The sequence below is a fragment of the Neofelis nebulosa genome, chromosome 9 (genome assembly GCF_028018385.1).
Source record: "Neofelis nebulosa isolate mNeoNeb1 chromosome 9, mNeoNeb1.pri, whole genome shotgun sequence".
NCBI classification, from domain to species: Eukaryota; Metazoa; Chordata; class Mammalia; order Carnivora; family Felidae; genus Neofelis; species Neofelis nebulosa.
In genome coordinates, this window is record NC_080790.1 from 18,162,047 (window position 1) to 18,234,135 (window position 72,089).

The 72,089-nt window shown below is 41.4% G+C and overlaps 1 long non-coding RNA gene and 1 other non-coding gene across 2 annotated transcripts; one reads left to right on the forward strand and one right to left on the reverse strand.

The window, feature by feature from the left end:
* Nucleotides 1-7,881: 7,881 nt before the first annotated feature.
* Nucleotides 7,882-31,847, forward strand: LOC131484444 (uncharacterized). Its single transcript, XR_009248252.1, has 3 exons — nucleotides 7,882-8,699; nucleotides 11,287-11,466; nucleotides 31,521-31,847. It is a non-coding gene; the product is annotated as an uncharacterized LOC131484444 (long non-coding RNA).
* On the reverse strand, nucleotides 22,589-22,693 carry LOC131486434 (U6 spliceosomal RNA). Its single transcript, XR_009249338.1, has one exon. It is a non-coding gene; the product is annotated as a U6 spliceosomal RNA (small nuclear RNA).
* Nucleotides 31,848-72,089: the final 40,242 nt, after the last annotated feature.

Genomic DNA, 72,089 nt, shown 5'->3' on the forward strand with positions numbered 1-72,089 from the left:
AATGTAGTAGAACATATATTTACGTAAGATTGGACAGGTATTTACCTTATAGTGAGAAAGGCTTTGTTAAACAAAACTCAAAATACATAAACCATGAGGGGAAAGCTAAACAGAAAAAGATTCCTGTACCTCAAATGTCACTCTGTGCAGAGCCAATAATAAGAAAAGCCTGGAAGAAGATATTAATAAGGAATTACTGTTTAGATGTATGAAGAATTTCTATAAATCATCTAGAAAAGATAATAAACACAATACAATATAGACAAAGGATAAGAATAGGCAACTCAGAGGGGATCCAAAGACTAATAACAGATGCTCATACCCAGTAGTTATCACTGAGTATCACTTTGCAAAACAAAACCTGATAAGTAGGAAAAACCAAATGTTGCAAATAGAAATATCCATGCACTGCTGGTGGCTTTCTGGAGAGCATCTGGACAAAACTTAGTGAAATTAAACATACACATAAACCATGGCCCCCAATCATGCCATCCTTGAGTGGACATCCCAGAGTAACCCTCTCACAGACATTTATGAGGATGGCCACATTATTTGTGACAGCAGGAAGTTGGAGGCAACCTAGATGCCCATGACCAGAGCATAGATACATGAAACGTGGTATAAGCCCACGGTGAAATACTCTGTCTGCAACAGCCAGAAATCGTCAACTAGTTTTGCATAGAATAATATGGGAGTAATAAGTAAAAAGAGAGGGATTTAATCAATGTTATTTATATGAATTAAATATACATAATAAAAGATTTTTTTAAGCTACACAGCTTATATAAATTAATGTGGAAGTTGAATTGGGAGGACATACACTAAATACACTGGAGAGAGTGTATTTAGGGAGGAGGAAGGGGAACTGGAGTTAGAAAGGAAAGCAATTAAAATTAAATGCAACAGAAGAGGCAACTTTCCTGAATAACAGTACTACACTCTTCACCTGTGCACATATTGCCCCACTGGTCCAGTAAAAACATGCAGCGTACCTTCCTGTGCCTTGTAAGAACGCTAGGATCCCATAGGTGGATGGCAGAAAGTTTCCTGCCCACAAGGTACTTCACATTTGTGAACTGAGGAACAGAAGCACCAGTTGTTTGTAAATGTACTCTGGGCTTCTATGATTCTAAGAGAAATGAAGACAATGGTGATTACAACCAGGATGACATATCAGAAGTGACATATCCTAAGATTAATCACTCCCAAACCTCACCAGCATATATACTTAAATGAATTTAGGCAAACTGGATTTTGAAGCTTGGTAGATGTCCTCTGCAAACAGACTCATGGGAACATGGAAATTCCCTGCAGGAGGACCTCTAGTTATCTGGTGCCCAGCAGCGTTTCTCAAGCCCTGCTCTGTCCCCCACATGCACACGGCACTCAGACAGCAGCAGATGTAGAAGACATAAAATACCACATGATCAGTTAATTCTTCCCAGTGTTATCCCTCATTAGATTTCTCCCCTGGAGCCAAAATACAGTCCAGGCCACTAGTGCTGGGCTGGGTTCTGTTTCCTAGGAGTAGATCCGTCTCTAACCCAGGTGGCCAAAGGCAAATGATGAATTCCTTCTAAAAAGGAAAAGGGCTAGTCGGTGTAAAAGGAGTGCTCCACTCAACCCCTTGCCACTTGGGGTCCTACCTTCAAAGCTACTCAGGAGTAATGAGTTTTGATGACATCTTATCATGCAATCTGCATTTTCAGGACAAAGCGACAGCTTTGCAATGTCAGAAAGTGGCACGGCCTGGAGTGTGTGTGCGTGCTGGTACTAGAGGTGATGGGGGGTGGGGAATAGAGAGAAAGTTAGAATATCCTTGGGAGACAGCACCTAACATCAAGTTTGGGGCTGAGATATCTCAGCCTTAAAGATCCTTCTCAGAACTTGAATTTGTCAGGAAGGGGGCTAATTTCCTTAAAGACTATGCCATTTGCTATTTTCACCTTTCATAGACATGAAATATCCTGGGTCCTTCATTTGTCCCACGCTCCTTCCTTCCTCCTTCTCACACATTTTCTGCTGCTTCTAGATAGGGGATACAATAAAAAACAAAAACAAAAACAGACCAATGGATACTGGTTGAGGCTGCAGGTGGGCAAGGATTTCCAGAAGAAAACATGGACATTTTCTCCGGGTCAGTACCCAGGCACTTAAAACCTTCAAAGATTCTGAAACATCACAATACCTTCCAGTGTTGGCAAGGGTATGAGGAAGAGAGCCCTGTCACAGCAAATGGCAATGCATTTCAAGCATTTTATATATGTCCACAACCTCTGGATCAGTAATTGCTCTTATGGGAAATTATAGACAGGGAATTATCAGAAATATGGGCAAAGACTGACATTTAGGAATACTTAATGCAACATTTTGTACATGACCCACATGCCATCTGAAGCCTCCCTGTCTTCTGAAAATTAAATAAAATCATCCCAAGACTCTATCTCGTAGCCTGTGGAAATTCCAGCGTCTTCCTCAAGATTTCTGATGATTCTCTGTGCATAATCTTCAAGTTCATGTAATGAGTGAACCCTAAATCTTCCCAGCATTAATCTAAATTCACAGCTTTATATGAACTGAGATCAGGGAATACATTCCCTTTCCTTGACATTCTCTCCAAAACAAACAGGTGGAATTTATATACGCTCAGTCTTCAGAGATGAATCAGGAAAATGGAGGGAACATATACCACAGGAATATAAAGATGTTAAGTTTTAAAACTAAAAAAAAAAAAATGTTTTTTAATTCTCAAAAACTTTCTTCAGCGTCCCAATTCCCCTGTAACGTCACTCAACTTGCTGTCCTTTTTTTTTGTTTGTTTTAATCTCTTTTCTCTCTCTCTGTCTCTCTCACTTCTCTGTTTACTCCAACCCCATATTTTACCTAACACCATAAACAGAGCAATGTAGCGCTCTCCTCTTTGCTATCTACAGATAGATCATGCCCTCATGGCCACACCAAAAAGCCTAAAGAGATATTTTTCTAAAGATGGTTAAGAATGATTTCCTTCCTAATAAGGACATGCAGAGACTCTTTGTCAGCTGATGTTATCATGCTTCATGTGATGTCTGGAACTGTGGCAATTATTTTGTAACCATGGGGAAAAAATGCAAGAGCCAAGAATGGAAGAGTACAAAGGGCCTGGGAGCTAAAAAATGTAACCCTAGAAGGAATTACTACCACAATTCTTTTCATAAGAAATAATAAGCATTTCTGTGTTTTATCATTATTTAAAACATTTTTAGACAAATGCATCAACTCAACTCTGACACGATGATCCCATAGGTTAAGGACTCAGTCCCACAAGACTGACTCCCCCCTTCAGACACCTGTTCAAGCCCTGGTTATCCTCTTGCTTCTGGCCACCTGGCTGTGGTCAGAAGTTACAGTGACCCCTCTTTAGGTTTGACTGATTTGCTAGAGTGGCTCATGGAAATGACAAAAACATTTCAACCTGGAAGCTCTCCAAATTTCTATTGGGATTTTATGGAGGATTCCTCATGTAGGTATGATTAATTATTAACTCTATTTCCAGCCCCTCTCCCTTCTCTGGACAAAGGCAGGGAGGGCTGAAAAGTCCAAGCTTTTAATCATGGCTTGGTTTTTTCTGGTGAGCAGCCCCCATCCAGGAGCCCACTAAGAGTCACCTCATTAGAACAAAAGACACTGCTATCATGCCAGAAATCCCAAGGAATTTAGAAACTCTGTGTCAGGATCCAAGATCAAAGACCAAATATTAACACAAGAGATGCCCCTAGTGCTGTTATTACTTAAGAAGTTACCAGGGTTGGGGGAGCTCTGTCCCAGGAACTGGAGCAGAGACCAATACATGTATTTTTTATTATCTCACAAGCATACCTTTACTTGCAGCCAAAGGCTTCTTAATAGATGCATTATACATCACACTCTTAATATTGATAAGCCTCAGGGTTCCCATCTTTACTAAGGTACTAACAATAGTAATTTATTATATTCAGTTCTTATAGAGATATATTGATCTGATGCCTCCATATAGTAAATAACCTCTACATGTTATACTTGTTATTCTTCCATTAATCAATTAATTCCCTGAATATTCTGTCCTAGATAGCATAATGACTACTAGAGGTTCTGAAATGAAAAAGGAAGATGCTTAAGATTTTTATCTTTAGCACCTTTAATAATCTGGCTTTCCCAGCTTCTGTTTTTGACAAATCCCACCAAAAAACCTTTGCTATGAATCCACTATATTCACATGTTATTCACCTACGATACTAGACTCTTTCTTCATTCTTGTATGTTTGCTGCTCTTTCTGCCCTGCTCCTTCCTCCCACTCTGCAGGACCGAAGGAACTCAACCTTCGTTTCCTTACACACCTGCAGAATATACTGTTTATTTTGGTTTCCTCTGTGATCCATAAAATGTGTATATGCTTCCATCAGCACATTTTATGAATACAGATGGGAATTTGATGGTATTAAGGCAAGGGTCCAAAAAAGAAAAAAAAAATGAATCCTACTAATCAGGGTTTCTGTCCAATGGTAACCCAGGCAGAGAGAGTCTGAAGGAACTGTAGCCGTATGGGTAACAAAGTACTATTCTGCTGTTAGCTCAGAGAGTGTCCCAGGGCTGAATTCAGAGTTCGCTGTCCAGCGCTGAGCTCTCCTCAAAAGTGGGTTAGAGACGTGGGTTTGGTTCAAGCCTCCTAGTTCCTCCCTCCCACTTTTGTGAAGTCTAAACTTGGGCCTCCTAGCATCATCTTTGCAGCCATGTAAAGACCAGACTAAGGAGAAAAAGGGATGGTTGGGCACCAAAGAAGTTGCCACTTCAGTTTGCAACTTCTATCGAATATGGCAGAATATAGTGACAGCGATACAAGCTAGATCTTTCTTAAGGACAGGATCTATCCTGGTCTGGCAGCAGGATTAGGTGCCTGGAACAATGATCAGGCATTTTAGCAACTTTTCCTTTCTCAGGATATTTCTGATGAAGGGAAAGGAGACTAAAGCTTCCTTTCCCAGTAGTATGTGTATGACTGCCTTTATATATTTATGTGTTTGCTGCTTGTAGTAAACTATGTTCCTATTCAACAATATTTACTGCCTTCCCTACACCTTCCTGCTTTACTGCCTGTGGCTCTCTTTGGCCAGTGAAGTGTGTGCTTCTAACCAGATGACAATACTCGTGGTTGGAAGCTTCAAGAGTAGCACTTGCTTCACCAAACTCTATTTTCCCACTATCAAGGTAACCAGCAATGATCTAGAAAGTAGCTGCTCCATCATCCTGGGCCCTGGGGCGAGGAAGGGAAGGACACAGAGCAGAGCCTCAGCCACCCATCAGCAGGTAAGTGGTGTGAGTGAGCAGTATAACAGGTGTTCTCAAAGTGACTAAGAAGTTCCAGATGTCTATTACAGCAGCACAACCTGGCCAGTGCTGGTGGCCCCGGGAGTCCCTCCAGGATTGAAAATATCACCTTGTCATCAGCCTAAAACAAAGCCCAGAACATATGCATGCTCAATGGACTTGCTGAACAAACTGATGAATGTTTTTAATCAAAACTATCATTTTCTTCAGTGAGAGGCAATATAGCACAGCAAAGGAGATTAGACTTCAGAGTCTCAGAGACTCACTTTAAATCCCATTTTTGCCACATACCCGTTGTGAACCGTTAGGCAGCCCAACTTTCTAAGTCTTAATCTCCTCTTTTAAGAAGAAGTTTGTTTGAAATGCCTTCCTTCAAGGGCTTCCTGTGAGTGTTAAATGAGATAACATCTATAAAGAACCTGGTATGTTGTCAGGACATCATAGATGCTTAATACCTTAAGTTTATTGTAAAAGTTATTGGCCAATTGGCCATTTTGGTTTTGTTGTTTTTATTCAAAAATGGTACACTCAGTAGCAGTGGAGGTAACAAAACATTACAGATACCTCTGCAAGATAATCAACAGTACTGAATAATTGACTGGTTGGGCAGGAATGAGAAAAAATAAGGAAGAGGAAAAATAGAGGTTAATTACCAGATTTGTGAAGGAGATGGGTGGGCACTGCTATCTGGTCTAGATAGAGCAGACAGAACAGGTCCTATGTGACTGGGCTTGGTTGGCAGGACAGGTGTATGGGTTATAAATTCAATTTTAGGTTTCCTGGGTTCCAGAGGGCTATGAGTCATCCACATAGAGTTGTTAAGTTGATAACTAAATCCACAGGTCTGAAATGTAGGAAACATATAGGGCTACACATATGTTTGTTAATTAAATGAATAGTTACATGCAGGTCAAGAGAGGTAAGTTACCACTAAATAACTTCTGCGGTAAGCATAATTCATATTTCATGTGTACATTTTTGCATAACCAATTGTCCATGGATAAAGGGATTAGCCTACTTTGCACCTGATTTGCATATGTCCTATTCTGAGGGGAAGAATTTTTTATTATTGTGAAATTTCAGGTTTGCATTGAAGGAGACCCATGGCCATTTAACCAAATACAAACATAGTTACTAAAGATAAACTATTTGGGGAAGTATGAAAGAACTAGCCTCATGAAGCAAGAGTTTCAGACGCTAACCCTTTGGTAGTGATGTTTGTGAGTTTTCAGAAGCATCTTGACCAGCACTAGTTATTAACCACAGATGGAGATGGTAGTTAGAAGATAAAGTGACTTTCCCCAAATCATTAATTCAACAACTATCTTGTTTTATTTTGTTTTGTCAACTCTAAGAAAGGCACTGCCCTGGTCATATTGTGAGACGATAAATTAAAACCAGAGGTAGTTCTTCACTTTCATGGCTTCAAATGGGCTGATGATAAAGAAGATTACTACTACTGGGTGGTCCAGGTTGGGCTCCATGGTTGGGGGAGTGGGGAACAGTCACTTCCAGCTGAGCAGGCCAGGTGGGTCCACGTGGAGCCTGTGATTTTTGAGCTGCTTCTTAAAACCTAAACATCTGTATATGCGGGGAAAATGGTTTGAAGAAGGCATTGTAAAGGGGAGAATGACAGGAGCAAAGGTATGGAGGTGGGGAAGAGTCAGGTACTTATGCAGAAGAGTAAAAAACTCAATTTGATTATGATTGAATATTAAGTAGTGAGCAAGGGGACAGAAAATGTAGATGAGGGCCAGATGGTAACGAATTCTGAATACTAGGCTAAGGAATGTGATCTTTATTCGATATTAGATCCTAGGACTCCATTGTAAGAACTTGAGCAGAAGAGAGACTGACTCTTAGAGGGAACTTCCAAAGAATGATATCCGGGGACTTTCCTGGGGATAGTTTTTCTCATCATAAAGTCAGAGAAATAGTATTTACTGCACAAGGATGGTTTTAAATGAGATAACCTATATAATGTGTTGGTTGGTAATAGGTTCCCTTCCTATCCTCTTTCCTGAAAGTGACCTGATAATATCCACCTGCTCCTCATTAAGACCCCAAGGGCAGCAACTGCAACAACACAGAGATATTAACAAGGCCAGGTGCTATAAAGGCAGCTGGAGACCCACAAGCAGGGATTTAGCAGATAAAGTAAAGGCAAGCAATAAAAGGAGAAAAGGGGGAAGAAATGTTTGCCACAGGCTGTTGAAAAGAAATAAATTGGAAACCTGTTATGCATGTATCTGGGACACTGCTGTTACCTCGGGAAGGGAGGGGGGGCTTACAGAGGGAGCTCTGGTGGGTCCTAGAGCACCCAGGAAACCGGCCCCCCAGGCTGTGTGTGTGCATGCATCTGTGTGTGTGTAGATGCTGCAGCCCATCCCAGCTGTACTGGCTGGCAGAAGGGAGCTAGAGCTAATCACCAGGATTGTTTCATTTAGGAAAATTGCTCTCATCAAGTTGCAATTGTGACATCATAGCAGAGCAGTGTCTGCAGGCAAACTGACATATGCAAAGTTCCAACAGGAAAATCTGAGGAGACACAGCAGGAGCCCTCAGGGCACCACTAACAAGAAATGTATAGAATGGAAACAGCTGAAGATGGGCGTTGCTGCTACAGGGTTAAGTTCTTACCTGTACAGAAAGCCCCCCGAAGTAACCTCGGAGTGTGATCCAACTACCTACCTGCCCACTGAAGTATCATCAAGTCAGCAGTGCCCATGGAACAATGTGTCCACTATTCAAGAATAGAACAAGAGGGACAGCACTTAACGTTTGCTCTCCAAGGAGACCAGAGTGTAGACAGAGAGAGACAATATGTCCTCTATGAGCTATGAAGTCTCCATGAAATATGCAGACAGATACTAAGGGATGGCGATGCTCCGAGGGGCCATATATAATCAATCTGCTATAATCAGGGAGTTTCCTGGAAGAGGCATACGTGAGCTGAAGCTCAAAGAATAACAGGAAAACAACAGGGAAGCCAGCTAGGGTTGATAACATGAAGGGGACAACATAAGGGTAGGTAATTAACAATGGCAAAACTAACTCAAAGACAATGACTCTGCTCCTCCTGCTTAACGCCTTCACATGTGTGACCTGCAAAACATCTACAGAGAAGTTTTAAAGTCATGACTCACTGCCCTTCTTCCTAGCACATCTCCTCCAGAGCAGACACCCACCCTTCTGGAGGACCCTGTGAGGCAAACCTTGTGCCTGACTTTTGAAAAGCATCCAGCTTAGGTGTCTCCTAAGCAGCCATGAATCATCCCAGCTCCATACCAGAGATCCTGGACAAAGAATTTTAGTTCTTCTAAAGAGCTGTATATGACGATGCAAGCTCCAGAGGGTAAGGATGTTATTAAACGAATAAATGAATGAACAGGATAGGTAAACCTTCCAAAAGAACTTAAGCTGGGGCCCCATACATATCCTAGTGAGAAGTGTTGGTAAACTGTTTACACATATAAATATCTGTTGAATTACTGAGTTAAATAAGGCAAGAATCAATTACTAAATGAGTAACTAAATGAAGGCAAGCATATGCTACTTTTAAAACTATCAGAGTTTTGATCCCTGAGGGAAGTCTTCCTGAAGGCAGGTGCTGGGCAAGCTTTACAAGAGCTTAAGTTTCTAGTTCCCCTCTCAGGGCACTTAACCCCATTCATACCCCCACCCCAACTGCCTGTGTACACACAACCCACCTTATACCGGGTTGCATGAAACCTAGTAACTCACCTAGTGAGCTTTTACATACATCAAAGCCAGCCCATTTTATAGATGAGAAAAATGATACTGATCCAGATCAAATCTGAGTTGCAATAAATTTAGGATTCTAGGATTCTCCTACCATAGGTTTTATTCTGAGACCCTGGGAAGATGGCGACTATTTTCTTATCACCAAAACATACTGACTGTGCCCATTCTTCACAATGACCCCAGTCAAATCCCCAGGGAGTAGCTTTCAACTCAACCAACCAGCCCACCAGCATACTTGGACAAGCTCAAGGTTTTTGTGGCATTTCATTTATTTAAGCTATATAAAGTATACACTTTGATGTGGGCCCTAGTGGTAGATAGTTATTCTCCTCCATTCATAAACCAGGTCTTAAAATGCTGAAGAAACACTCTTCCTTTAGTGTCCTTAACTTTCCACTGAGAGTTTTGTTTAGCTCATAAATCTCAAGCCTCAGTCTTGGTCTTCTGGATATGAGCAGACTCTTTCCCTGGAAACTTATATCCTGTCTGAGAAATAAGCACAGCCCTATGCTAGGGAGCAACATAAAAATGAGCTCATCCCAGCAGAGAAAGATTGGCCTATTAGACATTCATCTCAGCCTTAGCCACAGGCAGAGCAGGAGGCAAGCAGAATGCCAACTGCTATTGAAGTCAATGATGAGACATGGTGGCCGTGTCCAAGAGGTGACTTTGGTAAGGCAGAGGGTGGCAGGAGGGCTGGGAGGTGGGCTGGCTGCCTGGAGCACTCAGGCATAATTTCCTTTACCTTCATGCTGTCACTCACAGTCCTTTATATAGCACCAATGTCATGCCACATCAGCTGCACCTGTGCCCCTGTGATGACTTTCAAACTCAGATAAATCCCATCAACAGACTTCAAGATGATGGGCACAATGGAACACCCTAGTGATTGATCTGTTTGTTTCCATCCTACGGCTGTGGACCTATTAAATAAACACTGGTGTTTTTGAAGGAAAAGCAGGAGAAATGACTATTGGGTGGCTTTTATATTTCTTGTTCTGTTTGGATGTTGCTGTTGTTGTTTGCTCTTTGGATTTTTTTTTTTTTTTTTTGGTGTGAATGATTCTTTTCAGACAAATAAATCTGGACATAAGCAGCAGGACTTTATTTGCCAGCTCGAATTCCTTAGTGAATATACTCCACAGCTGGCATGATGTCAATGATTAGCTGATTTCCCTGCATTTTGATTGAGCAAAATTCTGCTCAGTGGCCAAGTTATACATGAGAAGTAGAGGGGCCACGTGATCTTCCCCAGAGACCTTGCCCCTGAATGCTCCCAAGGCCAGTCCTCTCATGTCAGGCTAGTAGAGAGAATCTAGAATGACGCACACTTTTTTCCTCATTTTGCACAAAGTAAACTAGGGTTTGAGGGCAATATTATGCCTCGCTGTTGCATAATCCACCGCATTTTGGGTTGATTTCCAAAGGAAATAATTTTTTTATTAAGTGTTTTAAGTTTATTTATTTATTTTTGGGGGAGGAGCAGAGAGGGAGAGAGAGGGAGAATCCCAAGCAGGCTCCACACCATCAGCACAGAGACCTATGCAGGGCTCAGACTCACAAACTGCAAGATCATGACCTGAGCTGAAATCAAGAGTCAGACGCTTAGCCAAATGAGCTACCCAGGCACACGATCAAAAGGAAATTATTTATAAAGAAAAGTTTATAGTATTTCAAATATATAGTTAGAAGCATTAAGAAACTCTAGACCATAAAAATCCACCCCCCTCAAATCTTTTTAAGTGTTTTTTTTCTAGTTTTTAAAATCCTGACCAAAAAAAAAAAAAATCTATTCAGAATCGGAGAGCCCCTTTCCTTATCTGTTCACCCAAGAGAGTTCCTTAATTAGTATGTTACTATCTCTTTACCTGTAAAATGCAAATGATGTCGCTAAGGATATCATAAAAGGAGTGACTCCAAAGCTATTTCAAGAATCACTTCAGGGGTGCCTGGGTGGCTCAGTCAGCTGAGCGTCCGACTTCAGCTCAGGTCATGATCTCGCGGTCTGAGAGTTCGAGCCCCGCGTCGGGCTCTGTGCTGACAGCTCAGAGCCTGGAGCCTGCTTCGGATTCTGTGCCTCCCTCTCTCTCTGACCCTCCCCCATTCATGCTCTGTCTCTCTCTGTCTCAAAAATAAATAAACATTAAAAAAAAAAAAGAGTCACTTCTTCATTACAGCCTCCCAAGAACATTGTGCCTTGGAGAACCATGATATCAACACTGGGTATGTGAGAACCTGGAGTACCACAAGTCAACTCTGTTTTCTGCATCCTCCCCACCAGGCCCTGAACGGAATGACCTGGGAAACAATGGGGAAGGAACCTGCATGTCCTTGCAGCAATTAGTAGATTCTCAAAGGTAAGGTGGTGACTCCCAGATTCTGCTCATCAGTTCTCCTACGATCAGTCTAAAATGAAGGCATAAGAATTTGGAACATAAGTCAGTCTGTGCATTGTGAGAAAACTCCTTCCAGTTTTCTAAGTTTCGTTGAGAAATGTGTGAATAAGGGCAAGTGACAGCACGACACCCGCCTACACTGCTCCCTATCTATAGTTGTGCAACTCGAGGTGTGGTCTGTGCACCAGGGCCAGTGTGTAAGCTTCCTGTCAATGATCTGCAAGGAGATCAATACAGACATTAGAAGTAAACGTGTCAATACCCGTGTAGCAATTTGGCATTGTCAAAACTTCCAAGGAAGGAACCTACAGGCTCATCTATTTTGTTTTTTTTTCAACGTTTTTTATTTATTTTTGGGACAGAGAGAGACAGAGCATGAACGGGGGAGGGGCAGAGAGAGAAGGAGACACAGAATCGGAAACAGGCTCCAGGCTCCGAGCCATCAGCCCAGAGCCTGACGCGGGGCTCGAACTCACGGACCGCGAGATCGTGACCTGGCTGAAGTCGGACGCTTAACCGACTGCGCCACCCAGGCGCCCCGGGCTCATCTATTTTGAACAGTGTGCAGATTGATCTGGAAGTTGTCCAACTTGGATGGCAAATCACATTGGTCACCTGTTCTAGGATATACCTATTCATGACTGACTGGAAGTCAAAAATGTTATATACAGACAATAGGTACATAGGTAGGTAAGTAGGAAAAATGAACAGGCCCTTTGCCATAGACAGTCTGAGAAGCACAACACTATCATATTCACCAAACGTATAAATTTCTCATTCATTGTCTTTTCTGATAGGTTGATTGTAAGCTTCATGAGGGCAGAAACTGCCTGCCTTCTTCAGTGCTCCACCACCAAAGCCTAGCACAATTCCTGGTTTGTTGAATGAATGAATGAATGAATGAATGTTTAGGATTCTGTCTCCCTCCAGTTTGGCAGCTATTAAATATCAAGAGAAAATGACCACAGTGTATTTGTCAAGTCAAGTCACAAGCTCTCACTCTCCCCACTTAGCCAGTCTTCAATGTTAGGATAAGGAGACAGGAGACTCCAGAATATATCTCCAAATGTATAAACCACATCTCTAGAGAAATATAATTCCCTCTATAGCTTCCATTTCATCACCACCTCTTCAGGAGCACAGCTGAAAAAGTAGAGTATAAATGACATTTCTTGTTATAAAGTACTTATTGTTTGGAAGTTGTCCGTGTCCCATAAACATGCCATGGGGTCTTGGTAGGCTCCAGAGAGTAAATGAGGCTAAAGTTCAAGGGCTGCTGACATTACCAAAAAAACCCACAAAAGTCATGGTCTCATTTCCCCAGAGGATACAGGAGAGACATACCACATTCAGCATATTGTAATATTTTGATTTAAAATATATTTTGTTGACAAGTAGTAAAAAGAGAAGCATTAGGTTAGAATCCACAGTGGCTCCCACCTGAGGTCACACAGGCCCCTCAGGGGAACTGGGAAGGGGGTGGATGTTCCAGTTATCTGTTGCTGCATAGCAAAGCCCTCCTAATTAAAATGACATGAAAAAAAAAAAACCAACCATGTTGTTATTATGCTCATAGATTTTGAGGAATCAGGAATTCAGATAGGGTATGGTTGTCTCTGCTCTACAACACTTGAGATTCTAGCTAGAAAGATTAAAATAGCTAAGAAGTTCTCCAATAACTGAAGACCAGAATCGTGGAGATGTTTTCACTCATAGGTTTGGTACCTGATCCAGCATGACTCAAAAGCTGGACTTGGCTGGGGCTGTCAGCCAAAGCAACTCTATGGATACATGGTCTCTCTCTAGTGACTGGGCTTCCTCACAGCATGGCAGTCCCAGTAGCCAATCTCTCGTATGATGTCCCAGGCCTCCAAGATTAAGACCTACTGAAAACAAAGGGGAAACTACCTTGCCTTTTAGGACCAAACTTCAGAGGTCACATGATGTCACTGTGGCTGAACTGTATTGACACAAACAGGCGCAGGCACACCCAGCTTCAAGGGGACGTATGTAGACACCACCTCCTGATGGGAGAAATGTCAAAGAATGAACAGCCATATTTTAAAACTTCTCCAGTGTAGAAAACTTCTGAGACTTTAGTGATTAACAGGCAGGGATGCTGAAGGTACTACCGAGCATGTGAGAGTTTTGCACCTCAAAGAACTAACCTTCCCAGGATGTCAGGATGCCTGTCCCTACAAACTCCAGATCCTTAGATTTAGAAAGCTAGAGGGGCACCTGGGTGGCTCAGTCCCTTAAGTGTCCAACTTCAGCTCAGGTCATAACCTCACAGTTTGAGCCCCATGCCCAGCTCTGTGCTGACAGCTCAGAGCCTGGAGCCTGCTTTGGATTCTGTGTGTGTGTGTCTCTCTCTCTGCCCCTCCCCTGCTCATGCTCTCTCTCTTGCTCTCTCTCTCTCCCTTTCAAAAATAAACATTAAAAAACATTTTTAAGAAAGCTAGAGAGAATCCATTTCACCCAAGACCGCCATCCCTCAACCTGTTTTGCCCAAGAGGAAACTGAAGCCTGGGGTTGATCGGTTGAATTTAGACTCCAGACCTCCTTCTTCTTCCAAGTTAGGTAGTCCTAAACCCTCTCTGAGGTGACATACTTTCTCCAAGTAAATCCATGTTAAAATTCCTAGTGTATAAAATCATTAAAGATATTAAAACTGGTAGTGAATATATGATGAGTAACAAGATATTTACATGGTTTCTTTTTTAAATTTTTTTTAACGTTTATTTATTTTTGAGACAGAGAGAGACAGAGCATGAACAGGGGAGGAGCAGAGAGAGAGGGAAACACAGAATCTGAAACAGGCTCCAGGCTCTGAGCTGTCAGCACAGAGCCCGACGCGGGGCTCGAACTCACGGACTGTGAGATCATGACCTGAGCCGAAGTCGGACGCTTAACCGACCAAGCCACCCAGGCGCCCCAAGATATTTACATGGTTTCAAAGTAGCCAAACACACATCATTTACTAATAGACAAAAAGAGGAACTTTACAATGGAAAAATCTGGTGGACACCACCCTAACCCAGTGATCAAAGTGACAAATGAGCATCACTTGACTCCTGAGAGGAGGCACTGAGAAGACATAACATCACTTCTATGACATTCCTGCACAAAATAAACAAACTACATCTAATGATGATTGAGGAACATTCTACAAATAATTGGGCTGTTTTTCAAAATGTGAAAGATCATGAAAGACAGTCTCCTTCCTTGCAAGTAATGTTTTAAAGAGACTATATTGATACACACACACATACACACACACACACACACACACACACAAAGGAGAATGATAAAGTAAATGGATATAGTATAAACAGTTGGAAAATTTGAAAATGTTCCTGTACTCTTCTTGCAACTTTTATGTAAGTTCTATATACGCTTGAAATTATATCAAAATAAAAAGTTACACAATCAGCAACAATAAAACACATGTTTGTAAATCTCGAGGTGGCGTTCTTCCAGGCTACTGCAATGAATTCCATTCCTTAGCTCCCCAGGCAGTAATGGTTTAAACAAACCACAATGTCCTGAGCTCTGCCCTCACACACTTACACAGTAGCTCTCTTTGGTCACTGAGGCTTCAGGGAAGATATCAACCACAGTACTTCAGGACACAAATGGGCCCGACTTATTGATCTCTTAGGTCATGTCTTACTTAGGTTACAGGTAAAATTGCTTTAATGAAGAGACCCCAAATCCAGAGGCTTAAATAAAATAGAACTTCACTTCTCTCTCATCAAACAGTCCAGAAAGGTTGGGCAGCTTTGCCATCCTCAATTCGAAGCCTCCGTCTCTGTCCAAAGGAGCAGCTTCAATTGCCATTTCCCAGCCAGAGGGGAGAGGAAAAGAAAGAGTGAAAGACACACAGCTTCATTATACTCAGTCTGGAAGTTTGCATACATCACTTCCATTATCACTTTCTTGGCCAAAATTTAATTACATGCCACAGCTAGACTGTAGGGAGGCTGAGTAATCAGCCTCTAACTGGGTGGATGTGGGCCATGTTCCCAGCTAAAACTCAGGGTGGGGGCAATGTTGTATTATTAAGAGGAAGAGAGTAAGAAAAGATAATGGTCGGTAATTAGAGACTCTGCCCAGGGAACAGAGATTGGAGGGCTTCTACAGGACTAGCAGAGCATCTCACTGATATTTCCAACAGGGGTATGGGTTTCTGGGGGAGGTGGGAAATTCATTGAAGACATTGGTCTCCCAAAATAGGCACTGTCCTGGTTGGTGACCATTTGAATAAATTATTTAAGTAGCTATAACATTTCCAGAGACCCAAGGTGTTCTATTCTGGAGACAAAGACCAGTCAAGACTTTCTCTGCCATGGAGAGTTAAGATCGCCATGGTCAAATTATTTTCATTTTGTCGATAAAATAAAAGGTCTTTACAAAAACAAAGTTGCTCTCTTTCATGCCTGGATTCACATCCGCATGCACACATACGTGCACACTCAACACAAGGTTGTTCCAAGATACTCAGAGTCCTCTCTTTGGGATACTCTTCATTGATTAGGAGCACTAGGAATATTTATACTGCCTACTCTCACTTACTTTATATGATTACTAAATGGTTTCTGTAAAATAACAGGCGAATTGCTCAACATTGCTTTTTAAGGGACTATGTCTTGACTTGTCAAATTTATGAGTGGCTAAATTGCTTTATGCACATCTGAAAAAATTACTTATCCCAGAACAGGCAAGCTAACACATTTGTATTCAAGTTGATTAGAGCTCTGTTTCATTTCTGAGGACTTTTTTTCTCAACATAACATTCCAGAATATGACTTTTTCTTCCCTCCTTTTTTCTCCTATCTCTGTAGGATGCAGGCATATCCACGGGCAGACTACAATGGGCTCTGCCTTTTCTATCCAGCTTCACTGTACCCTAAGGAGGCTGAGAGGAAGCTAACAAGAGTATAGGAGGGTACTGTCTGCTTTACTAGAATCCCCAGTTGGGGGCCACCCAGTTGGTTCACTCGTTTGAGCTTCCAACTTCAGCTCAGGTCATGGTCTCATGGTTCCTGAGTTCAAGCCCCATATCAGCCTAGCTGCTGTCAGCACAGAGCCTGCTTCAGATCCTCTGTCCCCCTCTCTCTGTGCCCCTCCCCCACTTGTGATCCCTCTCTCTCTCTCTCTCTCTCTTAAAAAATTTTTTAAAAATTAATTTAAAAAATCTCCAGTTGGCCATTTGAACCTGAAGATGTGTGGATCACCAAGGCATATTAGTCATAGAGCCTGATGAAAAGACAGGGACATTTATGCACCGGGAAACCAAATATCTGAAAGCCTCCAAAGTGCCACAAAGAGGCTTTGAAAGTCACCGTGGTTCCCCACAGACCAACTTTGTGACTCTTCTTATGCCCCAGATCTGGAAATAGTGACCCCTTCTCCCTGCTGGTAACTTTTCCCAATATCTAGCTAGGACCACCTACCTCCCTGTGACTGCCTCTTCAGCCATTCCTTCTGCATTGATCCAGTCACAGCCCCAGACCAAGGACTTTCAGAAAGGCTATCAACCCTGGCCTGTGCCACAGACTTCTCCATGTCAAGAGCAGGGGCATCCCTAGATCTAACTGCCAGCTGCATGGCCTTAGCATACCCGCCCACTCTGCTTTTCTTTCTTTTTTTTTTTTAAGTTAGTTTATTTTGAGAGAGAATGCATGCATGTGCATGAGCTGGGGAGGGGCAAAGAGAGAGGGAGAGAATTCCAAGCAGGCTCCACATTGTCAGTGAGGAGCCCAATGCAAGGGCTCAATCTCATGAAATAGGAGATCACGACCTGAGCTGAAATCAAGAGTCAGACGCTTAACCAACTGAGCCACCCAGGCGCCCTCCGCTGCTTTTCAATGCCCCATCTTCAACCAGGGATTGTCAGGGAAGCAACAGAGGGCAGTCAAATGAAGAGGTAGCATCATGTAGAGGTTACAAGTGTGGTGTTGGAGTAGGATTGCCTGGGTTTGCATCCTGGTTCTGCCTCTTTCTAATCCTGTGACCTACGCCAAGGATGCCTCTCTGCCACAGTTTTCTTCTTATTAAAATCTGATTGATAATATTACCTCCTTCACAAGATAGTGTACATTTAAATTACTTAATATATGCAAATCACTTAGAGTCATGCCTGACATAATTAAGCCTTGATAAGCATTAGCTATCACCGTCATTATTATTGTTACTATTATTATGGAATCTGACAATTAGAAGATCATTAATGACCTTGTCCAAAGCAATTTCAGTAAACCAGTGGGAACATATAGGTCAGTGTGATGTGGACAGATGAATGCATGGCAGGTGAGAAAGTAGAAACATGGTATTTGGTCATAAGGAGAACAGATAAAAGATAACTAAGGAAGGGCCAAAAAGGAATCAATTCATTCTTTCACCACAAAATACTCTGACAGAAAAATTGTTACAAGGCTTTGGTGATTCTGATGAAATCATATAAATTTAAATCAATCTATTAAGAGCAATGAAAATATTAATCATAACTTAACAATATGCATATCTCACTTTATTCTCTTTTTTTTCAAATCCAAGTTATTTAACATATAGTGTAATAATGGTTTTGGGAGTGGAATTTAGTGATTCATCATTTACATAGAATACCCAGGGCTCATTGCAACGAATGTGCTCCTTATTGCCCATCATCCATTTAGCCCATCAGCCTACCCAATACTCCTCCATCACTTTATTCTTAAGTCTGAGGATACAGGGGAGTCTCCTTGATGCCATTTACACAAGGGAATCAAGTCTTAGGTGATATGCCCTGTCCCAAGCCACGCACCCATCCTGGGTAACCCTCTCTTTCCTCTCTAGATTATTAATATTGCAGAAATGCTTATGTCTGTTACCCCACTGCTCACAAACCTCAGAGAATCTCTAGTAATGAGAGCAGGTGCATTTTCTGAGTTTGGAAGAAAAGAGCAGCAGCAATTTGCCAACAGTCTGCTTGCCCAAGCTTTTTTAACTGAGGGGGGGTCCTGTAACAGAATCCCCCACATTATTCCTTCTTGCTGACCCAGGGTCACAAGAGCAGGAGTATTTCCTCACAGTCTGCCCCCCCCCCCATGTAGAACCCCACCATCCTCCTCCTCTGTTCACTTTGTTCTTTTTCCACTGGGCCCCCACACCTGAGCTGATGGCGAAAGACCCTCCTTTGCACTCCAGAAGGCTGAGCACCTGGGCACTCGCTCAGGATCTCACCACCACCACCCTATAAGGGGTTTGCACCTCTGTGTTGGACTCTGAACTGGGGAACGTTCTGCCTCCTTGCAGACCTCTAACTTCCTGTGGCAACAGGCCTCACACCTGTCTCCGGATTTCTTGCTCCCTGCTCTGCTTCCTCTGGTGATCTGTACAAAGCCCTATTGACTTAACAGTGCATGTTCCCTTTGGCATTTCTCCTCCTTGCAACTCCCTGGGGTCTCTCTGTCTAAATGTAAGAGGTTCTGTGCTGATAGACAATACTGGCCAAGACAAACTTGGCAGCAATTGGTGTTTACAAGGTCACTCTGGGGACCCATCCAGCCAAGCAGGGCTGGGGCAGGGGATGCCGGCTGCCCCGAGAGCCCCTCCCATCTCTAAGTGTGTGTCTGACGCTTGCTCACCCAGGACTTTGGCTTATCAAGCATGATACACTGCAGAGCACTTCAGTCTCCTTACTCTTTCTCCATCCATGACAGAGCTGCCCTTTAAAAGCTCTCCTTGGATATTTGAAGCATTTTAAATGTTTTGTTGTAAAGAGTTTTGGCTCTCTGCTTTACATTTCTCTGGACACAAGCAGCAGCTTTAAAACTACGTTTAAATACATTGGGGAGTAGGAAGGGGTTGTAAAATTCAGAGCTTCCATTAAAGAAATCCTCTAAATGTAATTTCCTTTATTAGGAAAAGGGAGATGTCACAGAATTAAGAGGGTAGATGCACTAGATGACTATTGCTGCTATAACAAATTATGACAAACTTAAAAAAACACAATCCTATTATCTCAGAAGTCTGAGGCATGTCTCAGGAGGCTAGAACAAAGAAGTAGGCAGGGCCTCATTCCTTTAGGAAGGCTCTGGGAGAGAATCTTGCCTTTTCTAGCTTCTAGAGGTTGCTCATAGTCCTTGACTCGTGGCATGGTCCATCCTCATAGCCAGCAATGGCACACTGAGTTCTTCTGATATTGAATTTCTGTGAGCTTCTCCACAGGCACATTTCCTTCCAACTCACTCTCTTCCACCTTTAAGGACCCTTCTGATTATCTTGGGCCCACCAGGATAATTCTCTATTTTAAGATAAGGTGATTAGCAACATTAATTCCATCTGCAACCTTAATTTCTTTTTGCCATGTAATGTATGTTCACAGATTCTAAGGATTTGGATATGGACATCCTTGGGGAAAGGAGGGAAGGCTTCTGCCTAACACAATAGGTATAATTGGAGATATGCTGGGCTTACAGTTTTAGTGAGCTTGGCATTGAACCTGATATTGGGAAGACAATTGCACGGTAGTCTGAACGATCCCCACCTCCTCCCAGCCACCCACATCCAGAAAAGGTCTGCTGAGGTTCTAGCCACATATGCTAATCAAGACTCAGGTCCCAGGGATACAAGCCAGAGAGCAGTGTCCTTTTGATGTGGAGAGAGTTCTGGTGACTAACCATTATAGAATTCATGGAAGTGCAATCTCTCTGAGCTGCTCTCCCTCAAAGAACTACTCGCTTAATGAATCCTCTCCATGTCTTGGATAAATCACACTGGCTGAGGGCACCGCGCACTGAAGGCTCTCTGCTAGTTGGCTAATTTCTGATATATACGAACACTGTCAGTTCCACCAATGGAGCTGGATGGTCAGCCATGTCAACTGCGATGGCACCCCAACCTATTTATGCCAGCCTATGGTCTGGTAATAATGTAATGTAACTAAATGTCACATAAACCAGTGAAAGATACACACAAACAGCGTTGTTTTATGCATACCAACTGGAATGCTGTAGAAAGACTCGATAAAGATGAGTGACTTCCACAGCAACCACAAAAAAAGAGGCAGGCAAATTAGTTGGTAAAACAACTATAAAAGATAGGGAATAAAATCATAAAAGTTTCGGAGGATTTTGCCAAAAAAAACAGAGACAGAGCCAACAGTGGGAAACTAGAGACCGTGCAGAAACAAATGCAGCGGGAGCTCAGTGGGGGAAGCCCCTGGAGCTCTAAACAGGCAGTGAAAGGGGTCCTAGCCTTGCTCTTATTGGCTGCAGAATGGGTGAGTGAGGTCTGACTGATGTGCAAATCGCATGTAGGCACAGGAAGATTCGTTTAAGGAAGGCTTGCAAAGTGTGCACAGATAAGAGGATTATTTCTAAAAGGCAAAGCAAGGTGAGGGGCACCTCCCCTTCTCAGTCACAGCAGTGGCTGGTCCTTCAAATCCTCTCTGCCTTCCTGCCTGGAAGTAAAAGGAATTATTGGAAACTCCACTCTGTCTGCAAAGCCTGTGTGTGATCCCAAGCTGACAGATGGGGCCATTGAAATAATGCTTCTCTGAGAAAGTACTTCCAGAAAATCCCAGCTCTTTGCTTGGTAACCTCACCCCTTTGAAGACAGTTATTAATTTGGGGAATATCAAAGAGCGTCTGGTGACACATCTTCTGACCTCGTCCTCCTTCTTGCTCATGAGCATGTCCCAAGAAGAAAATAAATACTTTCTTTAGTCATAGCCTTAAAGCCTTTAATGGGCCTTGTGCCCATATACACAAAGAAGTCAGACCCAAATGAATTCAAGACAGTGGAGGAAGATGAACCCAGAGCCCTAGGGTCACATTTTCCCTGCCTTTCCTTTCTCTGTGGGTTTCTCTCAGTCAGAATGCACTCTGCCATCTGTGAGCCTGGGGTCCACGGCTGCTCTAGAAGGAAGAGTTGGGTCACTGGATAAGCTTGAATTCTGGTACATATGTTCAGATGCCAAGCAAAATGTATTGAATCCATACGGATTCTACAGAATCCAAAACATATAGAATCTAGCCCTTTCCAGCCCCAGTCCTAAGGGAACAAGACAAATGTAATTTCATGGAGATGGGTCCAGATACAGATATTTTCATATAATTTCAAAAACAGAAAATAAAGCAGTACACTTATAATTAAAGCATGATGATTGAAGATCAAATGGAGAAGGAACTAGTGTAAATGATATAAACATTCCATATACTGAACAAATCAACAAATGATATTTGAAATTAGTAAATCATTTCTAGGTTACCACTGGGAGAATTAGAGATAGAAATACTGAAAAGAAGATGCACGACAGGGACGGAGCGTGTACTGACTGAATTTGCATGGAAATAGTAAACGGTCCAGCAAAATGTGCATTAAACTTTTACAAATGTGTCCACGTAGAGAAGGAGGTGGAAGGTGGTTGAGAAGAGAGTATGTTACTCCTGGCTTTGCCTGACCTCTGTACTGTACCCACTGAAACTAAAAACTGGAAAATTGGAAATAAGTGTTTATGCACTTAGAAAGTAAAATATTATGAAACTATTCAAAATGTCACTGTTGTGGAAGACTAATGGCATGGAAGATGTTCCTAATATGTGGCCAAACTTTTATGGCCATTGTGGCCACTGGCAAGAATCTGAAAACGATTTGAAGTTCACACATGGGCAAAATAAACCTGACCACATTCAAATAAATTGTTTGATTCATGGCCTGATAGATGTTTCAAATCACTTGTTTTATAAGTTATAAAATGTCTTAAAAACTTGTTGGAAACAATCAAGTTAAAATAAAAGTATAAAAATTGTAGCAAAGTACCCACATTGTTGATCCCCTAGTGATAACATTCTAGTGTACAGTCTTTCGGATATTTATCTACAGGTTTATAAATTTTCACTATATATATATATATATATATATATATATATATACACATACACACACACACACATATATATACACACATATATATACATATATACATATGTATACATACACATATACATATATATACACACACACACACATACATATAGACACACACATATGATTCCATTAAACAAAATAGAATAATACAATTCCTACTATTCCACAAAAACAGTAAGAATGCTTCAAAAATATTTGTGTCGTTCTTGCACAAGGACCTTGGTAATTTTTTCTGTACCCTTCTAGGTTTATAACATGAACTGCCATATAGTGAAGATAGTGTTTAAAATATTATCAAAATTATAAAAACTTTTGAATTTAAAATGAGTTCAAAGACAATTAGCTTAAAAAGCCCAAAAGGCTTTATTGAGTTAACAATAAGTTTAAAAAATGAAATTAATTTTAAAGCATTGATTTTTTTTTTCCTAAAAGAGTAAGACATTTAAATTGTTTTTTAATTCAGTGTTTCAACTCAAGAAATAGAAATTAACTCAATTTAGCTTTTCTATAGTGTTTGCAAATAGGTCTTAATATTCATATGGCCCAAACAGCACAGCATGTCAATTCCTGGTTGGTAGCTTTTCCCCAAAAAGCTGAATTCAGCAGTCAGCAGGCTTGCCTTGGACAACATTGCTTGGGAGATCGGTGGTAAGGGAGGAGTGCCATTTAGTGTTTGAAAGACCTAAAGCATCATTGAAAGCGATGGTTGTATGCATACATCCCTTTAAAAGGATGGCGTTGAAGTGTTAGGCTGACCTTTGGCCTAGGTTAACCCAGTTTTGGAAAAGCGTCAATCACCAGCTCTAATTATTGCCACCCCCTGGAAGGCTGCCCTCCTGGCTTCAGTATCTACTCTCTTGTGTGCTTCCTCTTGATGCACAAGGGGAACTGGGTCCAGTGGCCCCTCTGGGACTGACAGATCATGACCTTCTGTGAGAAGCGGAAGGGCCATGCTCCTAAATGAGACAACAGAGTGGGGAACCCAGGCTTCTGACTGGGTAATGCGATTCGCAGAAGCATTTATTAAACCTCCCTGATGTGTAAGGCAATGCACTGTAAAGCACATCCATCAGTGAATCGGGTTTTTGTCTTCTAAGCCTAGGGCCCTCTAGGTAATAATGAGATGATCTTAGGTAATTGATCTAACCTCAAAGTGACTCAGTACCTTAAATGCAAAGTGGGGACAATAAATACTACCTGGGTAATATACTTTTTTTTTTTAATGCTATCTTGACCCCGTTTTGAGGCCCAGGCTAGAGGCTAGTCAGTTCCCATTATTTTTTTTTAATGTTTATTTATTTGAGAGAGAGGGACAGAGAAAGGAAAAGCAAGTGGAGAAGGGGTAGAGAAACAGAGAGAAAGAGAGAATCCCTAGCAGACTCTGCACCATCAGCCCAGAGCCTGAGGCAGAGCTCAATCTCTGGAACCATGAGTTTATGGTCTGAGCTGAAATCAAGAGTTGGAGGCTGAACTGACTTAGCCACCCAGGTGCCCCATCAGTTCCTTTTCTTGAGAAGTCAGTTGAGTCCACACCCCAACCACCTCCCTTATCAAGTACTCATACTCCTGGCCCTTATAATTCACCTGATTCCAGGGTGAGCAACAGGGCCAGGTAACAGACAACCCTTTAATAGCCCTTATGACCCAGATCCTGTTGAAAGATTTTAAATTAGGCAATTCTAAATCTGCTTGCCTCTCCTTGCTCTTTCCTTCCTGTAAAAATCACAAGGTGCTTGCCCACCATTCCCTTCCCTCCCTCTCCTTGGTGACAGACCCTCATGCTTCCCCTGACTGGTCTTGCATGGCATGCTGTATTCCGCCCAGGGAATCATCAGCACAACAAAACTGCAAAATTCTTTCTGGTTTCTCTCCTTTGATGTGTGTCTGGACTCACCATAATTCGCCCAAGGCAATATGGTTAAAAGAGCCTGCCCTGTGTAACTCACACAGTGATTTGGAGACACATTAAGATAATGGATATGAAAGCACTTGAACAGGTGGAGGGATTACAGGCATGTAATACGGCCTGAAGTGCTCTCTTCAGTGGTGGAGAGAAGCATGTCAGGTGACAGATGAACGCTTCGGTAGACATCATTAGTGCTCATCAGTATTGTATTCTCTCCTCACTGGGCACACTAGACACCATATCTCCTAGCTCTCTTGCACCTGAACAAATCCAAGTGACTATTTCTGGCCAAAGGTTATGAGTGGAAATGACATGTTTCGTTTCCAAACTGAGGCAAGGGAAAACCTTGCAAGATATTCTAACTCTATTTCCATTCAGCATTGAGTATGGGAACCATGCATAAAGATTGCAGAACCACAAGATCTAATAGCCTAGATCACTGACTCAGTACATGCTTGGGAGCCCCTGAAGGTTAAGACGACCTCTAGCAAATTTTACTTGAGTGAGAAATAGATTTAGACTATATTCTGCTGGAATTTGGGGTATTTTATAGATATTTAAAAACTAGGAGTGCCTGGGTGGCTCAGTCAGTTAAGCATCCAACTTCAGCTCAGGTCATGATCTGGCAGTTTGTGAGTTTGAGCTCCACATCGGGCTCTGTGCTGACAGCTCGGAGCCTGGAGCCTGCTTTGGATTCTGTGTCTCCCTCTCTCTCTGCCCCTCTCCTGCTCATGCTCTGTCTTTCTCTGTCTTGAAAATAAAAATAAAACATTTAAAAACTAATACACACACACACACACACACACACACACACACACAAAGAATAGCCATATGGCTATAAATTTAACAACTTAAATAAGAAACTTTTTTAAAAACACAATTTACCAAAAGAGCAGAAAAAAGAAATGGGAAATCTGAATAGCAATAGGTCTATTAAAACAATTGAACTTTAACATTTTTTTTTAATTTTTTTAATGTTTATTTTTGAGAGAGACAGAGCATGAAAGGGGATAGGGGCAGAGAGAGAGAGAGAGAGAGGGAGACACAGAATCTGAAGCAGGCTCCAGGCTCAGAGCTCTCAGCATAAAGCCCAATGTGGGGCTCAAACTCATGAACCATGAGATCATGACCTGAGCTGAAGTCCAGTGCTTCACCAACTTAGCCACCCAGGTGCCCCTGAACAACCGAACTTTTAATTAAAAACCTCTTAATAACAAAAACTCGAAGCACGGTGTCTTCACTGGTGAAGCCTATCAAACATTTAAGAAAAAAATAATACCATTCCTACACCAAGACCCTTTCTCTAAAGAGAAAAATGTAAGAATATTTTCCAATTCTTTTTCATGTTATTTGGCTCTTCCTCACTGCTAGCTCATTTGTTTTCAATTTTTCTTGTTTTCTTGTTTTTTTTTTTTTAATTTTAATTCCAGTGTAGTTTGCATACGGTGTTATACTATTTCAGGTGTACAATATAGTGATTCAGCAGGTTCCATACATTAATTAGTCAGCACTTATCAAGATACGTGTACTTTTAATCCCCTTTCCTCTTTCACCAATCCCCCTACCCACCTTCCCTCTGGTAACCATCAGTTTGTTCTCTATAGTTCATAGTCTATTGTGGGTTTTTTTTCTTGGGGGGGGGAGCTTGTTTTTTTTTTTTTCCTTTGTTTTTTTTTCTCAAATTCTACATATGAATGAAATCATATGGCATTTGTCTTTTTCTGGTTGGCTTATTTCCCTTATTAGCATCATACTCTCTAGATCCATCCATGTTGTTGCAAATGGAAAGACCACATTCTTTTTTATAGCTGAGTAATAGTTCTTTTATATAAGTATATATATCCCACTTCTTTAGCCATTTATCTATTGATGGAAATCTGGACTTTTACCACAGTTTGGCTATTATAAATAATGCTGCAATAAGCTTAGGGGTGCATATATCCTTTTGAATTAGTGTTTCATATTCTTTGGGTAAATACTCAGTAGTGAAATTATTGGATCATATAGTACTTCCATTTTCAACTTTTTGAGGAATCTCCATACTGTCTTCCACAGGGGCCGCACCAGTTTGCATTCCCACCAACAGTTCATAAGGGTTCCTTTTTCTCCACATCCTCACCAACATTTGTTGTTTCTTGAGTTTTTCATTTTAGTCATTTTGACAGGTGTGAGATAATATCTTATTGTAGTTGTGATTTGCATGTTCCTGATGATGAGTGATGTTGAACATCTTTTTGTGTGTCTGTTGGCCATCTGTACATCCATCTTCTTTGGAGAAATGTCTGTTCATGTCCTCTGCCCATTTTTTAATTAGATTATTTGTTTGTTTGGTATTGAGTCTATAAGTTCTTTATAGATTTTGGATACTAACCATTTATCAGATATGTCATTGCAAATATCTTCTCCCATTCAGTATTCTGTCTTTTAGTTTTGTTGGTTGTTTCCTTTCCTGTGCTGAAGAATTTTTTAACTTTAATTTATTTATTTTTGAGAGAGACAGAGAGCCGGGGAGGGGCAGAGAGAGAGAGAGAAACAGAAAGAGAAATCCAAGCAGGCCCCATATTCAGCAAAGAGTCCAATGTGGGGCTTAATCTCACAACCACAAGATCACAACCTGAGATGATATCAATAGTTGGAAACTTAACTGACTGAGCCACCCAGGTACTCCAGGATATTTTATTTTGATGAAGTCCAAATAGTTTATTTTTTGTTTTTGTTTCCCTTGCCTCAGGAGAAATGTCTAGAAAGATGTTGCAATGACTGATGCCAAAATTACTGCCTGTGATCTCTTCTAGGATTATTATGGTTTCAGATCTCACATTTACATCCTTAATCCATTTTGAGTTTATTTTTATATATGGTGTAAGAAAGTAGTTCAGTTGCATTCTTTTGCATATAGCTGTCCAGTTTTCCCACTATTTGTTGAAGACACTGTCTTTTTCCCATTAGATATTCTTTCCTCCTTTGTTAAGGATTAATTGACCATATAATTGTGAGTTTGTTTCTGGGCTTCCTATTTTGTCCTATTGATGTAGGTATCTATTGTTGTGTCAGTACCATACTGTTTTGATCACTACAACTTTGTAATATAACTTAAAGTCTGGAGTTGTGGTGACTCTAGTTTTGTTTTTCTTTTTCAATATTGCTTTAGCTATTCAGAGACTTTTGTGGTTCCATACAAATTTTAGGATTTTTTTTTTTTTGTCTAGTTCTGTGAAAAATACCGTTGCTATTTTGTTAGAGATTCCATTAAATCTGTAGATTGCTTTGGGTAGTAAGACATTAAACAATATTTGTTCTTACCATATGAGCATGAAATATCTTTCAATTTCTTTGTGTCATCTTCAATTTCTTTCATCAGTTCATCATAGTTTTCATAGTACAGGTCTTTTACCTCTTTGGTTAAGTTTATCCCTAGGTATTTTTCTCTCTTTTGTGAAATTATCAATGGGATTGTTTTATCAATTTCTCTTTCTGCTGCTTCATTATTAGTGAATAGAAGTGCAACAGATTTCCTACATATTGACTTTATATGCTGCAACCTTACTGAATTCATTTATCCATTCTAGCAGGTTTTTGGTGGAGTCTCTAGGGTTTTCTATATACAGTATCATATCATCTGCAAATAGTGAAAGTTTTACTTCTTCCTTGACATATTTTGCAATTTATTTTATGAGGCTGGTATTATCCTGATACCAAAACAACTAGACAAAGATAGTATAAGAACACTGGGGTGCCTGGGTGGCTCAGTGTGTTGAGCATCTGACTTTGGCTCAGGTCATGATCTCCCAGTTCGTGGGCTTGAGCCCCGCATTAGGCTCTGTGCTGACAGCTCAGAGCCTGGATCCTGCTTCAGATTCTGTGTCTCCCTCTCTGTCTACTCCTCCCCCTCTCATGCTCTGTCTCTCTCTCCTTCAAAAATAAATAAACAAAAAATTTTTAAATGAAAAATTAAAAAAGAAAAAAAACTGAAGACTTTCATGAATATAGAGGCAAAATTCCTTAACAAAATATTGGTATATCAAATATAGAAATGTATAAGAAGAATAATATACCAAGACAAAGTGGGACCTATTCAAGCATTAGAAAATTAGCATAAAATTTCAAAACCAATCAATATGGTTTACCATATTAAAAAAAATAGTGCAGAAAAAAAAACATATGATCTTATCAATAGATATAACAAAATCATTTGACAAAATTTAACACCTATTCTCTTCCTTTAACTTAGCAAAGAGTATCTATGAAAAATCTACAGTTAACATAATGTTTAATGGTAACAACAAATATATTTAACTATTTCCCCTTAGGGACAAAAAGAAGGCGAGGATGTTTTCTCTCACTACTACGATTTAGCACTGTACTCAAAGGTCTAAACCAGCTGAATAAGGATAGAAAAAAAGGCATACAGATTGAGAGAAAGAATAAAAATGCTTTTATTCAAAGATAAATAAATTTTATATGAAGAAATTCTAATACATCTAGAGAAAAATCTATTTATTTATTTATTTATTTACTTACTTACTTACTTATTTTAAGAGAGAGAGAGAAAGAAGGAACATGAATGGGGGAGAGGGGCAGAAGGAGAGAGAGAATCTTAAGCAGGCTCCACGTTCAGTGCTGGGCAATGTGAGGCTCAGTCTCACCATCATGGGATCATGATCTGAGCCAAAATCAAGAGTTGGAGACTCACCCAACAGAGCCACCCATTCACCCATTAGAGAAAACCTTAGAGCTAATAATGAGTTGAACTGAGTTTCAGGAAACAAGATACAAGAAACAATTATACACTAAGAAAAAAAATTAAATATTGAATTGAAAATAATACTATTTAGAATAGCATCCAAAATTGAATACTTAGGAATAAATCTAACAAAACATATGCAAGTTTTATTTATTTAATACTATAAAACTTTGCTGAGAACAAAATGGGGGCACCTGGGTGGCTCGGTCTGTTAAGCATCCAACTCTTAATTTTGGTTCAGGTCATGATCTCACAGTCCTTGAGAGCCCCACATAAGGCTCTCTCTCAAAATAAATAAATAAATAAACCTTAAAAAAATACTTAAAAAAGAAGAGAAATGGAAGAATTATAGAACTTGGTTTCAAGATCTATGAAGTCCTAGTAAGACACAAATATAAGCAAATAGATCAATGGGAACATATTCAGAGTCTCAAAATAGACCTGTACACATATGATCAATGGGTTTTCAGAGGCCAAGATATTTCAATGGGGAAAAGATAGTCTTTTCAAAAAAAAGTGCTGGAAAACCGGGTATCTATATAAAATAAAACCTGACCATTACTTCATACCATACATAAAAATTAACTTAAAATAATTATAGGCTTAAATGTGAAAAGTGAAAACTCTAAAAGTTTAGAAGAATGCACAGGAAAAATCTTTGTGACCTTCAGATAGACAAATATTTCTTAGATTGAAGAGAAAAATACAAGTCATAAAAGAAAACACTGCTATACTGGACCTCATCAAAATTTAAAAATTGATTCCCTGAAAGGCAGTAAATAAAAGGATGACCGTCTGTGATATTACATTTGAATACATGTATCTGAAAAATGATTTGTATCTTACAACCCAACCCTATGAAGACACATCCAATTTTTAAAATGGACAAAATAGTTAAACAGAAAGATTAGGAAAAACATTATATAAGCACCTTACAATATGCCCCAAACCATTAGTCTTTAGGAAATGCAAATAAAAACTATTACATGAAATGGGATGGCCAGACTTTTAAAAATACTGGCAATTCCTAGTGTCCGTCAGAATGTGGAGTAACTGGAACTCTCATATAGGAGTATACCACTTTGGTAAATAATGGATTAGTTTCCTAAAAGTTCAGCATAGCTTTACCATGTTGACCAGCAATTCTACTCCTAGATATTTACCCAAGAGAAATGAAAACATATATTCACAAAAAAAATGTATTCAAAAATGTTCTTACAGCTTTATTCATAATAGCCCCAAACTGGCATCCACCCCAATATCCATCAACAGGTGAATGGATAAACAAATTGTGTTATATCTATACAATAAATACTACCTTCTTATAAAAAGCACTAACTACTGATACATGCATCAAAGAGGATATATCTGGGGGCATCTGGGGGCATCTGGGTGGCTTAGTTGGTTAAGCATCCTACTTCAGCTCGGGTCATGATATCATGGCTCATGAGTTCGAGCCCCACATTGGGCTCTATGCTGACAGCTCGGAGCCTGGAGCCTCCTTCAGATTCTATGTCTCCCTGTCTCTCCCTGCCCCTCCCCCACTCATGCTCTGTCTCTCTCTCTCTCCTTCAAAATAAATAAACATTAAAAACAAATTTTTTAAAAAGCATATATCTCAAAAACATTATTCTAAGAAGGAAAAAAAATGCAGAGCACGTACTATATGATTCCACCTATGCAACTTCTACAACATGCAAATCAAATCTACGATCACATAAAAATCAATGATTACCTGGGCCAAATATCAAATATGTGGTCATAGGGATGAGCTACAAAAGATAGAAAGGAACTTTCTGGAATGATAGAAATATCTATCCTTATAGTGCTTGTGGTTACATGAGTGTCCATATTTACCCAAGCTCAATGAATTGGACACTTATAATAGTTAAATCTTCATTATGTAAATCGCATCTCAACAAAGTTTACTTAATTTTAATTTTTTTTAATTTTTTTAATGTTTATTTATTTTTGAGAGAGAGAGACAGAGAGAGACAGAGCTGGGGAGGAACAGAGAGAGAGGGAGACACAGAATCCGAAACAGGCTCCAGGCTCTGAACTGTCAGCACAGGGCCCGACGCGGGGCTCGAACTCACAAACCGTGAGATCATGACCTGAGCCGAAGCTGGGTGCTCAACCGACTGAGCCACCCAGGCACCCCTTACTTAATTTTTAAAAAAGGTAATCAGTGGAAGGTACAGGAGGTTTGTCAATATGAAAACAAACAGGACCTGAAATGTACTTTGAACCCACATTTCATGATAGCAATACAGAAAAAAAGGACTCTAATCATGTTCAGATGCCTGTATCCATCTCTGAGTAATGTGATTATAGAAGGAAGTTAGCATGCATGCCCTAGCTGTCCCTTTAAAAGAATGATCTGAAATAGGAATATCAAAGGATGTCTGTGAAACAAAAACTTAAACATCTTCTTTTCCTTAATCAACACAGACTTTCCAGAAGCAACAAAGAACTTGAAGAAAGATGCATCTTCCTTCACTGGCACCACCCAATCCCTTCAATAAAAAAAATCAAAAGAAATCAAAAGGAGAGGATAAAGACCTGCATTAGAATCACATCTCCTCTACCTACCAGCCTTGTGATTTTGTCAAGTTACTTAGCCTTTTCCAGACTTGCTTTTCTCATCTGTTAAACGAGGACCAGAAAGTATAAATGACAGTTTCTTTGCAAATATTAATGGAATACCATATGGAAAATGCTTAGCAATGCTTGAAATATAATATACCTGCAGTAAATAGTAGTTAGGAGAAAAAAGAAAGGTAGCTCTTATTGTGTGACTTATGTTTTATATCAACATGTGTTCCCTAGAATTCCTGGTGTTTCCACAATGCCTCTAAAAGAACCATAACTTCTGCTGTTAGAATATATTCAAATTCTTTAAGAATGAAATAATATACAAATGTTTCATATACTGTGTTATAGCTTTTCCCTTTGTTTGTTATTTGTTTCTTCTGTAGGAAAACTGATGGAAATGCAAAAGGAATGTATAGATGATTAATTTCAAAAACCTAGGGAAGCCTGAGGTTTAAATTCAATTTAAATTCAGTCTAGATTTACTTTCTTCTGCAAACTTTGGAAGGAAATGATGTCACCACTTGGAGTATGAGAAAGTAGGATGCTCTTATCTGAACTGTGGATGATGAGACAGGAGCAAATCCACATCTGTAGGTCTTATACAATGGCTGTCCATCCTCAGAGCTGAAATCCTACCCATCATTCAGTCTTATTCAACAATTTATTTACAGTTTCTAAATTTATTGAAATCTGTTCAACTGTTTTCAGGCAACAAACAGATGGAGTTTAGGATTGGTGAATTCAAATCATCAAGCTCACAAACTGGGAGAAGATGGACTGGGTCTAAGAACAGACTGCATTGTTGAAGACAAAATGAAAGGGTAACCTTTATACACCAGCATTTCACTGCTAGGAAGTTCCAAACTGATGAAAACAGTTGGCTGTCCATCTGGAAAAGGTATTTAAAAATTAACTGAAATTCAGAGTGCTATTTTAAGGTAGCAATTGCTTTCTATAGATGCCCATTCTGCTCCAATGAAAATATGACATTGGAATCTGTTAAAAGATAAACTGAGGCATATTAAAAATTTTAAGGGTTTATCCAAGCAAAAACCGATTCGAATTGAGTAGCATCAAATCAAAAGTGGTGGAAAGCGCCCCCGCCCCCAGACAAGAACTCTGGGTGAGACTTTTATAAAGAATAAAGAAAAGGCAGAAGCAAAGTAAGGAAATTATTGATTGACTACTGATTAAAGCCTACTTGGCTGTGTGTGATTCATTGTCCATAGGTTCCAGTTTTATAACCTTGATGTATTTACAGGTTTAGAATTTGATGTGTTTACATAGGCTGCCATGGCATTACAGCCACATCAGTCTAATGGCCTCCTTGTTTAATTAATTTAAATCTCAATAACCTCAATGCTGAGATATCTTCTGCAACTCTAAAAGATACCATTGAGTCATTTTAAAATTTAGAAAGTTTGAAGGTGGTAACTAATGTCAGCAATCTATGAGGACTTCAGACTATGAAAATGCCAGATGTTAGGCCATAAGATGTATATGACTGAATTTAACAAATTTTTCTTTTTGCACAATTCAAAGCTTTTAATAAAGTGTTCTAATCAATAGTAAAATGCCTGACCAAAGCTATTAGCCTCAGCATTAGAAGGCTGAAAGGTAATACTATCCCAATTATATCATAACTGCTAAGACGGCATGGCAACAATTAGCCTGGAAATATGGCTAAATTACTTAAGTCTTATCCTGAATAAACCAGGGTTCAGATGTACCAGTGTCCAGAATTAAAATCACAATACCATATTAGAAGTCTACAGCTGGTTGATAAATCCTTTTGGGAATCTTGTTCAGCCCCAAAAATATGCAAGTTCATAATCTTGGCCAGAGACTTACATGTCACTGGAGCAAACATCAGAGTAGTGTAATCTCTCCCTTGACTACAAGCTATCCCTTTATTCATTAGCCAGATGCTAACTTTAAGAAAGGTGAGGCAGACACAGAGCTCACCAAGACATCCAGGTTCCTCTACACATCACAGCCTCCCTTGCAGTTGGGTTGGGGCCACATAACTGGGTTATGAATAACAGAATAGGAGTGGATGTGATAAACCACTTCCTGGCTTGACTATTTAAATCCTCTCATCATGGGATCCAGCCTTTTCTTTCCTTTCTGAGGCAGTGAAAGAAGTCACCATGTAGCTACTAGATAGGAGCAACCTAGGGCTCAGAACTCACTGTTTGCAAGAGAGACACAGGAGAAATGCCCCAGACATACTGGGTGTCATGTCAGAGAGCTACAAACATTCTTCTTTCTGGTACTATGGTTAAGCCGGTGGGATTTGGGATTTACTTCTTACTGCCACAAAGACTACCATACATATCCTGACGACCATAAAGCCAATAAAAAGGACCTTTCTGTTTTGACTATAACACAACAGAAAATACCCTTGGTTTCATTCATGCCTGATAGGTCCCTGAGAGATTTCTATTACAAAAGATAACTTTGCTTGATATTCAACCAAGAAGAGGGCTCAGATGCGTAAAAGAGTCATCTCAGCCACTTTCCAAAATTAAGAATCACATAAGCCTCCATTTGTGCAGCAACATCAGCTTTTCATAATGCTTTCACTCACGTACAACCTTCACAACAGCCTGACAACTCTCCTTTGTTTTAAGTGTATAAAATCCCAACCTCATGACTGAACAAAGTGAGTAACAGCAGGATTTTAAGTGCAGAGTCCAGCCACCCAGCTAGGCAGAGCACAGATGAGACAGGCCGCTGCCTTTAGTCCTCTGTAATCAAGAAATGCTCCCAGCTTTCAGCCTTGTTGCAGATTTTTACAAGCTCCTCTCTTAATAACCTTTCTCCATTGCATTCCTGACTTATTACCTCCCTGGCTCCCAGCACTCTTATTTATATGCAGACTCATTCCAGCTTTGCATCCCAATGTTTATGCTGTGTTTATGGTGTTGTCTCCTAACTAGAGTCCATTATCTGCTGAAACAAGAAGGGATGTTCGGGAATAAAACACAGCTTGCCTGTGGCTACCAGACCAGCAGAGCCCATCGCAGGGGGCAAAGATGTATCTCTGCTGATAGGGAGTAACCTGCTGCTTTCCCATGAGCTTCCCCTTGGGTGGCTCCAAGAGGAGGAGGAGGAGGAGGAGAGGGCTGAGAGCATGTGACCTACTTCAGGGAACAAGCCAGCTGTCTTTCAAAGCCTCACTCCCAGGAAGCTCTGCCCCCGAGGTAGATGAGCCCCTGCTCAGCTACTGATAGACTCCACGTCAGCAAGGTTGCATTTGTAGTCAAATTGACTTAAACAGGAAAAAGGAAGACTATATATGATGGTGGCTGGAAGGTACTTGGCCCTAACCAACGACTGAGAGGATTTAATGAAGCTCAAAGCCAGGTTCAGAAGCTGTCTCTCTGCTTCCTGCCTGGCCCACCGCCTGGCCCCTTTGGAATAACAAGGAGAGGTTCCTGGCTTAGGCGGCGTGTAGGAGGGCCTGGGAGGACAGGCGGAGCACAGGTGAGCCACTCTCACCAAAAGTCACAGGCCAGGTTCAGCCCTCATCCCTTCTGCCCACTGGTAACGGCCATAGTGGAAGGTGGTGAAATGTATGTTAATGTAGGTGAGATGCACAGCGTGCTGGCTCTGAATTCAGACAATTATGATTTCAAACTCTGGCTCAGTACCTGAGAGCTGGGTGACCTTGGCTAAGTGACTTAACCTCTCTATGACTTGATTTTCTCATGAAGAAAATGGGAAATAAGAATACCTCTGCTGAGTTGTTTCAAGGATTAAGAATCGTGTATGCAAGCATTCATGTACGTATAGAGGGCCTGGTGTGGCATAAACACTGGCATATGATTGGCCCTCTGGTAAATGGTAGCTTTTCCTAATTGTTTTTATAATTATGATTATTAAATGGAAAACTACTTGTGCTCTTGCTCTCATCCACCTCTCACCATCTCTATGAAACCATATGTGTAATGCCAATCCCTCTTCATATGGAACAGAAACAGGCACAGTGCCCTGGGCCTACTTAGTAGATACATGTATTTGTTGAACGGAATTGAATTGAACTGAACTGTGCCCAAAATTTTACATCCATAGGCGACTTCCTTGGTTTGCTTCTTTGGCTTTGATATTCCTCTAAAAATTAAGCTTGGCTTACTCCTGCCTAGACCTCCTGAGTGTTTTGGCTGCAGTTATAAAGTGTTTGTGATTTTTAGTGTATGAAACATTTCATATTTGGTCATGTGCTTTCACATAATTATATTAATACTATGGTGCAATTAAAAAAAAAAAAACAAGAACAAAACTGTTGGATCACATTTCTGTCTATAGGCTGCACGTTTTAGATTTGTCTTCTGCAAAAAAGTGGGAGAGACCCACAAAAAGTCTTTAGAATTCTAGGTGACAGTTTAATTTTGCAGAATATCGGGGTCATGTCTTCTGAGTTCATCACAGAGTCTTGAGATGGGAAGGGAACTTAGAGGTCATCTGTCCCTGCCCCCACCCCAGGCCACGTCTGCCGACTCACATTGAAACTGTGAACAGCACCGGCTCCACAGGCACTGGCACTGACCCCAGTGCACACTGCCAGGCCCTGGGGCAGCAGGTGCCCACAACTAAGGAGGGGCATGTAGGCCAATAAAGATTGTGTTGACCACTGCACACCACGGAGCCTTGCCTGGTCTTTTCCATCTTACAAAATTCAACAGGAAGATGTGAGGCTTATTGAAGGACACACTCTTAAGGCCCACAGCTCTAGAGTGTGAGCCCATTTGTATGTGTCCATATGCACATCTCTAGACCTGGATCAAGCTAACTCATTATCACAGGGATGACACACAGGGGCACAATGCATTTCACATACAACCTTCTATTCCTTTATTCCTAGAGGTCACTTATTAAGTTTTTTTAAGAATGCCTGCCTTGGCTATGAACCTAGACTTCACTTAGTGCATACTTCCTTCATGAAAATGTATATCCAGGCCTTCATTTGTCATGTTTCTTTTACATCCTTGGCAGTGAGGAGGTGCAGGTGGAGAAAAACCTGCAAATTCAGGTAGTCTATGATCCGGTCCAGGCAGTGATGGGTGAGTGCCTGGGCCTCGGTCGTGTCCCTGCAGGTGAAGGTGCCACAGAGCTGGGCTTTGGTGGGGATAGTGCCTTCCTTCTCTGCATGCCTAAAGCTCTATTTTACATTTTAAATCACTGTTGTGTCATAGGGTTACATTCTGATAGCAGCCAAGTAGTTAAGTTCAGATTCTTTTCCTCTGAACAGTAAATAGTTTACTTTTCAAATAGCATAATTTTTGAAGTTTTTATTCCTCACCATCACTGTGTTAAGAAAGCTGTCAAGTTTTGTAATTTCATGGAGAAGTGTGAAGTGGCCTTTGTAAGCTCCAGAGGAACCCTCTGAGGCCTGACATTCTAAACGTGATGGCTCTATTTACATATATATTGTCCTTCCAAGGGAAGGCTGGAGGTCCGGATTTGGGATTACTGTCTTAGACAGCTTCTGCTTTGTCATAGGGGCCTTGTCTCTCTTATATTCATGTATACATTCATTCATTCACTCGCTCATTTATTTATTCATTGAAAAGAGTTTATCATTTTATCTTTGATATCTGGGAAGGCTGGGGCTTCTGTTCTGCTATTAAGGAGGGCAATAGGAGTCAGGAGTCAGAGCCGCCTAGAAGAGAGCCCAAGCACCCACAGAGATAAGCAACGTGTATTCTGAGAGATTTTGATCCCACCCAAAGAGCTTTCAGTCAAATCAAGAAATTGTATCTGCTGTTCGCCTGTGTTTGTTTGTCTTAAACTATGAATATCTGAGCCCCTTCCAGAGGCCTTCTCAAGAAAACCAACTTGCAGGGTGCCTGGATGGCTCAGTCGGTTTAGCGTCCAACTTCAGCTCAGGTCATGATCTCATGGTTCATGGGTTCGAGTCCTGCATCAGGCTCTGTGCTGACAGCTAGGAGCCAGGAGCCTGCTTCCGATTCTGTGTCTCCCTCTCTCCCTCTCTCCCTCTCTCCCTCCTGGCTCATGCTCACTCTCTCTCTCCAAAATAAATAAACTTAAAAAAACCCAAAAAAACAGAAAACCACTTTGCATTTATCCTTGAGCTGGGTTTCGGTTTTGCCTTCTACCTCTGCTCTCCTTGGCTTGACTTCTCTGCACCTCGTTCATTAGGTCTTGCCTAAAAGGTCAAGGAAGCTCCAGGCGGTCCTCACTCCAGAAATGGAGCTGAGAAGGCAACCGGATTTCAGGGAGTACCAGCCCTGGGAAGAAAAAGTAACACCTGTGTCCGGTACGTACCTCAGCTGGCAATAACTCCAGCAGCATCTGCTTCAGTGACATTTAACACAGTGGTCCAAGCTGTAACAATGTTATGCACTCTGGGCTAGGAGCACGCTTACATCAACCCACAAGATGCTCATAAGCACCCTGAGAGGCAGCTTCAGCGTCCCCTTTTCACAGATGGAAAAACCGAGAGTGCCAAGGTTACATAGACTGCCCAAGTCCCTCCTAATTAGCAAGTGGCTGAGTTAGCAATTCGAAATAACCATTGGCTAACACTGCCTGCTACAAGCAGTGCCCATGTTAGAAAGGCCAAAGAATGAGGTCAAGGACATGACTGGAATTTTTAAGCTTTTTGTAATTTTCCCATATTTGTTACTTATTTCCTCCTTATACTTCCCTGTAGCGTTAGAAAGAGTAAAACAATCTGGAAGAGATGGTGCCTCCACATTGAAGAATCCTAAGGGATATACTGGGGATAAGGACAGTAAAAAAAAAAAAAAAAAGAAAGGAAACAAAGGTAGACTAAGTTGATGGGCCCTACTTCAAGGAAGAAAGTAGCATGAGGCATGGAATGATAAGAATTTCTACGATGTAACAAAGTCTCTAGGTTTCCCTACTAATGCCTGAAAGTTTTACTAATGCCGAGCCTTACTATGTAAAGAGTAAGAAGCCTAAACCAAACTATAAATTATGGATTTATTCATTGCTTTCTGTCACTTGACCTACTTAGTTCTCCTTAATCAGGAATATATACATAGTCATGCACCTAAGAATGGGCACACAAATTAAGATAAGGAAAGATGATTAGGAAAGTGTCTGGCTGGTATTTATTCAACCCCTTTATTCAGTGAATGAATAGATACTGAGTCCCACTGCTGTGCTAGATGCCAGAATCAGCAATGAGAGAACAGAGAGGTATAAATCACAATGTTCTTGCCCTTGAGGAAGGTGTCTGGTATCTAGGCAGAAAAAGTATACCAATGCAATTCTCACAGATGGGAGCAGAGAAAGCCAGAATGCCAGCGCATTCCATGGAGGAAAAACTAGGGACAGGTGATCAAAGCCTGCCATCTCTCCATGATAATGAGAAAGCAGTATGGAGGGTCAGTTCAAGACAGACCACAGGTCCGCAGATGGGGTAAGATTTATATTCCCAAAACAATCAGGTCATATATGTACTGGGCAATTGTGTTAACTTTTATGTCTTTTTATTTTAAATAACATAAAATGACAATGGAGAGCTGAGGCCTGGCCAAGACTTTACTAGCATGATAATATTTTATGTTTAATATCAAAGGCTGGGAAAGAATATATCAAGGGTTGGGGGGAAGGAAGGGAATTCCAAGTGGAGGAAAGAGTACAGCAAAGAAGGTGAGGGAGAGCAAGGCAATTTATCCTCCTGAAACTCAGGGGTGGGCCTTCCTTCCACTCAGGGTCCCTTCAAATAAAGAAAGATTCTATCAGGAAGTGACATCTCCAGGTGTGTCCCCTCCAATAATACTGACTATAAAATACATGTTATTTTTCCTTTGCATAAGACTGTACACCAACCACCGAGTTCCCAAAGGTGGAATTTAAATAATTTATTTTTAGAGTATTTGTGGAGCTCTTATAATCCTGGCCCTATGTGGGTAAGCACTGTTGGGGGAAAAAAATCTGGGTAGGGGTGTCAGAGCTGATGTTCTACTTCATACGGCATCGAGCTAATGGTCCAGTAATGTAGGCAGAAGACACTTAGATTTCTGAAAACAAGGCAGTGGGTAATGGATGTGAAGTAGTTAAGACAAGCCAGGTCTTTAAGAGAGCCAAAGTTGGAGGTATTGAAAGCACTCTTTCTTTGCCAAATAAATTAGATGACTTGGCAGATGAGGCACAGAAGAGTGTCAGGCATTTCAGGGAGACAACGTGTTGTGTGGCAATGAAACATCTGCAGTGTGGAATAAATTTGGTGATGAGAATTATGAAGTATATATTAGGGACTCCTGGAAAAAAAAAAGCGATTATAGCCCGATTCTAAAGGACCTTAAAAGCTAGGTGAAGCTTAACTTTTAGTAGACAATGGGGAGCCACTGAATTTTCTTGAGCCAGGCAGCAGCTTAAGATTAATCCTTCAGGGAGCATAGAATAAACTGGTATGCCCAGATCAGAGAGGAGAATGTCTGGTTGAACCACCATCATCTAAACATGAGTTGATGAGAACTGGACCAGAGTCCTGGTTGTTGACACAGGGACAAACAGAGAGGTGATTAGTGGCTATGATTTACAGGGTGCATGAAATACTGAATGAAATAAAAAGGATGAAGAAACGTATAATGTTATGGAAAAGGTACTGAGGTGAAATGAATGTCCTTAACAATTGTTTATAATACTAAGCATGACTTAAAAGAGTTCTGGGGAGTGCTATTTAGAAGAACTGGAGAAACCACTCACAAGTTACATACATAACTCCACAGGATAACTGTTGTCTTGCTACCAAAACCACTTGGGGACGGGGGTGGAGGGTAACACTGACTACGTCCCGTTCCTCGAACCACCCAGTTATCTCTGTCCCTCCACACCTGCCAGGCCAGAAGGCCAAAGAAAAGCTGAGCAATCTGTGGGATGCCATTCAATGTATGGTTCATTCAGGGCAGCCAGGAAAGTGTGAGACAACATACCTGCTCATCCCAAACTTGTCCCTAAACAGGAAGGGAAAAGATCTCAGTGCTCTCCAGGGCTCTATATGAAAGCAGGTAGGAAATACTTTGAAAAGTGGGGAGTAGAGGGTTAGGGCAAAGGAGCATTGCGGTTCACACTGCTTCCTGTTGTTTCATTTTCCTCATCTTGGCTATTTGGAGCTCTGCTGAAGCCCTCAGGGATGGCATAGGATGCCAATGCTCCAGGAGGAATGCCCTGGGAAACCAGAGCACATTTCTGAGAAAAGTAGGTCCTACTCTCCATAACTCTTCAGCTGCCACCTTCCCAAAGGCCAGCGTCCCAAAACAACCACGGAAGAATGTTATTGCTCCCAGGAAGACTGCAGGAGGCCCTGCCCTTTGAAGTTGAGCACAGCGATTTGTGCTGAGCCAGCCACCCGCCCTCGTGGAGTTAAACTCTTGTCCCTATTTTCAGCAGGAGCAGCATGCCTCTGTCTTGCATGGAGCCAGTCAACTGCAGACCCAGAGCCCTTCAGTAGCTTCCTGACTCCTTCCAAGTCATGGAGACTTATTGACTTCAGAGTGATTCCGTAAAACTATTCTGAAGTCAATGAACCTAAGGGTCTAAATAGTCAAATAATAGAGAAGGTTCTGTAAATGGTTCTTTGCCATGTGCTTCAAGAGATAATAAGACATCAGTCTTCAGATGGTTTCCCAATGACCTAGCACGGTATGTCTGCAGTATCTCCATCATACATGAGCGGCAGCCTCTCTGAAGACTAGACTGGAAAGCAAAGGTTAAGATCACATCAGGAGCCAAACATTCTTGGAAGCTGATGCTTCTCTACAGACTATTGATATTCAAATCCCACCAAGTGTGTGCCCTATTTTAACTGGACCACCTCAGTTAATGAATGCATCTGTTAACTTATTTAGGAGTGGGTTTTCTTTGAACTATGACAGATTCAATTTCCCCCGAGGTGTGCCATTCCAAGATCAATGAAGACCTGTGACTTATATTTATATGCAATTCAGTGGGAGAGAAAGGGATTTGTGAATTCTTGCACCTAGGGATATAATATTAGCTACCTTCAACTCATTAATTAATTATTGCCATTAAATGAATGCTTACTTCTTGCAGGATACTAATCTAAGTACCAGGGAATTAAATAGACAGATAGATGGGTAGACAGATAGATAGATACACACACACACACACACACACACACACACACACACACACACAACCAATCTTGGTCTTCAACAGGTGCAAATAATCCTGCAATCTTACAAGAGATAAGGATCAGACAAGGAAAGTGTAAGTGTGACACAAGAGCAATAGGAAAAGCAATGTGCAATAATGACAATAATGATAGCAATAATAATTTCAAAAATGCATATATAGCAGTCTGAGTAAGTGAGCACTCTTTGAAGTATCGTAGGTATGACAATCCAATTAATCCCCTCAACAACCCTGTTGGGTTGTATTGTTGGGCAACACATATTTCCATTTTCCAGATAAGAAAACTTAGCTCACAGAAGTTAATTAATTTATGTAAGGTCATAGAGATAGGGCTCGGTTCGATCTAAGCCTATACAGTTTAGTGCCAAGTGCCATGCCCTGAAAAACTGTGCTACCAGATTTCAGAGTCAGTCAACCGTAGCATGGTGCAGAATGTTCAGGAAGGCTTCTTGTGGGAACTAGGTTGTAAGCTGGCCTTGAAAGATGAGCTAGAATTCAGAAGTGTGAAAAGGAAAGGAACAGAGCATTCTAAGTAAGATGAACAAACTGAGCCAAGCTTGAGAGGCAGGAATAGCTGTGGAGGAGAGAAACGGCACAGTGATTAAGTGTGTGGTCCTTGGAGCCAGAGTCTGCTGCTTCAAACCCTGGCAGCCCCCCTTACTAGCTCTGTGACTTTGGACAAGTTCCCTAGCCTCTCTGTTGTGTCCTAGGATTCTTATGGTAAAGTGAACATAAAAATAGTGTGGAAGAGTAGATTGGTAAATATTTGTACACCCACTTAGAACAGCCCCTGACACATAATAAGTGTTACACGAGGCATTTCTGAGTCACGGCACTGAGAGCCAGGCTTAGCTAAAAGGATAAGTGATATTTAACTGCTTGTCAGCCTGTGTCTTCCCCTTATCACTCTCCCCTTTTCAGACCACCTCCTCGACACCCCAGCATAATTTTTGCCTGGGTATAGAATTAAAGGAAAGCTCCTGGCCAAACCCTGTTATAAAGGACACCAGTGCAATTGCCGTCAAAATAACCACAAACATTTACCCAGAGCCTGTAAGTGAAAAGCACTTTTAGGTGTACTCAATAATTTAGGGAGAAAAAAAAGGAAGAAGAAATTGCAGTTTGAATGCCTCCAGGTGGAACCAGTTGCACTGAAAGCCCACGGCTATGCCAGGCCCATGGCTGGCTGCAGTGCAGTGCACATGGGGCTGACTCCAATGCCCAGAGCAGCCACGGGAGTGAGGGAAGGAGTCAAGGAGGTCAGGAGCCCTTACTAGCTCATTAGTGCTATCTGGATTTAAAAAAGAGATTCCCAAATCCCAGGAGGTGGCTCACTGCTTGGAACAAAACCCAATGCATTAACATCCTGGTATTCCAAAACGATCCCCGAAGCCCCGCAGTTACGCTGATGGAATGTGATTTATACAGAGGCAAGTGCTGCCAAGGCCCAGACTGGGGAGGCAGCCGAGCAAGGGAACCGCTGAGAATGCTATGAATTTCTCTATTTGCGAACCTCCCAATTAAATAGAAGTGCACCTCAGGGGTCGTGGGTGCCCAAGACCAGGCCTCTGCCATTGTGTGCCTGTGGACTGCAGGCCTAGTCACTACATCGGACCTCTGCATCTCGGCTGGGCTCCCGAAAGTGCCACAGTGGCCATCTGCAAAAGCCTACTCTCTGAGCTTGCCAAGCCTTCAGCCTGATGTTTACCCCAAGAGATGGTTCTAGACCCAGCTCAAAAGCTGCTTTGGTTTCTTTTGGGAGGATAGAGGTGAGGGGATGGGATAGGAACACGCAGGTGAAATAGAGACACAATTCACACAACAAAAAATGCCCATATGCACAACTTCTAGAATTCTCTCCAGCTCAGGAATATTATGAGTTACGCTCTCCCTTACAGTCTTCCACGGCACTGATGGCTACCACTGTAGCCTGGAGAGTGACAAAGCAGAAATGGGTCAGGAGCACACTCTCTGGAGTCAGATAGGCCATGGTTTGCATTCATAGCCCTACCAAATTAGAAAACTGTTCATGCATATTCCCAAGTGGCATATTCCCGAGTGCCCTACCTGAGGGTGTGTTCAGTTAGCAAATGACCACTATTTTCAACTTGAGAGCCAGTCAGTGTATCAGTCTGGACAGGCCAATTGCTGCGCAAACCACTTCTACCTCTCAGAGGCTTAGCTCAGTGCAGGTTTATTTCTCACTCTTGTCACAGTCAGATGGGGGGGGCCCTGCTCCACATGGTCACTAAGAGATCCAGGCTTCTCAGATAAGGCAGCTCCCGCCAATTCCTAGGACCTCAGCATTTTACACTGGCAGACAAGGTAAAAATGGAGCAGCTAGGAGCCAAATTTGGAAGTGACACACATCACTCCCACCCACATTCCATTGTCACATGGAGTGCATTTCTATGAAGGGACGGTAGGAAAGTAGCGTCTATTTCTGTGTACAGGAGGAAAGGGAATTAATGGAGCTTGCTAAACACTTCTGCTGTCTGCAGAATCAGGGAGGCTTCCTGGAGGAGTGATACCCGAGCTCCCTGAGAATGTGCATTCTTGCAGCCTCCCCTGTCTCTGGCTGGAAGTAACCTCAGAGGTCATTTCAGCCACTATCTCCCAGTCCAGCAAAGCACAGAGCTGGGTGCATGGTAATTGCTTGGACAACATTTGGTGTTTGATCTGAAATGGGATCTAGAGGAACGCAGCAGACAGAGGGGCTGAGGGTGGATGCTGGGCCCAGTGTCCAGAGCCAGAGCGTCGATACCACCTGAGTGCGAGTCAGAGGGACCCCGGGAGGGTCCCCACAAATTAACTCCACTAGTGGGTGGGCAGAGGGTCAACCAGAGAATCTGTCTGGCTGTTTGCAGCTGTTGTATATGTTTGCAAAACCTCCCAGACCGTGTAAATACCTAAACAGCTTCTGCTGAACACCATGTGTTTTTGACAGCCATTTGATTTGCTTTCACTGAAAAACATCCGGAATATATAATCCAAAATAAATATATATAAATACTCATTTATAATTAGCCCGCTGTTACTCCCTCATATATGGAGTGAAAAGATTTCCAATCTTGCAGTTAAAAAAACCCAATAAATCATTTTCAATGATAAACTGCGTGTGTCATTCTTGTAGTTAGAGTCTTAGGGTTACAATGGCTATCAGAGGTCACTTGATCCTTTTCCCATTTTCCCAGAAAGATCCCAGCTTGTTTTTAGGACCTCATAAAAGGAGAAAGCACAGAACATCAGTGCCTGAAAAGCCCTGGGCTGTTCCACTCTGCTAAGGCTCACCAAGAGAGACTGCTTGCCCACACAGAGCTGTCGACAAGAATGGGAGTCCCCTGTTTCTCACCTGGCCCTAACTCCCTCTGCACTTCCCCTGCTTGAGACTACCAGCCCCAGAGTTAGTACACTCAGGCTGCCAGAACAAAATGTCACAGACTGGGGGGCTTCAATGATGGAAATGTATTTTCTCACAGTTCTGGAGGCTAAAAGCCCAACCTCGAGGGCCAGCGGGACTGGTCTCATGTGTTTGTCTCCTCAACTTGCTTATGACACCTTCTCACTGTGTCATCACACAGCCTCTTCTCTGCGCACATGTGGAGGGAGAGAGCTCTGGGTTCTCTTTTCTTATATGGACACAAGTCCAATCAGATTAGGGCCCCACCCCAGTGACCTCAGGAAACCTTAATTCCCTCCTTACAGGACCTATCTCCAAAGCAGTCACATTGGGTGATAAGGCTTTGCCAGGTGAGCTTTGGAGGGACACAGTTCAGTCCATAACAGCCCCCCACTCCAAGGAACCAGCCTGAACCCTGACTCGGTTGTGCAGAGCAGTGTGGAGTTGGTCCCACTAGTCTCGCGCTCCTCTGCCCCATGGCTCAGTCAGTGGCTGAGATCTGCGTGTTGCCTCCCAGGGATCGCCCCTTCAGATGGTCCTCGGTCCCTTCCTCCCTCCTCAGAGATCTAATCCTACACCCCTGGCTGTCCAGAGACAGTCCTTCCTGAGGATCTGCAAAGTAACTTTGGTGAGAGCCTGCTTCCTTTGTCTTCCACCCACTGTCAGGCTGTTTCAGAATGTCAGCCTTCCCTGGACCACACGCTGTCTGTAGTCAGGTAGGATGATACAAATTAGATTCCTGAGTCATAATCTTACTCATTTATGGGGGTCGTTCATTCATCCAGCAGATTTGGGCTGGTTTGGGGGGACTCTCCTGCCTGCGTGAGTTGCATGGCCATTGTTTTAGCTGTATTCAGAGACGGGGGGACCGGACATGACCCCTGACCTTCCTGAGGAGCATGAGGCCATCTCACAGGACATGTGGAAATCACAGTAGAATCTCCTTAGTTTGAGATCAATCCTGGGGCTGTGGGGTGGAAGGCAAGGAAGGAAGGAGCCCGGAACAGGACACCAGGACTCTGGTTCCTGTTCTACCATCTATTCTGTGTGCCTTGGGGTGAACGACAGCCCCCGTGTGAGCCTCTGTCTCCTGACCTATTGTCTGGGAATGTGAACTAAATGTTATCTCCAGGCTCCCTCCTATCTGCATGCCCTGCTGTGCCAATCCTTTCTTTTTTTCTTCCTGGCCTGGGCCATGCAGGAATATCTATTACAGAGGGCTTCCTGGACTCCACTAAGATTCCTTGGGAGTGTCCTAATCACCCTCACTCCCCTAGATTTCCCTGGATACAACTGTGGCCCACGCACCTTCATGTCAGGGACCCATCTCATTTTCCAGGTCCAAGAAGATGAATGCTCAGCAGGTGCACCAAGGGAATGGAGTATTTCTTCAAGGAAGTTAATAAGATTGTATATTTTAGCCTTGGGGCACTGGAGAAGGGAAAGAAAAATTCCCTGAAACAACATGTCTCTTGTTTAATAAAGTTTTATTATTATTATATATGAGTGTGTGAGAATGAGAAATCCATATCAGTTCTTTGCCGTCACAGCTTTATTGGTGCTGAGCTTAAAAAATCAGTTTGGTGACTAACAGAATAAAGAACTGACTGACCAGTGATTTTCAATATGTGGCTCTTTCAAGAAGCAATCTAATAGAGTAAGAGCTTATTGAAAAGTGTAGATGATGTGGAAATGAGTTACACAGAGGGGTGGCCTGTCCTGGTGTGCACCTTGCGAAGGACAGGCATATATGACAGGTGACAGGGGCCTCTTTGATTGCTGGCTACACTAGCTCAGTCAACACTCTTGCTTTAGGAAGTAAAATTAAGCTTATGGCTTAATTTTTCTCTGACTCCTATCTCCCAGTCCTTGTTTTGAACCTCCTTAAACTGAGAGCATCTTACTACCACAGGAAACTCTTGTTCAGGCAGGCAGGCCTCGGGCTTCTGTGTGTGTGTGTGTGTGTGTGTGTGTGTGTGTGTGTGTGTACATGCCTATGTGCATCTGTGTGTACCTGTGTGTACATTGAGCCCAGGTGTCTGTCCCCAGGGCTTATGGTCTCAGCCTGGGCTCTCCCTGGAGGATAGCAGACTCTGCTTCTCATTGGAGCTCATTGAGGGATAGAACAACCATGACCTACCCTAGGGACTCTACAACTCCCTACATCCAGGTCTATACCAAGGATTTTCCCTGGCCTAAGGACAGTGGTTAACACCTCTTTAGTAAAAACCAAAATCTATTTTTGGAGCCCTCACCCTGGGGTGGGCCTCTTTCCCCTTAATCTCCTGAGCTTCCTTGGTACTATCCACAACCACTAATTTTTGAATCCCTGAACCAAAGTATTTTAAATTTGGCTTTTCTGAGCAGAGCAGAAGATAGGATTTTCTTTCTGTGTTCAAGTAGTACTTTGTGGCCAGGTGGCAGAGCTGAGCCAAACTCAGCAGCCATGTTCCAGGAGTCCACGATGGCAGCAGGGCTGGGCTGGTGAGGTGGAGGTGATATGATGCAGTGCGTCCGTCTGCTGGGGCCGCCATAACAGACTACCCCAGGATGGGCAGCGTAAACAGCAAGAGTTTATTTTGGGTGGCTTCTTCCAAGGCCTCCGTCCTTGACTTGTAGATGGCTACCTTTCTCCCTGTGCCTTCACATCACCTTCCCTCTGCCCTTATCTGTATCCTAATTTCCTCTTCTTCCAAGGATTCTAGTCAGATTGGAGTAAGGTACATCCTAATGAATTAATTTTAACTTAATTACCTCTCTGAAGACTGCATCCAAGTACAGTCACACTCTGGGGTACTGGGGTTAGGACATCAATACATGAATTTGGGAGAGACACAATTCAGCTCATAAAACATGTGACAAAGGAACAGAAGCTGTGTGAGATAAGCACCCGGGACTGAGAAGCAGAATGTGTCTTTGCTGTTGTCAGCATTCTCCCTGAGCTGGAGCGCAGCCCCCCCCCACCACCACCCAGTTCTCAGGTGCCCAGGGTCCCCAGCATCCCTGGGGTCCCTCCCTCTACACCTTTTATTGCAGCACGAGAGGTACAATGATTGATGAGACATATAAGGTGGGCCCACACAAGCCACAGGGGAATAAGCCTCTAATAATGGAATTATAAATATTAAGCACAGAAAATAGATACTGTTTTTAATAAAGGAGATATCCATGTACAAGAAGAGATCATGCATGGGAAGCAGCCACTCTTCCTGCCTCAACCCAAGTCTGGGACATAACTTGTTTAGTCCCTGCATATCTGAATCAGCTTCCTGTGGCCCTGCTGTCCTTCTTTCTCCAGCAGGAAAGAATGAGAAACTGGTACCCCCAAAGCATCAAAAGAGCAAGTAGAGTCAACAGAGAGGTGTTTGGATCTGAACAGCTATTTTTCCTGGTTGGACATTAAAAACCTAGGTTCTATCTCCCAGAGAAAGAGTGGGTATTGGATTAGTGACATTCTGGGAGGGGCACTGAGCCTCTGGCAGGGAGATGTAGACCAGAATTACTTTGGGGAATGACATGCAGGGATGCATCATGGTTCTGCAGAGTTAAGTGTCTGTCCCAGACCTCAGAGCTACTCTGTTGAGCTGAGGCTTTAGGTAGAGGGGAGGATTGACCCTCTAATGGGGCAGATGGTGCTCCTTTCATCTAGAGCTTTTATCCAGCCAGGGAGCCATCTGAAGTCTAGGCTGAGTTTCCTGTGGGGCACCAATGAGGAGAGCAACACAGCAGTGGAGGTGGCCTTATCCATCTCTCTTTCCTGCTCCCTCCATCCTCTGTCTTCAGGCTATGTGTCCTGGGGATAACTATTAACAGCTCCAAGTCTTCTAATTTTTTTGCATTGAGTTTTCATTACACTTTAAACATCACCACGGATGGAATTAATGAGCAGAGGCCTGCTGGATATTCAGCCAGAATTCTCAGAACCCCAACGGTCTTGACTCTGAGAGCTCAGGACCACTTGTCACTTAAGTGATCCATAATTTTGTTTCTGATTAGTTCTGAGTAGTACCCTCAGTTGCTCTGGGAACCCCTTCGCCTTCTGTCTGACCATGAGCATGTTTGACTCTCTGCTCTTTGTCTTATGGACTTGATTCAAGTCCAGAGGGTCCCTCAGAGGTGGGAGTTTATGACTCCAAAGGACATGAGCAGCTAAGAAGGCCACCCTTTTTACAGGACTATGTTCACAGGAAGAAAAGCCAAACTCTCTGCATAGATAAGCAGAAAAATCCTTTGGCTCTGAAAACTTTCCTCCTGTGTTCTCAGTGCCTGGAATTATATTACTGGAACTTGACTCCTTTGTAAAATGCAAAGACATCTAGGAAGAGTGAAAAACTTACATTATCAATAAGAATTTGAGGTCTGAGGGCATGACTTAAATGCCTTTATTTATATATTACTTTTTTTTTTTTTTCCTGCCCAGGACTCTCAGAAGGTTAAGTCATTCCATATAATCAAGGAGTTCAGATTGCTGAAGATTTACCTCTATTAGTCTAATTTCAACAATATGAACTAGTTTGGATAGAGATCCCATCTAAAATGTTTCAGGCTGTGCTACCTTCTTAAATACAACCTACCAAATGCATAAAACACTTTCTTGATAGTTCAAGGTCATCATTATGAACTCTCATCACTGCCCCCTGTGCTGATTCTCTCCGGCTTCATCGCAGGGTCCTGGGCTGTTGCAATGGCGGTCCTTTCCTTTCCTTTTAAGTTTTCTGCCTTCTCTCTCTCATATAAGCCATTTTTTTTCTCTCTTTCTGCTCAAGCTGAAGTGTTGCCTTAGGCATTTGTTCTCTTTTCTAACCTATCCTTTTAATCACCTGGGGGGAGGAAATAAGATACCCAAGCTTTGGAGAGATCTGTGAGTAAAAGAAGAGTAGACAGGCTTTGAATAAGAATTTTTCCCATAGACTAGGGCAAGAACTTTATTACAGGATTTACTAATTCTTACTACACAGATACTTTGGCTTTTTCTCTGATTTTCAGCTATTATCTGGGTAAGTGAAGTGACCAGATACCCTGCTGCAAGATAGGGGAAGTACGTTTCTTTAGAAAGTTAGGGATAGAGATGCCTGTCTTGAGCATAAGGGAATGAGCATCTTTTATAGATGCCACTGCTCACACTTGCTTCTGTCTCATCAGCAAGCCTGTCCCTCTGCAACAAGTTTCCTCAAAGTAAATTATTGTCCAAACTGGCATACTTTTGAGAACAAAAGAATGCACTATCAATATTTATTTCAAGACAACAGGACTACCCTAGGCAAATCAAGACCTAGGGTCTCCTAATTTCTAGGACAAACTCTAGCAATATCAGCTGGCATAGAGAAATAAAAATGTAGTGGATTTACTGCAGGGCTGTATGTTCATCATGGCCACAGTCACAGACTTTTCTTGAGCAACTTCCCCATTGCGATTTAAATTTACAGGTCATAGACTCTGGCCAATGGCATAGAATGTCTGACATCTTAACAAAGCTAAGACAAAGATTTAATTATTCCTTTTGGACTTAATATGCTAATCCTTCTGCTTCCAAATACTACTAAGTTTCTTGGGTTGGCAAATTAAATGTGTTTCTGGATTATTTTTCTTGAAATATCTTTTATAATGAGTTTATGGAACAGTGGTTTGTTTGGGCTGAAATATTACAATCATTAGATCAGATGGTGTGTGTAAAGTTCTTAGTCTAGTATCTGGAACATAGGAAGTACTCAGTTAATATTAACTAAAGCAAACACGTGTACTTGTGAGTACACACACACACACACACACACACACATAATTCTGCTTTTAAACTAAAGCACAATATGGAAATGTGTGTCAGTACTTAAAATATCCTTTGGCCTAGATATCCAGCTTCTAAGAATTTGTCCTAAGGAGAAACATGTTTATCACAATGTTGTTTACAATACTGAAAAATTGGAATAACCCAAATCTATCAATAGAGCATTAGTTAAAAGAATAACAAGGCATTTATACAATAGAATATGATATACAGCTCTTAAAAATAATGAAGAAGAATTTTATTTATTGATGTGAAAATGTCAATGATATATTATCAAATAAAAATGCAACTTACAAAGCAGTATTTATGGTGTGATTTTTTTTGGTCAAAAAATAAAAAGAAGGCAGAAAAGACATCAAAAAAATCTAAAAATATATACTGAAGCTATATGCCTTTTTAAATCTTTTTTTAGTTATTACCTCTGAACTATGGGATAACTGGTCATCTCAGTTTTCTTCTCTTGAATGTTTAGAATTTTGTTTCTTATATATACATATACAAATACATATACATATACACATTTATGAAGGAAAATTCAGAACTTTCAAGGAGGAAGAAAATTAAGATGACCAGGTATCACATAATCATACATATTACATACAGCTATATATGCATATATATGTGTGTATATAACTTTCATAATCAGAATAAAGTAATATGACTATTTGAAAATAACCCTCAGCTCAGATCCCAGTCCCTCTGAGCGGTGCCCCCAATCTCTCCAGTGTTCAGTGGTACTGCTCCTCTGTGCCCTCATAATTCCCTGTATATATAATTTTCCTTGCATTTATCTGCCTTATAGTTTACTTATTATATACATCAGCCTCATCAACAAGACCATGTAAATTTGAGGGCAAGCCATTTACCTGACTCATCTTTGACTTTCCCTTATATGCCACCTAGCTTATAATTTATGCTCAGTCTATGTTTGTTTAATGAACCGATGCATATGTGAATGGGCCCCGTGGCTTCTAGAACTAACCCAGTCTTCAAAGTCTCATAGGAACAAAAGTAGAAGTAATATTCCACCAGCCTTCATAATCTGGCTGCATCACGTGAGACCTTCAGTCTGGGATCCCCTGAAGGGGTTCCCCCCGCCAGGGATGCAGCAAGGGTTCAGTATGTGTTTGTTGAAAGAGAGAATAAAATATTGAATGGGTGACAATGAACAGAAGTGATTATAACAGCACCGGCTCCATCCTCTACAGAGGATCTAGGAACGGTGGGCACCAGGACCTGAACATCGCCCCAAAATTGGAAGACAGAGGTGTGGTGGAAGCTTAGAGATCATTTAATCCATCTTCCTCATTTCACAGGTGAGGAGACATGGCCCAAAGAGGAGAATGATCTCCCTGAAGACACAGGACAGGTTAGCAGATGGAATCTGAGCTAGAACTCGGAGCACTCACCACCTGGCTTGGGGCCGCTTCCCTGCAAAGCTGCCTCTTCCCTCAGCCACAGCCTCAGGTTTCTGTTATTTCTGCTACTTTTCTAGCTGGACAAATAGAAGGCAAAATCAGGATGTGCGCTATTCATCTCTGTGGTTTGTTTGTTTTTTTCCTTCTTGCATCCACTCTATATGCCGTTTGAACCAGACCCCTTCCCAGAGCAATGCCCCTCTGCCAGCAACCCGTATGCATCTGGAAACCTGGCCGCCCTGGGTGCTGAATCTCACCTACCAGGGTTTTGTTCTGTTGAGCAAAAGCAAATCCTGTATCAGGCAACAAATAACTTTCCAATTCTTGAATAATTGAAAGGCTGGGCCCCAAACCGCAGCAGGCTAGGCACTGATTAGAAATGCAGAACTGAGGAGTCGGCAGCCAGCATCGCCCCTGGGAGCCTGGGACACTCCCCGGGGAAACCGCCTCCCTTGGGTCTGTTATCAGGGCCGAGGCGTGTGTGGGACAGACAGAAGAATTCTGCAATGGGGCGCCTGGGTGGCGCAGTCGGTTAAGCGTCCGACTTCAGCCAGGTCACGATCTCACGGTCTGTGAGTTCGAGCCCCGCGTCAGGCTCTGGGCTGATGGCTCGGAGCCTGGAGCCTGTTTCCGATTCTGTGTCTCCCTCTCTCTCTGCCCCTCCCCCGTTCATGCTCTGTCTCTCTCTGTCCCAAAAATAAATAAAAAACGTTGAAAAAAAAAAGAATTCTGCAAGCCTCAGCTTCTTCATATCCCCTCTGTCCCTGCCACCAAACTAACCTATGTGGTAAAAGCAATGGAAAACCTGGATCACTTAATGGCGTGCATCCCCAAGCTGTAACAACTGATCAAAGGAATTGAAAGTAGGAATCCAACAACTATCTTCGCACTCTTTCCAGATGGGCTACTGGGGAGGATGAGGCCATTTCTCAGCTCACACCTGATTCCTGAGAAAATGTGGGCCTCCTTTTCATTTCTAGGATCTTCTCTTCCAGGTCAGATGAGGAAAACAAAATGCAGGTCACACTGACCTCACTTTGCAGCCTTTACGTCTTATAGCCACCCCATAGGAGAATACAGAGAGTTCCTTTATATGTGGGAGAATCTGGGAGAACAAGGAGGGGACCCAGGACTTCTGGCCACCAGCCTCCGCTTGTGTTACCCTCGGGGCCAGCCGCCTCTAGTCTTAAACGCCTCCTGCCCATGTTCAATGCTACAGCCACAACCGTCTCTGCAAACTTCAAATATGATCATATCATTCCCCTGTTCAAATCTAAACTTTGTCAAGTGTTTCCTGTCACTTTGGGGACAGAGACCAAAGTCCTGAAGAGGGCTTTCCAGGGCTTCCCATTCCAGTCTGTCTGCCTCCATGCCCTCATCAAGCACTGTGTTTCCTGCCACGGTCACACCCTCAGCCACAGCCACCTTGGCCTTCCTTGTGTCCTCGGAGGTGCCGTGCTCTGTGGCTCTGAGCCTTCACATGTGTGTCCACCAGGCCTGGAACATTCTCTGCTAATGAGCTTTTTTCCTCACCGCTCAAGGCTTTGATCCCTAAGGATCACTAATCCCCGAGGCGGTGAGTTCTCTGAGGTATTCATCCCCATTGTGCCCTCCACTTCCCCTCATGATCTCCTTCATGATCACACTCCCATGGCCATTTTTCCCATCATGCAGTGAACTTCACACTCCCACAGGATCACAACTCTCCAGTTCATATCTATGAACCAACATCTCTTAGGACGTCTGGCTCAGAGGAGGGCTTGGTAAATATTCGTTGCATGAACAACTAAACAAATGACTGAGTAAAAAGCAAAAACCAGAAACAGAATCAAAATCAGACCATGAAAAAATCCTTACTATCTTTTCCTTCCCTCTTTCTTATTTTTTTAATGAATATTTATTTAGTATCTGCTATGTGCCAGGACCTGCTCTAGGCACAGAGAAAAAAATATAAAACAGTGAAGACAGGCAAAAATCCCTCCACTCATGGGGTGGCTTTTGCTTTAATTAAAGGAGACAGTTTAGAAGAAAATAAAATGTATAGTTTGTTATATGGCGCTTGGCACCATTATCAGGGCAGTATGGGGAGGAAGCAAGAGATATTCACCCATCAATGCTGACTACAGCTAGCTAAAACTGAATCTCATGCTACCTCAGAGGTCCCCGCAGCCTGTAGTCCTCTAAATTTCTTTTCTTTTTTCTCGAATTCCCCTAATGGTGTACATTTAATTAGCTTTCTATTTTAATGCTATTTTAGCTCATTCTGAAATGATATATGGGTCAGGCATCATTTTGTTCCCATGAAATGATCTCTCAATAAATTCCTAAATGGAGAATTATTTAATCAAAATGTACATTTTTTTAAGATCTCATGAAGTGTTTCCATTTTAAATAATTTTAGAAACTTCTAAGGCCATTTTAGCAAAAGTAAGTGTACCACTTTCATCATAATCATTGACAGGCCTGAGAACTATTGTTTTTTGTTTGTTTACTGTTGTTATTTTAGTAGACGTGAAAATGGCATTTCAAGGTTACATTCATTTGTACTTCTTTGATTCTCCCATTTTTATTTTTAAAATCTGATTACCTGAATACAAAGCAGTGCTTCCTCTCTTTGCGGAAACGTATGACTGTTTTTACAAAACCTGAGGTCTCTGTATTTTTGATAAAAGATCAGTGAATGCATTAAAGACCAAGTCCAGGAAATAGATTCCACAAAATGATCAGACTGTTCCATTAGCATGACTGGATCATGAAAACTACCAGACCTGAAATATGGAAAAGACTGATAGGTCCACCATGCTGGCATCTTGTCAAATACCAAATACTTAAAGTATCAAATACTTAGGACAAATAAGCAATAATCACATACAGTACTAAAGACTAAAGTTACCAGACTAAAGACCAACCATACCTTTTGACCAGTTGAAGAGTGGCCTTCAATGGTAATGTTTTTTTGTCTTTCATCTGCCTTTGCTGAGTAAAGATTTGGGGGTTTACATCCTGGAGGCTTGATTATTCAGATCATTTCTGTGTGGCTGAATCAATTAGTAAGTCAAGGCATTTTTTTAGTTACCATTTCATTTTAAAAATTATACTTAAGGGCTACTTAGATCACTTAGGACCTTATCTCATTCTTATGATTATCATCGATGCATAGTTTTTAAACTTGAACATAGACTCGATCCCAAATGGCTTCTAATTTTCACTTTCAAAGATAGTAATTGGAAATTTCAACTGCTAATTTACATTTACTGTCAAATCTGAGACATTCTATACAATTTATGTTTTTCTTATTGTCTGCCATATTTTCTTCTTTTTCTATCAGCTAGATATCATGTCTTTTGGTTTCAACTGGATTTCATGTATTTATATTCCTTTCTTTAGAAAAGTGTGGCATATGGGATGCCTGGGTGGTTCATTCGGTTAAGTGTTCAACTTTGGCTCAGGTCATGATCTCACAGTTCATGAGTTCTAGCCCCACATTGCTAGAACTGACAGTGCAGAGCCTGCTTGAGATATTCTCTCTTTCTCTCTCTCTCTCTCTCTCTCTCTCTTCTCCTCCTCCTCCTCCTCCTCCCCCCACTTGTGCTTTCTCTCTCAAAATAAATAAACTTTAACAAATAAATTAAAAAATTAAAGAGTGTGGCATAATTTACATTTAATGACATTGACCATTTTCAATGTGCAGTTCTATGAGCTTGACACATCTAGTTACAAATAATGTGACAGCTACCAGAATCAACATGTAGAAATACTTCATGACCTTCAAAAATGTCCTTATACCCCTTTGCAATTAACCTCTTCCTCTGTTTTCTACCCCTGGCAACTACTGATCTGTTTTGCCTTTTCTAGAATATCAAGTAAATGGAAGCATATAGTACACAGCCTTTTGAGTCTGGCTTCTTTCATTTAGCAGAATGCATTAGAGATTCATCCAGGGTGTTGCAGGTATCAGTACTTTATTCCTTTTTATTGCCAAACAGTATTCCTTTACATGGATGTGCCACAGTTTGTGTATCCATTTGTTACTTAAAGCACATAGGAGTTGTTTCACTACAGGCAACTTGTGAATAAAGCTGCTATAAACATTCAGGTACAGGTCTTTATATGATCATAAGTTTTCATTTCCTTTGGGTACACAAATATCGAGGAGTGGCAATTCTGGGTATACGATAACTTATATGAAACTGCCAAATTACTCTACATTTTACATTCCTGCCGGCAATTATATGAGAGTTCCAGTCACTTTATAGGCTTATTAGTTCTTGCATTGTCTGATATTCTTATTTTAGCCTTTGTGTTAGGTGTGTACCAGTATCACACTGTGATTTCAATTCCCATTTTTCTGATGGCTAACGAAGATGGGCAACGTTCCACAGGCTTACTAGCTATCCATACTTTGTGGTAGAGTGTCCCTTCACATATTTCCATGCTTAATTGGGTTGGATGTTCCCTCATTATTGAATTTGCAGAGCAATTTATATATTCTGGATACAAGACCTTTGTATTTGGCCAATATTTGCTCTCAGTCCACGGTGTGTCTTTTCATTTTCTTAACAGTATCATTTGCAAAGCAGAAGTTTTTTTTTTTTTTTTAAATTTTTTTTTTTTCAACATTTTTTTATTTATTTTTGGGACAGAGAGAGACAGAGCATGAACGGGGGAGGGGCAGAGAGAGAGGGAGACACAGAATCGGAAACAGGCTCCAGGCTCCAAGCCATCGGCCCAGAGCCTGACGCGGGGCTCGAACTCACGGACCGCGAGATCGTGACCTGGCTGAAGTCGGACGCTTAACCGACTGCGCCACCCAGGCGCCCCAAAGCAGAAGTTTTTAATTGTGAAGAAGTCCAATTTATATTCCTTTTAACTGTGTGTGTGTGTGTGTGTGTGTGTGTGTGTGTGTGTGTGTGTGTTTTCCTATCTCTTTGTATACCTCGTACCCCCATCAGTGACCACTGTTCAGCAGGTATGTTTTGGCCTATTTTTACTAAGCACATCCAGCTGCCACCATATCTCCTTAGCATGAAAGGAACAAGCGTGAAGACATGGAATGAATATTGAACAAAGAGTCAAGATGTCTAGACTCCTGGTTATGTCATTAGTTTGCTATTGACCTTGAGTTTACTATTTAAATTCTTTAGGCTCCATTTCTTCATCTGCACACTAAAATAAAACCCACCTCACTCATTTCAGAAATGGTGAGGATAAAGTGAGATGAAAGATACGAAAGTGCTTGCAGTGTTGCCAAAAGGACTGCACATGCATAAGACGGCCCTAAGGTAACATTATTTTTCCCCTAATAATTTCCCATCAACTTTGGAAGACACACTTGGACCCCACATTACAAAGGCACTTCTATAACTACAAATATAAATCTCTAGTGTCCTTCATGTCCCCAGTGCTTCTCTTTCGCTCTGGCACATCCTTCGGCAACTTTGAAATTTCTTTTCATGCTTTATATCAAATCTCTTTTTTTTTATTACATATATTAAACACTCGATAATCTTCAGATTTCATTTCTGAAATTTATAATGTTTAAGTTTCCAGAAATAAATCAAATAGAAGCCAGCAATAGAATTGATTAAGATTCTTTCCTTTGGACATCTGGCAGAAACATCTTCTTTCATGAAACAGTGGTGTTATTCAACAATGGAGCGTGATTTCTTTTTCTTCTCTTTCTCAAGGAAAGGAACTGAAGTACAGCAGAATATTAGACATTCTCTAGGAAATGTGTGGTCCTTCTAGTAAAACTAGATAAAGAAAAGGATATTTCTGTGGGCAGGAATATTTGTGGCTAGGAATTACAGCTGTGAGGATCTAAAAATTGAAACCATCTAGGAAAGGAATCAATTTTTAAAAAGATTTAGTCTGTATAACTATTGAGAGTTGATAATCTGTCATATTCATGAAGTTTTTAATATGTTTGTTTAACATTTTGGATTTCTTTTAAAAAAATAAAAAGGCTTCTTTATAAGTTATGGAACTAATTTTAGTAAAATGGCTCTTAGCCTATTTTGGGAAATAGGTAAATCTTACACTGTACTCCTATAATAGCCAAATATCTCAAATCCAGGATAATTGTTTTCAAATGAAGGTCAAATAATGTCACTGTTCTGGTCAATGGCTTTGCCATCTCACTCAGAGTGGTGGCCAAAGTCCCTACATGGGCCCATCTGTGGCACCCTTCCCACCTCGCCAATGCCATCTCCTGTCACTCTCCCCTCTTCCTGCCCCACTCCAGTTGACTTGCCTTCTGTTCCTTGTTCATTTTAGCCCTTGTGTGCTCACTGGTGTCTTTTGCCTGCAGATCTCTCTCCCCAGTTATCACATAGCTCATTCTCAGTCCAGGACCAGCTAGGTAGTCTGTTTGGTCCAGTATAAAATGAAAATGTATTTTGTTAAATCATTAAGAATCTCAGGATGGTGACAGTAGAGAATTGAACCAAGTGTAATGCCTTATACCGTTACATAGATAGTATATCCATGATGTCTGCCCTGCCTGTCTCCTTGTTCCCTCCATATCTTTGTTCCAAAGTTACCTTATGGTAGAGAACTTGTCCCTCTGTCCATCTGTCCATTCTATAGAAATAGCTACCCCTGGCACCTTTGGCCCTTTCTTTCTTTCTTTCTTTCTTTCTTTCTTTCTTTCTTTCTTTCTTTCTTTCTTTCTTTCTTTCTTTCTTTTTTCTTTCTTTCTTTCTTTCTTTCTTTCTTTCTTTCTTTCTTTCTTTCTTTCTTTCTTTCTTTCTTTCCTTCCTTCCTTCCTTCCTTCCTTCCTTCCTTCCTTCCTTCCTTCTTTTCTTCCTTCTCCCCGCCCTCTCTTTCACTATTATCTATCTTTCCAAGTGGAATATAAAGTCCATACATGCTGTATCACTTGGAGCATAGAACACGCTCAGCACATGGTAACTGCTCAAATATTTGCTGACTGAATGAACAAATGAGTGAATGAGAAGTAATGAAAATCTAAAACCATATGAATGAAAAGAGAAGAAAAGCAATCAAGAGACACATCAGATTTTCAGACACTGGATGCAGAATCTATGTTTGAATGCCTGGGGAGGAGTTCAGATTTGAAAATTCTAATTTGGGAATGCAGAGAGTAGATTCAGCCTCATCTTTACCACTGGCTGGTTGTGTGACTTTCAACAGGTTTCTTGAACCCTCTGACTCCCACATCAGCACCAGTGCAGTGAGGAGCCTCCCAGCACTTCATTCCACAGCTTTAAAGAATAGTCTCAAAATCTCAAACGAGACAGTGTAATATAATAATCTTGCCAATTGAAGATCTTTTCTGTACATATGGGTCAAGATAAAAATGAAGCCCTCTTTTTTGTGAAGATGAAGGTTGACAGGTTTCCAGTCTTCCCCTTCAATGTGAAGGTCTAATTATAGATATAGAAGGGATATCCACATATACCATATTATAAACTACGGCCACACGAAACCATTTTTCCTGAGGGGAAAAAATGACTCCACTTTGGTAGTAACTAGAATTCTTATAAATAGCTTATTATGCATCAGTTTGGGTCACTTGACCATTTAAATTCTTAAACTGGTCATACTAACCTGAGTTTATTTGGGCCCATGGATTGTCAGATGTTAGTCCCTTAAAAAGAAATAAAGGGGTACCTGGGTGGCTCAGTAGGTTGAGTATCTGACTTCGGCTCAGGTCATGATCTCACGGTTCGTGGGTTCAAGCCCCACATTGGGCTTTGTGCTGACAGCACAGAGCCTGCTTCAGATTCTCTGTCTCCCTCTTTCTGCCCCTCCCCTGCTCTTTCGGTCTCCCTTTCTCTCTGCCCCTCCCCCACTCTCTCTTTCTCTCTCTCTCTCTCAAAAAGTAAATAAACATTAAAAAAAATAAAAATAAAAAGAGATAGAAAGCTATGTGTGGAGGCCCCTGAGCTTCAGTTTCCTCACTGCTGGTTGGGACATTCCAGGTGTCTATTGCTGAATACATTGTGGAAAACAGAATCTTCGTTTAATATGCCAAGCTCCCCTTTTTATTTATTAACTCTAAAAATCATGAATAAATGTTCTGATCATAAATTCTCCTGACATAGATGATTTAAAAACACACACACACACACACAAAAAAAACCACCAAAAAAACCAGAACATTAAAATGCCTTCTGGCGGGGCGCCTGGGTGGCGCAGTCGGTTAAGCGTCCGACTTCAGCCAGGTCACGATCTCGCGGTCCGTGAGTTCGAGCCCTGCGTCAGGCTCTGGGCTGATGGCTCGGAGCCTGGAGCCTGCTTCCGATTCTGTGTCTCCCTCTCTCTCTGCCCCTCCCCCGTTCATGCTCTGTCTCTCTCTATCCAAAAATAAATAAAAAACGTTGAAAAAAAAAAATTTAAAAAAAAAAAAAATGCCTTCTGGCTCCGTATGTGTCTGTGTTGAAAAATATTTGTTTTCTAAATCTCAGCCTCTCTCCTTTTTGGTCAATAATTGTGCACAGTATTTGCTTTGTAGTTTTGTTTCATGTCCATTTTGCTTGAGATACTGTCCTGTGTCCTTTTTATTCTTCTGAGTCATTTTTCCTCTACTCATTGCACTTTTTAGCAAAGAAGTAAGCTGATATTTTCCCCCCAGAATCCACATTACTCCTTCTCACCAAAAGATTTCTGACGTCGCTTTTATCACTATTTTAAAATAATCCCATATTATATCTGATGGAATGAGAGCAAGATGGACCCCAATCACATAAAAATAGAGGCAAAACAAACCAAAAGTTAAACCCAATGCAGATTCTATGCACAAGGTTACAGATTTGGTCAACTGAGTAGGAAGGAAGGGCTTGGGAGTTGTATAAATCTCAGTATAGGGTCAGAGCAGGACTTGATGCTGAAGCCTCAACATCCTGATTATAAACCCTATTTCTAGGGGCAAGGATTCTAGCTCCTTACTGGACATCCCCAGTTACAACATTAGGGAAATGTGGACGCAGGGAGCTTACCTGATCATCAGAAAGGCAGGTTAGGCAGAAAAGAGCTTAGTGAATTAAAGATAAGTTATAGTTGAATGCCTTTTTGCTCAAACAGAAAGGACAATGTAAGAAAAAAAGTCATATTTACACATTATTCCCAAGTATGTTACCAGCATGCAAGGAGTGTCTCAGAAGCAGGGCAGTTCCAGAATGTCCCATGGAATGCACATATAGATTCAAGAATATCCAGGATGATATATGATATCTGTCTTTCTCTGACTGACTTATTTCACCTGGCATAATACCCTCCAGTTCCATCCACGTTGTGCAAATGGCAAATTTCACTTTCTCATTGCCAAGTAGTATTCAATTATATATATAAACCATGTCTTCTTTACCCATTCATCAGCTGATGGAGATTTGGGCTTTTTCCATAATTTGGCTATTGTTGACATCACTGCTGTAAACATTGGGGTACATGTGCCCCTACAAATCGGCACTCCTGTATCCCTTGGATAAATTCCTAGTAGTGCTATTGCTGGATCAAAGGGTAATTCTATTTTTACTTTTTTGAGGAACCTTCACACTGTTTTGCAGAGTGGCTGCACCAGTTTGTTTTCACTCATATGTGGAATTTGTGAAACTTAACAGAAGGCCATGGGGGAAGGGAAGAGGAAAAAAATAGTTTCAGACAGAGAGGGAGGGAAGCAAACCATAAGAGACTCTTAAATACAGAGAACAAACTGAGGGTTGAAGGGGAGGGGGGTGGCAGGAGGGAGGGGAAAATGGGTGATGGGCTTTAAGGAGGGCTTTTGTTGGGATGAGCACTGGGTATTGTATGTAATCAATGAATCATGGAAATCTACTCTCGAAACTAAGAGCACACTGTATTCACTGTATGTTAGTTACTTGACAATAAATTATATTAAAAAAAAAAAAAAAAGAATGTCAGGGATGATTCCCTGTCCATGAAGGAAATCTCCTCTTTCTCTCCCTCCTAAAGGTTAAATAAAAGCATAAGAACTCTTCCTACAATAGAAAAGTGAAAGACCACCTGGTGTAGAAGAGAAAACTCTCCACAGTAGGAACTGGAAGATCTGTTTCCAATCCCAGCCATTTCATGAGCCAGCTTGAGTAAGTTTCTCTCAGCCCCTCCAGACCAGCCCTCTGTCAACTCAACACTGTGGGTGGGGGTGACCCAGCTGATATCAGGTAGAACAAGAGGATCGCTCGGCTGAGGCCTTCTTGAATTTTTGGCCCATAACACTATGGCGTACAATCAAATCACTGCCACTTGAAGCTACCAAAGTTTGGAGTCACTTGTTACACAGTAAGAGGTAACTGAAACTGAATTTTGTGCTAGAAGTGGGATGCTTTTGCAACCTAGCCCTAAAGCACGTGGCATTGGCTTTGGAGCCTCAAAGTGAGTGAAAGGCAAAAGAGCTGGAGGCAACTATTGGTAAAGAGCCAAAGGACAGTGGAAAATTTTTTTGGAGGCTGGAGAAAAGATGCAGTGTAGAAAGTGTAGTGAAACCATTGCCTGTAGTAATGTAGCAAATAGAAGAAGTATCTAAGGATCTGGCTAAAGAGATTTCCAGACAGCACATCAAAAGTAGCAACTGTTTTCTCTTGACTCTCTGTGATAAAATACTGATGGAGAGGAATGAGATTAAACAGTAAAATGTTGAGTCTCAAGCAGAATTTAGAGGGAATATAAATAAGGCAGGACCTGTTGTTCTCAAAACAAAAATGTTTCCCAGACCCAGCATCTCTGGATGGTGAAATAATCTCGAAGTAAAAGGTGTTTCTGTAAGGTGTTTCTATAAGACCTTGTTGAGACCCAGTAAGATTTAAGGGTTTGCCTTGCAGGACTTCTAAGATTCTTAAGGATATACCAATACCTAATGGACCCTTTAAAAAAAAGAGAGAGAGAAGTCTTTAAGAATCTTAAGAGTAAAATATTGTAGGGCGCCTGGGTGGCGCAGTCGGTTAAGCCTCCGACTTCAGCCAGGTCACGATCTCGCGGTCCGTGAGTTCGAGCCCCACGTCAGGCTCTGGGCTGATGGCTCGGAGCCTGGAGCCTGTTTCCGATTCTGTGTCTCCCTCTCTCTCTGCCCCTCCCCCGTTCATGTTCTGTCTCTCTCTGTCCCAAAAATAAATTTAAAAACGTTGAAAAAAAAAAAGAGTAAAATATTGTAAAATATCTCATATAGCTAAAAAGGCATCAAAAATCTTGAAGGCTTTCCACAACTCCCTGTGTCACAACAAACCAGAGAGGAGCTTATCTGGAAGATAATTTTGAGTGTGACTTTTATTTAATGGAATGAACTTCCAATATAGCCATTTAATGGAATAAACCCCCAATAAAATTGTACTACAGAAGCAGTTAGCTAGACAGATCATCCAAAATGAAAAGACACCTCTGTACCCACAAAGGAAGCAGACTACAAAAACTCAGCTGAAAACATAGGCCATTCATTGTATAAAAGAAAAGATGACTCAGGGTAAAACTAAGAGCCCAAAGAACAGGGATAGGAGCCAAGGAGAATCATTCCCAGGGAGGAAGACTGGCCCCATCAGGGAAGTGGCAATATAGGCCCAGGTTTATTTTGTAATTAGCTGGATTTCTGAATAGGTCTAGACCAGTGACTGCTATGTGCCTCCCATTTTCACCTGTTTGGATGAGAATGTCTATTGTATTTATACTATCCCTGTATCACCATTGTCTGTTGGCTACAAAGTGGCAGATAACTTGTCTCTTTATTTAACATGTCTTCACACAAGACAAACCACACTCAAAGAACCACCCCTGAGGCATCTCATTAGTTTCTAGACTTTTTTATATAACAAGACCCTGGGCTTCAGCCTAAGCCTGCTGCTAGAATGGAATGAGAATTTTGAGAGTTTGGGGAGGTGGTAAATGTATTTTCAAGTGGAGGAAATATAAATGCTTGTGATAGACAAAGGACATTCACAATTTGTTTGATATGCTTCCCCTTGAAGAGTGTGGTCTAATATTCATCCTTTTTAATCTGAGCTGGCCTGGTTGACTTGTTTGACCATGGAATGCAGCAGAATCGACATCTTGGAATTTTTGGGAATTGATCCTAAAAAGCCTTGAAGTTTTCACCTGGGCCTCTTGCACAACACTTTCTGGGAGCCATGAACCACCATGCGTGTGGGCATTTCAGTTGACAGACTGACTTAGCACAGTTCTTCAGCACTCTCTGCTTTGAGGATCAGACACAACATGAAGCCCTTTGAGCCCTCTGGACCAGCCCACCCACCAGCTATATATTACAGAGTGACTTCAGACAATGCAATGTAGCATTTAAAAATTGCTTAGCTATGGGGTGCCTGGGTGGCCCAGTCAGTTGAGCATCCAACTCTTGATTTGGGCTCAGGTCTTGATCCCAGGGTAATGGGATCGAGTCCCTGCTTAAGATTCTCTCTCTCCTTCTCCCTCTGCCTGTCCCATGTTTGCATACTCTCTCTCTCTCAAAAAATAATAATAAATTTTTAAAAAATTAAAACAAAATAAAAATTGCCCAGCTATATAAGCTCTGTCTAAATTTTGGACCCACAAAATACTGAGAAAAAATAAAATAATTTATTTAGGCTGCTAAATTTGAGGAAATTTGTTACATGGCAGTAGATAACCCAAAAAGGTCTCTTTCTCCTTGTGGGTCTCAATTTCCTCACCAATAAAATGTAAGATTTGAATTATACCTCTAAGTTTCTTCTAATTTTCATAAAATTAGCAAGATCACATGTAACTGTTTTTATCAAACTGCCACAATCTCACTTATAAAATCATCTATAGAGAGTAAACATGACAAATTATGTCACTTCTGACTAAAACATCAGAGCAAGAGTTAAAACACTGGGAAATTATTGTTGAGATGCACTAACCAACATTCTGACTGAAGATAAGTTACCAAGAATAATGTCGTGGGAGCAACACAAAGTGATTTCTCCCTAATGACTCTCCACAGGGGCTAGCTAAATGCACCCGAATTACTTTATAACTAAAACACCTACGTCTTTCAAACAATATTTCCCTTGAACAAGGCATATGAAAACTGATCCAGAAGATTAATTGCTATCTGCAAACAGATTGGTGGCTCTGTGTGTGTGTGTGTGTGTGTGTATGGGTAAATGCACACACTCTATTCACTTAGTGCAGGACTCTATGTACCCTCATGGAGACCACAGATAGAATCCAGGGGATCCATGTGCATTCATGGGAAAAAATTACTAATTTTCCCTAACCTTTAACAGAATTTAGCATTAACTTCGATTGTGAAAGCAGATAGCAAAACAGAAAAGTATTAGCATCGTCTGTATTTTTTGCCACCACTTAATCACCAATATTTTCATATCACATAACAGTTGCTGCAGGTGCTTCAAATTATCAGTTACACGCATTACAACCCTGACTTTAGGGTTGTTAATCCCATAGATAGAGTCATTATTTAATGTATTAATAAAGATATGTATGTATGTATGTTATTACAATATATATCCTACTACCATAAATTTGCTTTTGATATTTTGACAATACTTTATAATTGGCTTCCTTTTTAATGCTATCTGCTGTAATTTATTTTTTATCTTATTTTTTTTAATGTTTATTTATTTTGAGGGAGAGAGAACATGTGTGCACAGGGGAAGGGCAGAGAGAGAGGGAGAGAACCCCAAGCAAGCTCTGCATTTTCTGCCCAGAGCCCAATGCGGGACTCAGTCTCAACAACCATATGATAATGACCTGAGCCAAAATCAAAACTCGGATGCTTAACCAACTGAGCCACCCAGGTGCTCCTTTTTTCTTTTTTCTTTTTATGTGCTTTAATTTATGTATTTGAAAACATTATTCTGAGAAAGAATTCATAAGCTTCCCCAGACGGTGGGGATCCATGGCTCCAAAAGGCTAAACACCCCTGATCTTTAGCCCCCACTACAGCACCTAACTCACTGGATTCTCCAGCCACCTGGTACATGCTGAGCACTGGCCATGGGCTCAGTGTGCCACCAGAGGCCAGCATGCCAATGTGTTAGTTTTCTCTCATGCTTTGTTTCTTCTTCCTATTTCCCACTTCAGTGGCTCTGAATATCAGCCCCTGTTTTAGTCTCACTTGTGCCCCCCTCATTCTTCACAGATAATTCCGACTCAAACATTATTTTAGATAAGACAGACATTCTTCATTTTATCCATGCCCAATGCTTCTATTGCTACATATATGCTGTTCTATCTCGAATATGTATTTCCAAATCTCATGTCTCTTCTGAGTTTGGAAGTCTAGATTTCCAACTGCCTACTCATCTTGAATACCTTCAGGCGCTTATTAAAACAGGATCTTTCATTATTAGTTCTTGCCATCATACGCTCTGACTCACAGAGACTGAGACACATATGGAGACAGCAATGCTGTGTATTAGAAGTCAGGGCGCTATGCCTGGTTTTAACTAACACTGTGTATTAGAATTGGGGGCACCATACCTGGATTTAACTCCCTCTCCCTCACTCCCAAATTCAGTTATACTTAATTTGCTCTTTAAATATTTCTGAAATCCACTGCTCTTACTTGACCCAGACTCTGCTCGATTCTTGCCATGATGATTTTAATGATTTTTTTAAGAATTTCCATGTTTCTAGTATCTCATTTTTTTTTAATTCCAACTAAAATTATCTTTCTTATTTCACATTCCACCTTAACAGTTGGATTGCCTAGACCAATCAGACTCACTCAGGTGATTTGTGAAAACACACGTTGCTGGGCCCCAGTCTGGGAGCATCTGATCCAGGAAGTCTGTGGTAGAGCCTGGAAATTTGCATTTCTAACTAGTTGCCAGGTGATGCTGATGCTGCTGGTCAGAAAACCCACAGGAAAGTTACTGCTCTAGGCCATTAGTCTTTAAACCTGTTTGATTTTCAGTTCTTCCAGGAAAAAAATGTTTCAGTACAAATCCCCAATATATGTATGCCTATCACTTACAATTATATACATGTTCCAATGCAGTAACATTGTGGATACATTATGAAACAGGGTAAGATAATCATAAAACAGATGAGACAAAACAAATAGAAAATTCAAGAATATTCTTCCTGCATCCAAATGGGTCATATTGTATGTCCCTGCATCAGAGGATTCTGAAAGGGACAGATATTAAGTATAAGTCTGTGGCTTGAGATATAAAATCCTGTATTCTGTTTTTCTGGTCCATTAGAGCCTGTTTGCTCTCTAATCCTGACTCCAGGCTATATGTTACAACCTTAGGAAACTTTTAAACCTCCCTATTCCTCTATGTCTTCCTGTATGAAATGGAGATAATATTAGGAACTGCTTCATGGGATTGCTTTCAGGACTAAATAAACCCATATGCATAAAAAAGTCCCCAGCATATAATAAGTGCTTGATTAATCCTGACTATTATGACTGTTCCTGGTTAGACACTTTATGTTCTAACCATGCTGATCAGTTCACTGTTTCCTGAATAAACACGTTCAACTCAATTCTTTGCTTGTGTTGTATCCTCCACCTGGAATATATTTCCTTCAGCTCCACTTGGTAAAATCCTTCTCATTTTTCACAGCCCAGCTGAAAATGTTATGTTCTCTGTGACAACTTATCCAAATCTCCTGGTGTAATTAATTGCTCTGTCCTCTGTGTTCCCGTAGCACTCTTGGAAGACTCTGAAAATGGCTTCCCACAATGTATTACGTACAGCTGTTTACACACCATCTCCTCCAATATTGTGAGCTTCTTGGTGATATGAACAATGTCTAGTTGACCTATGTATCCATCACATTGCCCAAGAAAATTCTTGGCACATAGTAGATGCTAGATAACAAGATTGCAAAAGAGCGCAAGGACACGAGGGTGGCAATCGCATCCCAGGACCATAGCACAGCCTGTGATTTGTATTCAGCCAGAGATGGCATCTTCCCCAAGTGACTCCCCACTTTGGCCCCCCTGTCCTTGGTCCATTGGCTAATGAGGCTATGATGTAATAAAAAAAATAAATATTTGATCTTTGTCCCAGGTTTCTGGAACACAGCTCCTAAAACCCTTGAAGTCTCCAAAGTGTTAAGAATGTCTTTTGTGTGCTAATGGGAGGACTGGTTCTGCGGCTCCTGGTGGCTACAGGATGAGGGTTGTTTCCCAGAAAAAACAAACCTTAATCACAAACTCAGAACTTTCAGTCCCATCCCTATCTTCTGGAGAGGGGCGAAGAGTTAGAGATTGAGTTCAATCACCAATGCCCAGTGATTTAACCAATCATGTCCATAAAAACCCCTCCATAAAAACCCCTGAACAACAGGGTTTAGAGAACCTCTAGGTTGGGGAATGCGTCTATACCCTAGAAGGGTGATTTACCCCAATTCCACACAGCAGAAGCTCCTGGATTTGGGACCCTCTGGATCTCACCCTGTGTCCCTCTTCACCTGGCTGTTCATTTGTATTCTTTATAAAATCCTTTCTAATAAACTAGTAAACATAAGTACAGTGTTTTCCTGAGGTTTCTAATTTTTTCTGGCAAATTATCAAACCTGAAGAGGGAGTTATGGGAACCCCAAATTGGCCAGTTGGTCAGAAGTACAGGTGGCAATCTGAGACTTGCAACCGGCCTGGAGGCAGCTTCATGGGACGGAGCCCCTAACCCGTGGGCTCTGCTCTGATTCTGGGTAGCTAGTGCCAGATTAAACTGAATTGCAGTCTACCCAGCTGATGTTGGAGAATTAGCCAGTGCGGGGGGAAAATCTCACCTATCTGGTATTAGAGGGTGAATAAAAACAGTTCGTAAGAGTCAGCTAGGTTCGTATGGGGGTCCACAGCCCTCTGATAGAAATAGGCTGGCTAAACCCAAGAGGCACCACACTGTGAACTGTGCCTCCATCAGTCCTACATCCTGTCTGTCTGAAGGGCATGTTCACAAAATGGGGATAGACAGAGCCTATTAGATTTGATACCTCAATTCTTCTTCTCCCTGGTTTCCATAATTTCATGGCCTTGGGATACAAAAAAGAGTGCCCATCCTCAGTATAAAAACTCTCTCCAACCCAGTTAATAAGATTGCCCAAGCTCCAGGACCCCATGGCTTCTAACTGTGTTTCCCTTGCATTAACATTTGACCCGTCTGTCATCCCATGCTCCAGTGCACATCCACATCCATTTGAACCACAGGTAAAACATGGCGGAATCTGTGCTCCCTGCTTACCAGCATTGTCGTGCTCGCCTTCACCTGTAGTTCCTCCAGAGCTGCCTGCTTCCCTGAGTGGGGTCCCTGAGGAGGTTGCTCTTTGTAAACCCTTGTTGCCCACTGCATGAAAGAAAAATTGAGACCAAATTACACTGACATTTTAATAAACCAGTCAAAGCCCCTCCACCACCTGCTAACAAGGTCAATGTTGTCACCCTCCCTCTGCCAGACTCACCATTTGGTGGAGGTCTATTTACACGTACTCATGATTACTGGACAATTTTATTGTGAAAGAAAAGCTAGCTTCATGTCACATAAAGTGTATTCTTAAACCATGGCACTCAGCATAAGGGAGCCAGATATGCCCTTGTCAACCCTAATGAAAGAAGAATATCAAACCCATTAAAAGGCTAAAGTCCAATCACCCTTCAGTGATTTTTCTTTTCATCAGCAAAAATGCTCATTAATTCTAATATCTTTGCTTTCAGGCATGAGCTACGAGATCTGAACAGAAATTTCATTTGTAATGAATACATTTTGACAGAAGTAGAATTATGATGATTCTACTGGTAATAATAATAATAATAAACTACATGAAAAGAACCAGAAGATTCTATTCTCTAAGCTGGCAAGGGATCTGTGAGACCCTCTGTCTGTGACACAGTCTTGTGATGCTCTAGAAGCATCTGTATAAATAGTGTGACTATAAAATCGTGAGGCTGATTCTTCCAACCAACATACCAGAAAACATAGATCCAGAAAGCAAACATCCATTACTGACTTGATCTGGTAATGAGGATATGGACTCTTCTTTTGAATAACCCTGAAGGCCTATTTATGAGCCTGCATTTGGCTAGTTTTACAGGAGTGCCATCTCTGGGATGGGAGGTTATTAAAAGAAGATCTGGGCAAATAGGTAGAAGGCCACAGAGTTACCTTGGAACCCAGAGATTCCAAGTGTGGGTCTACCTAAAGAAGGAGCTAATCATTCTCCATGATTTAGAAATTGATGCAATAGCCAAGATTCTCTTATTTGAATTAGCATGTATATTTCCCATTAGAGAAAATTTTAGAGCTCTGCATCCCATAGGTACTTAACAAATATTTATTCAATGAGTAAGTGAATAGGTTCAGTTTTGCCACTATCCATCGCTACTCAATTGCTCTCCTGATCTTTAAGGAAGAAGGCTGCCAGATCCCACAAGCTAATTCCATAACCCAACACCACAACTACCCTATAGGCAGAAGAAGGGCTCATGGAATGACCACACTAGTACTGGGCTCCTCACCTCCAAAATTATTTAACATGAAGGAACAGACTACCACTTTTTTTTTTTTTGTAATTTAAGCCACTATACTCGGGTAATACCAATGAACAAATACATTTTCTAACTGATCCTAACATACACTACTGCTCCCATTTCACAGATAAGCAAACCAGTGTAGACAGATTAAGATGCTTGCAGCAAACTACACAGCTAGAAAGCACAAAGCCAGGCTTTCAAACCCTGGTCTCTGATAGTGAAGCCTTGTTCTTCCTAATGTGCCCATGACTGCAGTGGCCATGAATCAATAGAGCAATTAGAATTGTTATGTCTATTGTAATATTGAGTTAGAAAAAGGATTTGGTTTCAATAGATCAAAGGGAAAAGAAATTAGAAAGAGAGCCTGTGGGGAAATGTGTATGTGGAGAGTTGCCAGAAGAGAGGCCAGCCAAAAAAGGATTTAACACAATTGCTTATCAAATGGGCAAAGGACAGGACACACAATTCACAAGTGAGGACACATAATTAGAAGACAAATGGGGAAAATATTTTATTTCTGTAGATATCAAGGAAAGGCAAATTAAAACAACAGTTTTATGCTTCCCAAAACAACAAAGAAAGGAATGGCAGCACCCAGTGTTACCAATGGTGCTGCAAAACTCAGACACAAATGTACCTTGTTGAAAATATAATTTAGAAAACTCATTTGAAACAAATGTATCTATCATTGCCAAGAGTCATACAGATGTTCAAGCCCTTTATCTCAAAGAAAATATCTTAAAGAAATATTTTTATAAAGATGCAAACCATGGGGTGTCTGGGTAGCTCAGTCAGTTCAGCGTCCAACTCGATTTCAGCTCAGGTCCAACTCTTGATTTCCCACTGTTCATGAGATCAAGCCCCACATTGGGTTCCTGTGCTGACAGCATGGAGCTTGCTTGGGATTCTCTCTCTCCCTCTCTCTCCACCCCTCCCCAACCTGTGTTCACGCTCTCTCTCATGCTCACTCGCTCTCTCTCTCTCTCAAAAATAAACTTTTTAAAATTGTTTTTAAGTTTTTATTTATTTATTGTTGACAGAGAGAAAGAGAGAGAGAGAGAAGGGGAGGGGCAGAGAGAGAGGGACAGAGAGAGAATCCCAAGCAGGCTCTGCACTGTCAGCACAGAGCCTAATGCAGGACTCAAACTCACCAACATTGAGATCATGACCTGAGCCAAAACCAAGAGCCAGATGCTTAGCCAACTGAACCACCTGGATGCCTCAATAAATA